The 72,089-nt window shown below is 35.9% G+C and overlaps 1 protein-coding gene across 1 annotated transcript; it reads left to right on the top strand.

Moving 5' to 3' along the window:
- Positions 1–19,863: 19,863 nt before the first annotated feature.
- Positions 19,864–56,708, top strand: ptdss1a (phosphatidylserine synthase 1a). The gene is made up of 13 exons (XM_056474672.1): positions 19,864–20,254; positions 30,669–30,760; positions 31,169–31,213; positions 31,343–31,467; positions 31,664–31,822; positions 36,174–36,325; positions 37,050–37,191; positions 42,986–43,098; positions 44,837–44,902; positions 47,655–47,754; positions 51,858–51,926; positions 53,567–53,630; positions 56,059–56,708. The coding sequence occupies exons 1-13, from the start codon at positions 20,076–20,078 to the stop codon at positions 56,148–56,150; spliced, it is 1,398 nt and encodes a 465-aa protein (XP_056330647.1). The 5' UTR covers positions 19,864–20,075; the 3' UTR covers positions 56,151–56,708.
- The last annotated feature ends 15,381 nt before the right edge of the window (positions 56,709–72,089 follow it).

The raw sequence follows: 72,089 nt of genomic DNA, 5'->3' as shown, positions 1-72,089 counted from the left end.
TTATATATTTATTATGCATATGTTATACACACACATATAATTGAAGTAAAAATTATTAGCCCTCCTGTGAATTTGTTTTCCTTTTTAATATTTCCCAAATTATGTTTAAAAGAAAAAAAATGTTTCACAGTATTTCCTATAATATTTTTTCTTCTGGAGAAAGTCTGTTTTGTTTTATTTTGGCTAGAATGAAAGCAGTTTTCATTTTTTTTTAAACCAATTTAAGGTTAATATTATTAGCCCCCTTAAGCAATATTTCCGATTGTGTACAGAATAAACCATCGTTAAACAATAACTTGCCTAATTACCCTAAATTGCCTAATTAACCTAATTAAACTAGTTAAGCCTTTAATGTCACTTTAAGCTGAATAGTATCTTGAAAAATATCTAGTAAAATTATATTTACAGTGATCATGGCAAAGATAAAATAAATCAGTTATAAACAGTACGCACACATATATTATGTCAAAACACACTTTTATTTTGGATGTTATTAATTGCGATAAATTTTTGCCAAGCACTAATAATATCTAAAACGGCAATGTGGCTATAACATAATAAGAAAATTGTAAACAGCAATGCATAATGCTAATTAAAGATCAAGTTTTGAAAGAATACAGTAGGGAATTTACTAAATGTCTTCATGGAACATAATGTTTACGTAATACTTATATATTTATTATTATTTTTGGAATAAAATTAATCCATAGATAAGTTTGATTATAAAAAATAATTAAATAAATAATCCTGCTAATGTAGACGTTGGACTGAAGGGCAAGGGCAGAGGGTTGCTGAAGAACTACTGAGAGATTTCAGTTGCTGTCTGGGCTTTCACTGCCTTTTTACACCTCCCTTTCTTCATGTGTTCAATACTTTTTCCATACGTCATTTCAATTTTATTACATATAACTTAATTTGTAAACTAATTAGATTTGCTTGCATAAATGGATTTCTTTGGTTGTTACCAACATACAAAAAATTTATGAAAATTCAGTGGCACCTTTAGGAATTTTCTGAGAAAAAACATGTGTTCAATACTTATTTTCCTCATTTTATATAATATAGAGAGAAGATCTTTTTCAACACATTTCTAAACATAATAGTTTTAGTAACTCATTTCTAAAAACATTTATTTTATCTTTGCCATGATGACAGTAAATAAAATGTTACTAGCTATTTTTCAAGACCCTTCTATACAGCTTAAAGTGACATTTAAAGGCTTAACTAAGTTAATTAGGATAACTAGGCAGGTTAGGGTAATTAGGCAAGTTATTGTATAATGATGGTTTGTTCTGTAGACTATCGGGGAAAAAAGCTTAAAGTGGCTAATAATTTTGACCTTAAAATGACATTTAAAAAATTAAAAACTGCTTTTATTCTAGCTGAAATAAAACAAATAAAACTTTCTCCAGAAGAAAAAAAATTATCAGACATACTGTGAAAATTTCCTTGCTCTGTTAAACATCATTTGGGAAAAATTTTAAAAAGGAAAAAAAATTCAAAGGGGGGCGAATAATTCTGACTTCAACTGTACATATAAATGGAGCTTGCTATCTTCACTCCCAGACCCTGCAAGCATTGGATGTTGAGCTGCTCACATGCAAATGAAAAATATGACATTGCAATATTTTGTTCTGCTGCAATTATATTGTGATATGTATAAAATTTCACTAGATAAATTGGAAAGATTTAATTAATAAAGATGTTTTGTCTTTTTTAATCCAGTGCATCTGCATAAATTATAATTAATCAGCAAAAATAAACAAATAAACAGTGCTTATGGTTTTCTGCAGTCTAACAGTACAGAAATTAACAATCAAATGTAAAAAAACATAGTCATCATTGTGTGAATAATTAAAAAAAATAATAATATTTAATAATATCTATATCCTCTAATCTTTTTTAAAAAGAAATTTAATCCTGTGATGTGACTATTAAAGATACACAAACTGCGATATCAATGCTCAAACAATATATTGTTCAGCCCTACCTCATTAGCCATGTTTAGATTTCACTTTAATTTATTATACATCCCTACACACGCATGCAAAAACGTGTGTTGTGTCTATGCATGGTGGAAATTCACAAATTAAAAACAGCTTAATGATGTTGGACTGATGTTTCTCTCAAGCGTTCTTCTTGTTCTTATTAGGAATTCCTAGCTTTACACAACCAAAGATACAATATCTCTAGAAGGGATCAGGAGCTGCTAATTAGCGCAGATGCAGAGGCTGCTGCCCTGATCTGAACGAAGGAATCATTAATGAGAACTCAGACCCTGTGGAGAGCGGGAACGGGTAATCGTGCGTGAACACAACACAGATGAAAGAATTCAACGTCTTCATCAACACATATCTCTGCTGTTGCTCGCACACAGCTGTCAGTAAAAATATATTCTGGAAAACATCAAATATGGGAATAAGGAGAGTGCTCGTATTGGGGGAGGGTATTTGAGAAAACATTTGAGAATACTTGAGAAAACATGAAGCGACATTAAGGGGTAGTTCACTCAAACATTTACATTTACTTTTTAATCACAATCAAGTGGTTCCAAGCATTTATGCATTAATTTGAACACAAAAGAAGATATTTTGACAAATGTTGGGAACTGGTAAACATCTACAGTCATATACAGCAAACAACTTGATGTCAACATGACATTAGATTAGATTAGATAGAGTCAACTTTATTGTCATTACACGAAATGCAGTTTAGGTCTAACCAGGTGTGCAATAGCAGCAAGTGCGGGATATAGGTATAAGTGCAATTATAGAAAGCTTTGGTAATATTAACAGATGGAGGAACTATGAACATAATATACAACTCGTATTAACTAGAATCAGATATTTACAAATAGATGAACATACTGTACAGTTTGATATTAATAATCAGGGATTAGCAAATAGATATGAACATAATATTCAGGTTGTTATTTGCTATAAACAGGAATTACAAATAGATATGGAGGTATGTATATCATACATTTATAAATGTATATTTGCAGTGTGTATTTAGATTACAAATGGTATGTACAATGTAGTACAATGATTATGTGCTGTATTATATTACAGTGATGTCAACGTGACATATTAAAAACACGTCAAAATGCAAATCAGTTTGATGTTGACTGACTACCTTGTAGGGCTGCTCGATTTTGGGAACAATCATAATCACGATTATTTTGGTCATAATTGTAATCACGATTATTCAAAACGATTATCAGTTGAAGTCAAAATAATTTGCCCTTCTGTGAATTTTCTTTTTTTATAAATATTTCACAAATTATGTTTTACAGAGCAAGGAATTTTCACAGTATTTCCTATAATATTTTTCTTCTGGAGAAAGGCTTATTTGTTATATTTTGGCTAGAAGAAAAGCAGGTTTAATATTTTGAAACCTATTTTAAGGTCAATATTATTATCCCTTTAAGCAATATATATTTTTGATTGTCTGCAGAAGAAACTACTGTTATACAATGACTTGCCTAATTACACTAATTAAGCCTTTGAATCGCATTTTAATCTGAATACTTGTATCTTGAAAAATATCTAGTAGAATATTATGTGCTGTCATCAGAGCAAAGATAAAAAAAATAGAAATGAGTTATTAAAACTACTATGTTTAGAAATGTGTTGAAAAAAATCTTCAGAATTTGGGGGAAAAGGGTCGCTAATGTTACGGAAGCAAATGGACAAACGGAGTGAGTTGGTAAGTATAAATGTTTATTTAAACAGCGGAGCAACTAAAGGATGATAAGGGGCATGTGAATAGAGTCCGGGATGATTATCAGTCCTTATCCTCAGCAGGATGGATGAACAGCAAGGAGGAAGACCGAATGCACACACCAGATGACTTGCGGGGAGACAGACTGAAGACACACACACTCACACTCTTAGACAGGACGCTGGGAACACTGGACAGACTGGAAACAAACAGAGTACAGGTAAATATTCAGTGGCAAGATAAAGGTAGCAAATACTGAGAGAGTATCAGCTCAGAGTCCGCTTCGTATGAACGAGACCGGACAATGAGTGAAGTGAAGGTGTGTGTTTATATAGTGTGCCAAGGTGATAGGGTGCAGCTGTGCTTGATTAAAACTCAGGTGATGATGGGCGCTGTGTGGAATTGGTGGAAGAGCCTGGCCAATCCGTGACATTACCCCCCTCCCCAGGGCCCGCTCCTGAGGGCCTAACCCTCCGACGCCGTGGTGGTCTACCTCGTCCACGAGGTGCCGGGAACTCGGGGTGATTGGAATGGAACTCTTCCATAAGTGCGGGGTCTAAAATGTCAGATCTGGGGACCCACGATCTTTCCTCTGGTCCATATCCCTCCCAATCCACGAGGTATTCAAGCTGACCACCACGACGTCGGGACCGTAGAATATCCTTGACGGTATAAATGGAACCTTCTTCCAGCATCATTGGGGGAGGAGGTTCCTCTTCGTGGCCAGGCTCTGTGGAGGGAATCAAAGGTTCGTGATAGGGTTTGAGAAGAGAAACGTGAAATGTGGGATGGATCCTGTACTGAGGTGGTAATTGTAGTTTGTAGGTGACGGGGTTGACCTGTTCCAGGATGTTAAAGGGACCAACAAATCTGGGACTAAGTTTTCGGGAGGGCAGTCGCAAGCGGATGTCTCTGGTGGAGAGCCAAACTTTCTGTCCCGGAGCATAGATAGGACCTGGAATCCTCCTCCTGTCGGACACCTCCTTGGCTCTGCGAACTGCCCTCTGGAGATGGTGATGAGCATCGTCCCAGACCCTCTCACTCTCCCGGAACCAGTAATCCACTGCGGGGACATCAGAAGGTTCGCCATCCCAGGGAAAGAGTGGAGGTTGGAATCCCAGGATGCACTGGAATGGCGTAAGTCCGGTGGTAGGTTGCCGCAGGGAATTCTGGGCGTATTCCGCCCAGCCCAGAAACTGGCTCCAGGAGTTCTGATGACCGTGACAGAAAGTCCTGAGGAACCGCCCCACTTCTTGAATCTTCCTCTCTGTCTGGCCGTTGGTCTGTGGGTGATAGCCAGACGAGAGGCTGACGGTCACACCTTTCCATAGTCTGGAGATGAACTGGGGTCCTCGGTCCGAGACTATATCTTCAGGTAACCCAAAGCATCGGAAGACATGGTTGAATAGGTTTTCGGCGGTTTCTAGGGCTGTGGGCAGACCCTTCAAGGGAATCAGACGGCAGAATTTGGAAAATCGATCGACAATGACTAAAATGCAGGTATTACCTTCAGATGATGGGAGGTCTGTCATGAAGTCAACTCCTAGGTGTGACCAGGGGCGGTTCGGGATGGGCAAGGGAAGGAGTTTGCCTGCAGGTAGATGTCGAGGACTCTTTGACTTGGCACATTCTCTACAGCCTTGCACGTACCGTCTCACATCCCTTGCCATATCCGGCCACCAAAAGCGTTGGGATAGCAGCGAGAGGGTATTGTTGGCCCCGGGATGCCCAGTGCCCAGAGATGTATGAGTGGAATGGATGAGAACTACCCGTTGATTTTCTGGGATAAACTGCCGATTAGGGGGGCAGCCCGGCGGAGGTATGGTGTCAGGAGTGGCGACGGCTGGAGGAGCAGACCATTTGATGGGACAGATAACAATGTGATCTGGGAGAATCTTGGCCGGGGTTTCAATGGTGATTTGAGGATCATAAATTCTGGATAGTGCATCTGCTCGAACATTTTTAGATCCTGGTCGATAGGCTATGGAAAAATGGAATCTGGAGAAGAACAGTGACCAGCGGGCCTGGCGAGGACAGAGTCGTTTAGCATCTTTGAGGTATTGCAAATTCTTATGATCTGTGATTACCTGGAAGGGGTGTTTGGCACCCTCCAGCCAATGTCGCCACTCTTCCAGGGCGAGCTTGATGGCGAGAAGTTCTCGATTCCCGATGTCGTAATTCCTCTCCGCCGGGCTAAGCTTCCGAGAGAAATAGGCACATGGATGGAGTAACTTGGGAGTACCGCGGAACTGAGAGAGGATGGCTCCCACTCCAGTGGTGGAGGCATCTACTTCTACCACAAACGGTAGGTCTGGATCAGGGTGAGTCAGGAGTGGAGCTTGTGTAAAGGCTTCCTTAAGGTTTTGGAAGGCTGCGGCGGCCTCGGGAGGCCAGGATAGTTTTTTGGGTTTGTTCTTGAGAAGGTTGGTGAGTGGAGCGGTGACGATACTGTAATTGTGAATAAAACGTCGATAGAAATTTGCAAATCCTAGAAATCTTTGAAGTTCCTTGATGGTTGTGGGTTCTGGCCAGGAGACAACAGAAGTGACCTTCCCCTCGTCCATACGAACCCCTTGATCATCAATGATATATCCCAAGAACTGAACAGAGGATAGATGGAATGAGCATTTTTCAGCCTTGAGATATAGGTGGTGTTGCCTGAGGGTTCGTAGGACCGCCGCAACGTGTTGGCGATGTTCGGCCTCACTCCGGGAGTAAATCAAGATATCATCTATGTAGACAATGACGAAGTGATGGAGGAACTCCCGGAGGACTTCATGGATGAAGTTCTGGAATACGGAGGGGGCGTTGACCTGACCATAGGGCATGACTAAATATTCGTAGTGGCCAGTAGGGGTCACAAAAGCCGTTTTCCACTCGTCCCCCTCACGTATTCTTACCAGATTATACGCGCTGCGGAGGTCCAACTTAGTGAAGATCTTGGCGGATCGAAGTTGCTCTAGGGCTGCAGGGACGAGAGGAAGGGGATATCGGAATTTGACTGTACCTTTTATTGAGAGTTCTGTAGTCGATGCACGGCCGCAGCCCTCCATCCTTCTTTGCAACGAAGAAGAAGCTGGATGCTGCGGGTGACGTGGAAGAACGGATATACCCCTGACTCAGAGCCTCCTGAATATACTCCTCCATGGCCTTAGTCTCCGGAAGTGACAACGGGTAGATTCTACCTCTGGGAATTGGAGCATCAGGAACTAGGTCTATGGCACAGTCCCATGGCCGATGTGGAGGTAGCTGGGAAGCTCTCTTGGGGCAAAACACGTCCTTGTAAGCGGTGTAGACTTCAGGAATCTGAACGGATCGTTTCTCGATGGGGCTTTCGACTGACGTGACGCAAACAGATAGGGGTTTACGATTCTGTAATGCTAGATCAGGAAAACAGGTTGGTGTACAGCCTTCACCCCATTTCTTTATTTCTCCTGTACCCCAAGAGATGATGGGATCATGCTTCACCAGCCACGGGCGCCCTAGTATGATATCCATGGTGGCGCCCTCCAGAACCAGGAATTGAATCTCCTCTTGATGTAACAGCCCAATGTGGAGACTGACGGATTCACATTTACAATGAACACGGGCCTGTGATTGGATATGGTTGGTTATGGGTTGAATCTGGTAGATTTGCATCGAGGCTTCGGTGCGGAGCTGGAGTTGGCGACAGAGGGCATACGAGATGAAATTTCCAGCTGACCCGGAGTCGATAAGGGCAGTGGCTGAAACAGAGAAAGATTGGGTAGATAACTGAACTTTGGTAGTGAGAGGATGCATCTTTTCAATGTTCGAACTGAACACACTCACCGAGGAGCTTATGGGACGGAGTGGACAGTTCAGTCTGACATGTCCTCCTGCACCACAGTATATACACAGACCCCGGGTCAGCCTCCTCTGTCGCTCGGCGGCCGTGAGTCGACCAGATTCAATGATCAGGGGTTCTGGTTCTGGAGGGATTACTGGCGCAGAGGGGCGGAGGAGTGCTTGAGGTACTGGATCTGGGTTATACTGGTAGATCTTCAAACGATCCGAACATCGAAGAGAAAGTTGGATAAATTTCTCCAAACCCATCGTATCATCTAGGGCTGCTAGCTGTAGACGAAGTTTTGGTTCCAAGCCGAGCCGGTAAGTGGTGAGAAGAGATCGCTCATTCCATCCACTAGCGGCAGCCAGAGTGCGGAACCGAAGGGCATAGTCCTGTGTGGACATAGTTCCTTGTTTGAGATGGTATAGTTGTTCTCCAGCTGCTACCTCTTCATCAGAGTGACCAAAAACCTCCTTGAAATATTCCGTGAAAGCTTGAATGGAATGAGTTACCGGTCCAGCTTGTTGCCAAATGGTCTCAGCCCACCGGAGAGCAGATCCAGAGAGAAGCGATATGATAAAAGCGATTTTGGATCGATCTGTGGGGTATAAAGCAGGTTGCATGGTGAATACAAGAGAGCATTGTAATAAAAATCCGTTGCACTCCTCCGCCCCGCCAGAGTAGGGCGCTGGTCGGGCCATGGGGCTGGATGAGTTGGTGGGTGACGAAGAAGTGCTCGGTGCTGGTGGTGCATCGGGAAGTGGTGCAGATGATAGCAAAACCCTCTTCAAGGAGTCCACCAGTTCTTGAATTGGATCGAGAGTGCTCATGCTGTTTAGCTGTATTTGGTCCGGTCTTCTGTTACGGAAGCAGATGGACAAACGGAGTGAGTTGGTAAGTATAAATGTTTATTTAAACAGCGGAGCAACTAAAGGATGATAAGGGGCATGTGAATAGAGTCCGGGATGATTATCAGTCCTTATCCTCAGCAGGATGGATGAACAGCAAGGAGGAAGACCGAATGCACACACCAGATGACTTGCGGGGAGACAGACTGAAGACACACACACTCACACTCTTAGACAGGACGCTGGGAACACTGGACAGACTGGAAACAAACAGAGTACAGGTAAATATTCAGTGGCAAGATAAAGGTAGCAAATACTGAGAGAGTATCAGCTCAGAGTCCGCTTCGTATGAACGAGACCGGACAATGAGTGAAGTGAAGGTGTGTGTTTATATAGTGTGCCAAGGTGATAGGGTGCAGCTGTGCTTGATTAAAACTCAGGTGATGATGGGCGCTGTGTGGAATTGGTGGAAGAGCCTGGCCAATCCGTGACAGATTACAGCTTAGAATGCGTGTTAGTTATAATTAAAAATGCTGGGGTGTTTTAACCTTACGTTGTGGTCAAATATGGACAAATCCAATGATTGGGTTTTAACAAATCTTTTAAAGTTCATTGAAAATATTCATTCATTTATTTTTCTTTTTGGCTTAGTCCCTTTATTAATCTGGGGAATGAACCACCAATTTATCCAGCATATGTTTTATGCAGCGGATGCCCTTCCAGCTGCAACCCATCACTGGGAAACACCCATACACACTCATTCACACACATACACTATGTACAATTTTAGCCTACCCAATTCCCCTACAGCGCATGTGTTTGGACTGTGGGGGAAACCAGAGCACCTGGAGGAAACCCACGCCAACACGGGGAGAACATGCAAACTCCACACAGAAATGCCAACTGACCCAGCCGAGGCTCAAACCAGCAACCTTTTTGCTGTGAGGCGATTGTGCTACCTACTAATGCTACCTAAGTCCAATATTAATTCAATGTTGGGTTTATCCATAGATAATCCAACGTCAGCCTAAAACAACCCAGCATTTTTTAGCATATGCTTTATTAATTGATAGGCATTATTATTATGTACGTGTGACATGTTTATTAAAGTCGACTTTAAAATATTTCGATAACACTTTATTTTAAAGTTGTAAAAGTTGTTTTCGCATACAATCTAAGAAATTCTGGGTTATTTAAACACACACTGCGTAAAATATGGACTAACCCATAGAATAAAAAACTTGGTCATTTTAATTTAATTACAAAATTTAAACCAACAGTTGGTTTAGTCCATATTACACCCAGAATTGGGTTGAAATAACCCAGCATTTTATGAGTGTAATTAAATAAATGTATATAATAACCCAGTATTTTTAGTGTATGCATAATTGCGATTATTAACATGTTTATTAAAGAAACATTAAAATAAATGTTAATAAAATATGACTTGCATTGTAAATAAACATTACTGGAGTGTGTTTTCTCATCATTTATTAATCATTTAATTGTATTCATTGCTTTATTTGCCTTTTTTTGGGTGTAATTGTTTGTAAATTTTAGCAATTTCTGGATAGATGTTTTTTTTTTTAGACTATTAGATTAGATTCAATGTATTGTCATCACACATGTACAAGTACAAGGCAACGAAATGCAGGTATTCCTTGTAGTTGTAGTTGTGACCGTGTAGTTGTGTTCGCTATAATAAAGAACATTTTTAAACTTCTCATCTGAGTATAGATGATATTTAATTAGAAGTGCTAGATGCTTATGAGATAGGGAGAGGTTTTATTATCTGTTCCTCTTGAATTTCACCTCATCACACTGACAGGAAAGCAGGTTTTATTATAAGACGAATGCAGATGTGCTGCGAAACACACTCTCTGTTCATTCTTCTTCAGAAACCACAGCTGCTGCTGACCGTGCAGACGTGTGAAGACCTGCAGGCGCTCGAAACACTGAAAACAACCACAATAGATTCTAACACAACTAATAGATTTCAGTCAAACTACAGCAGAAAATGTGCAGCGGTTAAAAACATGCAGCGTTAGGAGTTTAGCTGCTGTTATGATGCACAATGTAAACCCCTTTGTATTGAAGAAATATCTCGCCACCACCATCACAAATAAACAGCAGCGACAACCTCTGAGCATTTGCAGACCTCAGTCACGCTTAATGCAGATACAAATTCCAAATCCTTTAAATTATGTAGTTTTTAGCACCATATTTATATCTGTAGATGTGTTTGCAGCAGTACAGATGAGATATGCAAAACTTTCGTTTTATTCCCATCTTTATTTTGATGATACACACCAAACTTTATGGTTTTATTCACATCTATATTCTTATTACACACCAAACTTTCTTTTTCCTGTATTTATATTCTGTTTACACTAAACTTTAGTTTTATTACTATTTATATTCTGTTTACACACACACCAATTTTTTGTGCTATACCTATTATCGTTTACAACTTTACACTTTTCCTCCTATTTCTATTCTGTTTACACACCAAACTTTAGTTTTTTGTATATTTATATTCTGTATACACACCAAACTTTAGATTTATTCCTATATTTATATTCTGTTTACACACCAAACTTTAGATTTATTCCTGTATTTATATTCTGTTTACACACCAAACTTTAGATTTATTCCTGTATTTATATTCTGTTTACACACCAAACTTTAGCTTTATTCCTATATTTATATTCTGTTTACACACCAAACTTTAGCTTTATTCCTATATTTATATTCTGTTTACACACCAAACTTTAGATTTATTCCTGTATTTATATTCTGTTTACACACCAAACTTTAGATTTATTCCTGTATTTATATTCTGTTTACACACCAAACTTTAGTTTTTTGTATATTTATATTCTGTATACACACCAAACTTTAGATTTATTCCTATATTTATATTCTGTTTACACACCAAACTTTAGCTTTATTCCTATATTTATATTCTGTTTACACACCAAACTTTAGATTTATTCCTATATTTATATTCTGTTTACACACCAAACTTTAGCTTTATTCCTATATTTATATTCTGTTTACACACCAAACTTTAGCTTTATTCCTATATTTATATTCTGTTTACACACCAAACTTTAGCTTTATTCCTATATTTATATTCTGTTTACACACCAAACTTTAGTTTTATTCCTATATTTATATTCTGTTTACACACCAAACTTTAGCTTTATTCCTATATTTATATTCTGTTTACACACCAAACTTTAGCTTTATTCCTATATTTATATTCTGTTTACACACCAAACTTTAGTTTTATTCCTATATTTATATTCTGTTTACACACCAAACTTTAGCTTTATTCCTATATTTATATTCTGTTTACACACCAAACTTTAGCTTTATTCCTATATTTATATTCTGTTTACACACCAAACTTTAGTTTTATTCCTATATTTATATTCTGTTTACACACCAAACTTTAGCTTTATTCCTATATTTATATTCTGTTTACACACCAAACTTTAGTTTTATTCCTATATTTATATTCTGTTTACACACCAAACTTTAGATTTATTCCTATATTTATATTCTGTTTACACACCAAACTTCAGCTTTATTCCTATATTTATATTCTGTTTACACACCAAACTTCAGCTTTATTCCTATATTTATATTCTGTTTACACACCAAACTTTAGCTTTATTCCTATATTTATATTCTGTTTACACACCAAACTTTAGTTTTATTCCTATATTTATATTCTGTTTACACACCAAACTTTAGATTTATTCCTATATTTATATTCTGTTTACACACCAAACTTTAGATTTATTCCTATATTTATATTCTGTTTACACACCAAACTTTAGCTTTATTCCTATATTTATATTCTGTTTACACACCAAACTTTAGATTTATTCCTATATTTATATTCTGTTTACACACCAAACTTTAGATTTATTCCTATATTTATATTCTGTTTACACACCAAACTTTAGATTTATTCCTATATTTATATTCTGTTTACACACCAAACTTTAGATTTATTCCTATATTTATATTCTGTTTACACACCAAACTTTAGTTTTATTCCTATATTTATATTCTGTTTACACACCAAACTTTAGATTTATTCCTGTATTTATATTCTGTTTACACACCAAACTTTAGCTTAATTCATATTTATATTCTGTTTACACACCAAACTTTAGATTTATTCCTGTATTTATATTCTGTTTACACACCAAACTTTAGCTTAATTCATATATTTATATTCTGTTTACACACCAAACTTTAGATTTATTCCTATATTTATATTCTGTTTACACACCAAACTTTAGATTTATTCCTGTATTTATATTCTGTTTACACACCAAACTTTAGCTTTATTCCTATATTTATATTCTGTTTACACACCAAACTTTAGATTTATTCCTATATTTATATTCTGTTTACACACCAAACTTTAGCTTTATTCCTATATTTATATTCTGTTTACACACCAAACTTTAGATTTATTCCTATATTTATATTCTGTTTACACACCAAACTTTAGCTTTATTCCTATATTTATATTCTGTTTACACACCAAACTTTAGCTTTATTCCTATATTTATATTCTGTTTACACACCAAACTTCAGCTTTATTCCTATATTTATATTCTGTTTACACACCAAACTTTAGTTTTATTCCTATATTTGTATTCTGTTTACACACCAAACTTTAGCTTTATTCCTATATTTATATTCTGTTTACACACCAAACTTTAGATTTATTCCTATATTTATATTCTGTTTACACACCAAACTTTAGCTTTATTCCTATATTTATATTCTGTTTACACACCAAACTTTAGCTTTATTCCTATATTTATATTCTGTTTACACACCAAACTTTAGTTTTATTCCTATATTTATATTCTGTTTACACACCAAACTTTAGCTTTATTCCTATATTTATATCTTGTTTACACACCAAACTTTAGATTTATTCCTATATTTATATTCTGTTTACACACCAAACTTTAGCTTTATTCCTATATTTATATTCTGTTTACACACCAAACTTTAGTTTTATTCCTATATTTATATCTTGTTTACACACCAAACTTTAGATTTATTCCTATATTTATATTCTGTTTACACACCAAACTTTAGCTTTATTCCTATATTTATATTCTGTTTACACACCAAACTTTAGCTTTATTCCTATATTTATATTCTGTTTACACACCAAACTTTAGCTTATTCCTATATTTATATTCTGTTTACACACCAAACTTTAGCTTTATTCCTATATTTATATTCTGTTTACACACCAAACTTTAGATTTATTCCTATATTTATATTCTGTTTACACACCAAACTTTAGCTTTATTCCTATATTTATATTCTGTTTACACACCAAACTTTAGATTTATTCCTATATTTATATTCTGTTTACACACCAAACTTTAGCTTTATTCCTATATTTATATTGTGTTTACACACCAAACTTTAGATTTATTCCTATATTTATATTCTGTTTACACACCAAACTTTAGTTTTATTCCTATATTTATATTCTGTTTACACACCAAACTTTAGATTTATTCCTATATTTATATTCTGTTTACACACCAAACTTTAGCTTTATTCCTATATTTATATTCTGTTTACACACCAAACTTTAGCTTTATTCCTATATTTATATTCTGTTTACACACCAAACTTTAGCTTTATTCCTATATTATATTCTGTTTACACACCAAACTTTAGTTTTATTCCTATATTTATATTCTGTTTACACACCAAACTTTAGCTTTATTCCTATATTTATATTCTGTTTACACACCAAACTTTAGCTTTATTCCTATATTTATATTCTGTTTACACACCAAACTTTAGCTTTATTCCTATATTTATATTCTGTTTACACACCAAACTTTAGCTTTATTCCTATATTTATATTCTGTTTACACACCAAACTTTAGCTTTATTCCTATATTTATATTCTGTTTACACACCAAACTTCAGCTTTATTCCTATATTTATATTCTGTTTACACACCAAACTTTAGCTTTATTCCTATATTTATATTCTGTTTACACACCAAACTTTAGCTTTATTCCTATATTTATATTCTGTTTACACACCAAACTTTAGCTTTATTCCTATATTTATATTCTGTTTACACACCAAACTTTAGCTTTATTCCTATATTTATATTCTGTTTACACACCAAACTTTAGCTTTATTCCTATATTTATATTCTGTTTACACACCAAACTTTAGCTTTATTCCTATATTTATATTCTGTTTACACACCAAACTTTAGCTTTATTCCTATATTATATTCTGTTTACACACCAAACTTTAGCTTTATTCCTATATTTATATTCTGTTTACACACCAAACTTTAGCTTTATTCCTATATTTATATTCTGTTTACACACCAAACTTTAGCTTTATTCCTATATTTATATTCTGTTTACACACCAAACTTTAGATTTATTCCTATATTTATATTCTGTTTACACACCAAACTTTAGTTTTATTCCTATATTTATATTCTGTTTACACACCAAACTTTAGCTTTATTCCTATATTTATATTCTGTTTACACACCAAACTTTAGCTTTATTCCTATATTTATATTCTGTTTACACACCCAAACTTTAGCTTTATTCCTATATTTATATTCTGTTTACACACCAAACTTTAGCTTTATTCCTATATTTATATTCTGTTTACACACCAAACTTAGATTTATTCCTATATTTATATTCTGTTTACACACCAAACTTTAGCTTATTCCTATATTTATATTCTGTTTACACACCAAACTTTAGCTTTATTCCTATATTTATATTCTGTTTACACACCAAACTTTAGCTTTATTCCTATATTTATATTCTGTTTACACACCAAACTTTAGATTTATTCCTATATTTATATTCTGTTTACACACCAAACTTTAGATTTATTCCTATATTTATATTCTGTTTACACACCAAACTTTAGCTTTATTCCTATATTTATATTCTGTTTACACACCAAACTTTAGCTTTATTCCTATATTTATATTCTGTTTACACACCAAACTTTAGCTTTATTCCTATATTTATATTCTGTTTACACACCAAACTTTAGTTTTATTCCTATATTTATATTCTGTTTACACACCAAACTTTAGATTTATTCCTATATTTATATTCTGTTTACACACCAAACTTTAGCTTTATTCCTATATTTATATTCTGTTTACACACCAAACTTTAGCTTTATTCCTATATTTATATTCTGTTTACACACCAAACTTTAGCTTTATTCCTATATTTATATTCTGTTTACACACCAAACTTTAGATTTATTCCTATATTTATATTCTGTTTACACACCAAACTTTAGATTTATTCCTATATTTATATTCTGTTTACACACCAAACTTTAGATTTATTCCTATATTTATATTCTGTTTACACACCAAACTTTAGATTTATTCCTATATTTATATTCTGTTTACACACCAAACTTTAGATTTATTCCTATATTTATATTCTGTTTACACACCAAACTTTAGTTTTATTCCTATATTTATATTCTGTTTACACACCAAACTTTAGCTTTATTCCTATATTTATATTCTGTTTACACACCAAACTTTAGCTTTATTCCTATATTTATATTCTGTTTACACACCAAACTTTAGCTTTATTCCTATATTTATATTCTGTTTACACACCAAACTTTAGCTTATTCCTATATTTATATTCTGTTTACACACCAAACTTTAGCTTTATTCCTATATTTATATTCTGTTTACACACCAAACTTTAGCTTTATTCCTATATTTATATTCTGTTTACACACCAAACTTTAGCTTTATTCCTATATTTATATTCTGTTTACACACCAAACTTTAGTTTTATTCCTATATTTATATTCTGTTTACACACCAAACTTTAGATTTATTCCTATATTTATATTCTGTTTACACACCAAACTTTAGTTTTATTCCTATATTTATATTCTGTTTACACACCAAACTTTAGCTTTATTCCTATATTTATATTCTGTTTACACACCAAACTTTAGCTTTATTCCTATATTTATATTCTGTTTACACACCAAACTTTAGTTTTATTCCTATATTTATATTCTGTTTACACACCAAACTTTAGATTTATTCCTATATTTATATTCTGTTTACACACCAAACTTTAGCTTTATTCCTATATTTATATTCTGTTTACACACCAAACTTTAGATTTATTCCTATATTTATATTCTGTTTACACACCAAACTTTAGCTTTATTCCTATATTTATATTCTGTTTACACACCAAACTTTAGATTTATTCCTATATTTATATTCTGTTTACACACCAAACTTTAGATTTATTCCTATATTTATATTCTGTTTACACACCAAACTTTAGCTTTATTCCTATATTTATATTCTGTTTACACACCAAACTTTAGATTTATTCCTATATTTATATTCTGTTTACACACCAAACTTTAGATTTATTCCTATATTTATATTCTGTTTACACACCAAACTTTAGCTTTATTCCTATATTTATATTGTGTTTACACACCAAACTTTAGATTTATTCCTATATTTATATTCTGTTTACACACCAAACCTAGTTTTAATTCTTATTTATACTCTATTTACACCCAAAACTGTACACTTTTAAACCTATTTATATTCTGTTTACACACCAAACTTTAGCTTTATTCCTATATTTATATTCTGTTTACACACCAAACTTTAGCTTTATTCCTATATTTATATTCTGTTTACACACCAAACTTTAGTTTTATTCCTATATTTATATTCTGTTTACACACCAAACCTAGTTTTAATTCTTATTTATACTCTATTTACACCCAAAACTGTACACTTTTAAACCTATTTATATTCTGTTTACACACCAAACTTTAGCTTTATTCCTATATTTATATTCTGTTTACACACCAAACTTTAGCTTTATTCCTATATTTATATTCTGTTTACACACCAAACTTTAGCTTTATTCCTATATTTATATTCTGTTTACACACCAAACTTTAGCTTTATTCCTATATTTATATTCTGTTTACACACCAAACTTTAGCTTTATTCCTATATTTATATTCTGTTTACACACCAAACTTTAGATTTATTCCTATATTTATATTCTGTTTACACACCAAACTTTAGCTTTATTCCTATATTTATATTCTGTTTACACACCAAACTTTAGATTTATTCCTATATTTATATTGTGTTTACACACCAACTTTAGATTTATTCCTATATTTATATTCTGTTTACACACCAAACTTTAGCTTTATTCCTATATTTATATTCTGTTTACACACCAAACTTTAGCTTTATTCCTATATTTATATTCTGTTTACACACCAAACTTTAGATTTATTCCTATATTTATATTCTGTTTACACACCAAACTTTAGTTTTATTCCTATATTTATATTCTGTTTACACACCAAACTTTAGCTTTATTCCTATATTTATATTCTGTTTACACACCAAACTTTAGATTTATTCCTATATTTATATTCTGTTTACACACCAAACTTTAGCTTTATTCCTATATTTATATTCTGTTTACACACCAAACTTTAGCTTTATTCCTATATTTATATTCTGTTTACACACCAAACTTTAGCTTTATTCCTATATTTATATTCTGTTTACACACCAAACTTTAGCTTTATTCCTATATTTATATTCTGTTTACACACCAAACTTTAGCTTTATTCCTATATTTATATTCTGTTTACACACCAAACTTTAGCTTTATTCCTATATTATATTCTGTTTACACACCAAACTTTAGATTTATTCCTATATTTATATTCTGTTTACACACCAAACTTTAGCTTTATTCCTATATTTATATTCTGTTTACACACCAAACTTTAGATTTATTCCTATATTTATATTCTGTTTACACACCAAACTTTAGCTTTATTCCTATATTTATATTCTGTTTACACACCAAACTTTAGCTTTATTCCTATATTTATATTCTGTTTACACACCAAACTTTAGATTTATTCCTATATTTATATTCTGTTTACACACCAAACTTTAGTTTTATTCCTATATTTATATTCTGTTTACACACCAAACTTTAGCTTTATTCCTATATTTATATTCTGTTTACACACCAAACTTTAGCTTTATTCCTATATTTATATTCTGTTTACACACCAAACTTTAGCTTTATTCCTATATTTATATTCTGTTTACACACCAAACTTTAGCTTTATTCCTATATTTATATTCTGTTTACACACCAAACTTTAGCTTTATTCCTATATTTATATTCTGTTTACACACCAAACTTTAGCTTTATTCCTATATTTATATTCTGTTTACACACCAACCTTTAGCTTTTTTCCCTATATTTATATTCTGTTTACACACCAAACTTTAGCTTTATTCCTATATTTATATTCTGTTTACACACCAAACTTTAGCTTTATTCCTATCCTATATTTATATTCTGTTTACACACCAAACTTTAGCTTTATTCCTATATTTATATTCTGTTTACACACCAAACTTTAGCTTTATTCCTATATTTATATTCTGTTTACACACCAAACTTTAGCTTTATTCCTATATTTATATTCTGTTTACACACCAAACTTTAGCTTTATTCCTATATTTATATTCTGTTTACACACCAAACTTTAGATTTATTCCTATATTTATATTCTGTTTACACACCAAACTTTAGCTTTATTCCTATATTTATATTCTGTTTACACACCAAACTTTAGCTTTATTCCTATATTTATATTCTGTTTACACACCAAACTTTAGCTTTATTCCTATATTTATATTCTGTTTACACACCAAACTTTAGCTTTATTCCTATATTTATATTCTGTTTACACACCAACCTTTAGTTTTATTCCTATATTTATATTGTGTTTACACACCAAACTTTAGATTTATTCCTATATTTATATTCTGTTTACACACCAAACTTTAGCTTTATTCCTATATTTATATTCTCTTTACACACCAAACTTTAGCTTTATTCCTATATTTATATTCTCTTTACACACCAAACTTTAGCTTTATTCATATATTTATATTCTCTTTACACACCAAACTTTAGTTTATTTTGGTTTAATTCCTATTCATATTGTTTACACACCGAACATTAGCGTTTTATTCACAATCGCACCAAACTTTTTTTTTCGCATGAGTTTTATTCACAGTATATTCTAATTAACAGTAAACTTCAGTATTATTCCAGTGCGTGTAGGCTTATTGGTTTCTTTACATGTACTTTTCTTAACCGTACAGTAGTTTATTCCAAAAACCATGGGGGAAATGTGTTTTAGCTCTGTCAACAACAATACCTTCAGTGGAAACCTTTGCCCTTGACTTTAGTACCACTGCATATATGTGTGTGCGCGCGTGTAAATGTGTGTGACCTTGTCAGGAGCGCGTGAGGAACTCAAACAAACAGCGCGTTATGTTTGACTCCTCCGGCTCGCCATAGCGGCTGCGCGCCCCTCTCCTCCTGCACACCAATGAAAAAGCACGAATTGTCTGTTTTCCCCCAAAGTGTCCTCCATCTTCCAGAAACACACACACAGACACCACCACCAGCAGCAGGAGCTCATCCATGCATTAGCCGGACTGCACTCATGTATGTCGGCTGCAGGAGAGACCAACACGGAGGAGACAAAAAAACATCATGGCGACCACCTTCAGGTCTCAGACTCTCAGTAAAGATGATGTCAACTACAGGATGCATTTCCGCATGATCAACGAGCAGCAGGTGGAGGACATCACCATCCAGTTCTTCTACAAACCGCACACCATCAGCCTGCTGACCGTCACCGTGCTCAGCCTCATGTACTTCGCCTTTACGCGGTAAGAGTGTGTGTGACGCACAAAGAGTGTGAATCTGCAGAGTCACGTGATCACTTTCACTAGCTTACTTTCATCGGGATTGATGTGTGTGTTGATCTGAGGTCATTTGTTATGCTTGTGTACTCAAAACAACGAATTGGCGCATTTAAAATGCACAGTTCTGCACTTCCGGGGAAAACAAACAATAATATAGTTGACGTCATCATGCACGGCTATGTAAAAAGACATTGCTAGTGGTACAGCTGATTTCTTGAATTAAACAAGCATTAACAAAATGATTTTGGCTTTTTTAAATCCTTAAAGGGATAGTTAACCTAAAACTGAATTTTTTTTGTCATGGTTTACTCATCCTTCGCTTGTCACAACCCTGTCACTTTAAATGCAAAGGAGCTGCTGCTCTCCTCCCCTTTCCCGAAGTGGGTGGAGCCTTGCACATTCAAAATTAACTTGCTGGAAATCAAACATAAATATTGAGGATGTCATCCTGCATTAAGTGACATACACATTGTTGTTTTTGTTATTTGATGATATGCTTTATAAAAAAACCGCATCCTTGGCAGTGCACAGGAATGTTAAGTGTTATTATTATGTTCATATATTTAAACTATTTTCAAAGTATTGTGTTCCCTTAAAGGGATAGTTCACCCAAACCTAAAATTGTCATGGTTTACTCACATTTTACTAGACCCAAATCTTCATTTTTGTGTCTCTTTAAATGCAAATGAGCTGCTGCTCTCCTCCCCTTTCCAGAAGTGGGCGGAGCCTTTACAGCATCTGCTTTTGTTACTCCAGAAACCACAACAAACAAAGATGCACAAAGATTATGAACCTGCAATGTGATGTGATCATGCTTGTGTTCTCAAAACAGTGTTTTTGCGCGTTTAAGATTCACATCCGGGAAAACAAACAAATATTGATGATGTCATGGTGCACTTAGTGACATGCAGTAAAAAAACATGACATTGACATGTTAATATTGCCTGTTATTATTAAACTATATTTAAAGTATTTTGTTCCATTTAAAGGGATAGTTCACCCGGAGCTGAAAATTTTCACAAACCTTCATTTTTGTGTCGCTTTAAATGCAAATGAGCTGCTGCTCTCCTCCCCTTTTCAGAAGTGGGAGGAGCCTTTACAGCATCTGCTTTTCTAACTCCAGAAATCACAACAAACACAGACACACAAAGATTATATATATATATATATATATATATATATATATATATATATATATATATATATATATATATACATGATCACTTTCACTGACTCACTTTCATTAGGTTAGCTATCAGGATTGATGCGTTTGTTAAGCTAAGATCATCTGTTATGCTTTTGTTCTCAAAACAGCGTTTTAGCGCATTTAAAATTCACCTCTGGGTCGGCGCCAGTGGTGTAGTGGTTAGTGCATCGACACATGCACTCCGGTGTTCATTCCGACCTAAGTTCGATTCCTGCCTTGTGGTCCTATGCTGATCCTTCCCCTCTCTCTGCTCCCCACTCTTTCCTGCCAAAACTCTCTACTGTCCTGTAAATTAAAGCTAAAAACCCGAAAAAAATAAAAAAATAAAAAAATATATATATTCACCTCCGGGAAAACATGCATCAATATTGATGATGTCATCCTGCACTAAGTGACATACATTTAAAAGAAAAGACAAGTCGACATTAACAAAATAATATTCAGTGTTATTATTATATTAATTTACTTAAATATATTTAAAATCTTTTGTTCCCCTTAAAGGCATAGTTCACCCATAGCTAATAGAAAATTACTTGTCATACAACTTCATTTTTCTCTTTAAATGCAAATGAGCTGCTGCTCTCCTCCCCTTTCCAGAAGTGGGAGGAGCCTTTACAGCGTTAGCTTCTGTTACTCCAGAAACCACAATAAAGACTGCAATGTCACGTGATCACTTTCACTGGCTCACTATAATTTCTCCTGGCAAAACAAACATTGATTACATCATCCTCCACTAAGAGACAAATAACAGTTTTTTTGAATATTGACTTGTTATTATATGACACGTCATCATTAACGAAAGAATATTGACTTGTTATTATTTGACACGTCATCATTAACGAAAGAATATTGACTTGTTATTATATGACACGTCATCATTAACGAAAGAATATTGACTTCTTATTATATGACATGTCGTCATTAATGAAAGAATATTGACTGTTGTTGTTATTATATATTCATATACTTAAACCATATTTAAAGTTTTTTGCTCTCTTAAAGGAGTAATTCACCCAAAACTGAAAATTGTCATGGTTTACTTGTGAAAAACCTTATTTTTTTGTCTCTTTAAATGCAAATGAGCTGTTGCTCCCTTCCCCTTTGCAGAAGTGGGAGGAGCCTTCACAGTATCAGCTTCTGTTACTCCAGAAACCACAATAAAGACTGCAGCGTTACATGATCACTTTCACTGGCTCACTAAAATTCTCTGATGAATTCTCTGAATTCTTTGATGATATTCTTTGTAAAAAGACAGCATCCTTGGCAGTGCAAAATAATATTAAGTGTTATTAATTTATTCAAATATCTAAGCTATTTTCAAAGTATTGTGTTCTCTTAAAGGAATAGTTCATCTAAAACAAAAGAAATTGTCATGGTTTACTTGTGACAAATCTTCATTTTTGTGTCTCTTTAAATGCAAATGAGCTCCTGCTCCCTCCCTCTTTCCATAAGTGGGAGTGGCCTTTACAGCATCAGCTTTTGTTACTCCAGAAACCACAACAAGCACAGTGTCTGCATGCTGCTTAAACCCTAATCAGTTGACATGGTTTTCTGAGCACACTGTCAGGCCACATGTCATGCGAAATGGAGCCAACAACACATCACTCACTCAAATTAATTATTTAAATTGTGGATACTGAGACATGTTCTTTCCTGGAAGAAAACTCAGGACTACAGTGGGGGTGTTATTGATATAGAGAGACTTCTTGCAGATCTCTTTCATGCTCAAACAGCAACACTATGCATTAAATGAGGCAGAAAGAAAGGACAGGGAGAAATTATAAAAATCTCATGTCACAATATAAGTCATCTTCTATCCTAAAAATTATATATATCACAGTATAGTACCATTCTTGTAAATTCAGTCAATTAATAATTTAGACAGTATACACTCACCGGCCACCTGTCCAATTGCTCGTTAACGCAAATTTCTAATCAGCCAATTTCATGGCAGCAACTCAATGCAATAAGGCATGTAGACATGGTCAAGACGATCTGCTGCAGTTCAAAGCGAGTATCAGAATGGGATTTAAGTGACTTTGAACGTGGCATGGTTGTTGCTGCCAGACGGGCTGGTCTGAGTATTTCAGAAACTGCTGATCTACTGCGATTTTCACGCACAACCATCTCTAGGGTTTACAGAGAATGGTCTGAAAAAGAGGAAATATCCAGTGAGCGGCAGTTCTGTGGGCGCAAATGCCTTGTTGATGTCAGAGGAGAATGGCCAGACTGGTTCCAGCTGATAGAAAGGCAACAGTAACTCAAATAAGCACTCGTTACAACCGAGGTCTGCAGAAGAGCATCTCTGAACACACAACACGTCCAACCTTGAGGCGGATGGGCTACAGCAGCAGAAGACCACACCGGGTGCCGCTCCTGTCAGCTAAGAACAGGAAACTGAGGCTACAATTCACACAGGCTCACCAAAACTGGACAAGAGAAGATTGGAGAAACGTTGCCTGGTCTGATGAGTCTCCATTTCTGCTGCCACATTCGGATGATCGGGTCAGAATTTGACAGCAACATTATGAAAGTATGGATCCATCCTGCCTTGTATCAATGGTTCAGGCTGGTGGTGGTGGTGTAATGGTGTGGGGGATATTTTCTTGGCACACTTTGGGCCCATTAGTACCAATAGAGCACCTTTGGGATGTGGTGAAACAGGAGATTGGCATCATGGATGTGCAGCCGACAAATCTGCAACTGTGTGATGCCATCATGTCAATATGGAGCAAAATCTCTGAGGAATATTTCCAGCAGCTTGTTGAATCTATGCCATGAAAGATTAAGGCAGTTCTGAAGGCAAAAAGGGGGTCCAACCCGGTACTAGTAAGGTGTACCTAATAGAGTGGCCAGTGAGTAAATATTGAGCACATTTAAATTACTATTTCTGTTTTACATCTTAAAGTATATAATCAGAAATGTCCTTATTCATATGTGATCCTATCTGTTATTTAGAACTTCAGGGCAAATTTTTAAAGAGCCCCATATTATAAATTCAAAAAGGTCATTTTTTAGTTTTAAGGGTCTCCAACAACAGTCTAATATGCATGCAAGGTCAAAAAAGCACTTTCATTGTCTTATAATATGCATTTATTTTTACCTAATTATCCCAGCGACTCCCAAATGAATCGTTCAGTGATTCATTTGTTCCCAAACCCCTTCTTGGCGTGAGGCTAATCTGCACCAATTGGACCGATGACGGCTTGTTGCGATTGGTCGACAGCATTCAGAGCGAGACATAGGGAAATGCCCACCATAGCTTATCAACAATATTGAAGTAGTCAGAGTGCAGAGTGTATGTGTGAGCCTACCTGCCAACACTCCTGTTTTTCCCGTGAGTCTCCCGTATTTCAGACCCATCTAATGCCACACTCCCATTCTGTTATTTATCCCGGAAAACTCCAGTAATTTCAACTCCACCCCCGGTCATCAGCATTTTGATACGGTCTGTGAAACCCCTGGGTCGCCAACATTGATATAGGATCCGATCGTAGCGGCAGCCCGAAACACGCTTCATAGTAGTTATCTTACTAACACCACAGTACCCGGTTCTCAACAGTTTTATTCAGACACGTCACTCCTGAACCAGCTAACCTCCCCGGTGTCCCGGATTTTCAGAGGCAAATGTTGGCAGGTATGTGTGTGAGCCCAATGCAGGAGTGCATTAAAGCAGTGAAGTTAAACACCAGTATATTGCTCTATTCTTAACTATGACACACATTCAGTATTAATCCACACAGCGGCAAAAGCTGAACTGTTTTGAGCCTTGACCGCTGCATGTGTGTAGGAACAGCTGACAGTGGACATAGCAACGACAAACGGCAGTGGAACGCGAGCTCACAAACACATTTAAGTCTGTAAACAAAGCGGCAAACGTCGTGTTTTCAACGTGACATTAGACACGATATGAGAAGAGTTAACCTGATACAGTACAAGCGGTTACAAGTAACAAAACACAATTAAATACATAATTTGCAAGCTAGCGTAAACAAGGAGGCAGCCATTTTAACCACATTTACTTAGACTTGTGAAATGGAGGAAGAAACTGATCCATGAACTGTGTACAGATAAAGTTCCTGTCGAGCTCTGACAAAGTCCCATACATCAATAGTCTTTTCTGATCCTTCCTTTAACCAGCGGCCGATGAATCCCCCATTGTAAGTGTGTAGATTCCAGAAGCTCTCGAATAGCACAAGGCTGGGCTATAATGCTGAGGTATTTCTGCAAAAATAAACCTCAACCACTGACTCTTCACAGCCTCATCTTTGGGTAGAGAAAATAACACTAACTTTCCACGCACACTTTCAATAATATCCAGGTGAGCACAGCGTCTATAGACTTGATTCACCCGGGATCTGCTACAGTGTTTGTGGGTGAGTTTGCACGTGTTTGCGCATGCAACAATTGGGCGGGTCTTAAGTTTCGTATCGACATCACGCCGAAATGGCTAAAGACTCCTTATCAAGATGATTCATTTGAAGCATAGGGGTGGGGGGTACACCGGTGTCATAGTGTGACATTGCGCCACGACATGGATTTTCTAATACCGTCAATACCGTAATAAATCAATTATGCACCTTGAACGGCTGCATTTATATCAATAATAGCTAATTCTAAATAATAAGGCATTCAGTTTTCTTTAAACGTTCAGTTGTGGTCTGAATACCTGTCCTTATACTACAGGGCTCGAAATTGCAACCATTTTGGTCGCATGAGCGCCCGAAATGTAATCTATGCGCCCTCATAATATATTTGGGAGCATTTGTGTGTCTGAATATAATGGTTGTAGTGCAATCTTATTTGATTTTCTCTAAAAACTTGCTGAATCGCTCTACCCTGCCGCTGTATTGGTTCATATTAGCTGTCAGTCACTCAACGCTTCCCGCTGTCAGATAACAGGGAGCTTTTGTTACTGCAGGAAATGCAAACGGCTGAAGAGTGAAAAGTGCACAGGTTTGCAAACCTCACCTAAAGTTATAATAATAATAATAATAATAATAATGGCGCAGATGACAGCGATCATGACATGAGGTAAATGTTGATCCGCCAGCTGAGATCAATCGAGTGTTTTCAGAGAAGGTGCACCGCGTGTTCAGCGCAAATGTCCGCTAAATATAAAATCTATCACTGTACACATCATCGCCAAAAGAACATCACCTTTACTAAGTTTACACTGAAACTACGCTCATAACAAAGAGCGGAATTGCGCTGGTGGTCATCATGAGAATCCTGCTCTGTCTGCTCATAAATTGGTGCGGCTGACTCGCCTGCTTTATTCCACCAACACAGAGAAATGAAGATCAGCTCATAAAGAGACTGAGCATTTACAATGACCCAAACCAAAACTTTTAAAGAGTGATAGAAGTGAGACTTTCTTTTGTCTGTTCTTCCTTGAGATGTATATTATTTTGCTATTGAAAGTAATACCATGATATTATACCGTCACCGTTCAAAAGATGAAAAATACCGTGATATTAATTTTAGGTCATATCGCCCACCCCTACTATGAGTCGACTCTTATAAATGAATCACTAGTTTTAAACACTGTCCACTTTCAGATTTAAGCCTTAGCTGGATATTAGACTTCACTTAGAGCTGTGTTACACACTACATGAAAGGTCATTCTCAAAAACCCATAATCGGGGCTCTTTAATAAAAATGTAGAAATATATCAAATGAATATTAAATAGAAAAACACTTAAACTAATGATTACAGGTCAAACATAAAAATAAAAATTATGACTAAATAAAATGCAAAATGTAAACATTGTACTTTCAAGACTGAAACGTCAGTCCCATTGTAAGTAAAACTTGCATCCCATTGTGTGTAAGTAATATAAATTATGAAAGTGTATTACTGTAAACAATGTTGTGACACCACAATGTTAATTTGGAGTAGAGGTCAGCCGCGCGACCCGACAGGATTTCTTGCGGCGCTGGAATAAATTTCTGAATAGAGTGCAGGAGCGGTTGGTAACTGGTGTAATTTTGGACGGGAGCGGGTGGTCTAACAATATCGCTCCTAACTCCTGAGCGAGCGAGCGCGTACGCGTATGTATGTGTGTGAATGAGAGAGCGTGATGCTGTGTTTAGTTTGATTGTTGCTGTGTGTGTGTGTGTGTGTGTGTGTGTGTGTGTGTGTGCGCGTGCGCGAATGAGAGAGAGAGAGCTTTGTGCTGTCTGTGTGTGTGTGTAAATGAGAGAGAGCGTGATGCTGTCTGTGTGTGTCACCTGCCTGGTTCTTATGTGTGTGTGTTTATACAGACAGCATGTTATAGGGAGGCTGTCTGGACTCTGTTTAGCTGGGTGGTTTTCGGTTTTGCTCTCCACCTGCCCGTTAGCGGGAATGGGCGTGGTGGGTAGAAAACGGGGCAGGTCAGGCAGCAGTACAACAAATGCTGAATATTAGCTGGAGCGGTCGGGTTCGGGCTTAAACCTGGCGGGAGCGGGATACAAAATTAGTCCTGCGCAGATCTCTACTTTGGAGTATAACATGAGACGACAGACTTTTTATTTTGTTCAGGAGATCCTTCAATCATTCATTTTCCTTCGGGCTAAGTCCCTTTATTTATCAGGGGTCGCCACAGCAGAATGAACCACCAACTATTCCAGCATATGTTTTACGCAGCAGATATCCTTCCAGCTGCAATCCAGTACTGGGAAACACCCATACACACACACTCATATGCTACGGCCAATTTAGTTCATCAACTCCCCAATATCGCATGTGTTTGGAAGTGGGGGGAGACCGGAGCAACCGGAGGAAACCCACACCAACACGAGGAGAACATGCAAACTCCACACAGAAACGCTGGACTCAAACCAGCGACCTTCTTGCTGTGAGGCCACAGTGCTAACCACAATGCATATTTACAGTGTCTTACCTATATGCTTCTTTGGTAATTCAGTTTGCTTAAACTCCGCCTCTGCAAGCTTGCTTAAAGACCCGCCCACATTTGATAGCCACGCCCACAATTCAACATCCAATCAGCATCATGAACCAGATCCCTGCCCTACAGCTTTATTTTCCGCTGTGTGTCACAGTATGAAACTACTATCACTTCAGAGGGACTTTTTTTTGCGACGGGACGATTAAAGGGGAAATTCATGACACATTTATTCGGGGGAAAAGCAGAAGTGCTGATTCTGCCTAATATCAGTTCTCAGCTATTTACACAGAACATATTCTCTGAGTAGTAAATCTCTCCTGAATGCTCAGACTTTCTTTCAAATATTCTTGTGTTTGTTCTGTGTTTGTTCAGTGGCTCAGTGGTTAAGCACTGTTGCCTCACAGCAAGAAGGTCGCTGGTTTGAGCCCCGGCTGGGTTAGTTGGTGTTTCTGTGTGGAGTTTGCATGTTCTCCCCGTGTTGCCGTGGGTTTCCTCCAGGTGCTCCGGTTTCCCCCATAGTTCAAACAGATGCGCTATAGGGGAATTGATGAACTAAATTGGCCGTAGTGTATGAGAGTGAATAAGTGTGTTTGGGTGTTTCCCACTACTGGGTTGTGGCTGGAAGGGCATCCACTGTGTAAAACATTTGCTGGAATAGTTAGCGGTTCATTGCGCTGTGGCGACCCCTGATCAATAAAGACTGTTTATTCTGTGACTGCATTGAGTTGCTTGAAATATCAAACTGTGTACATTTGCCCACGTGTGTGTTGTTTTACTGTCTGTGTTTCACTGTGTGCGATTTGTGTGTCTCACGTCAGTGTGTGTGTGTGTGTGTGTGTGTGTGAGTGAATATGTCTTCACTGTGTGTGTGTCTTGTGTATGTAAGTTTGTGTTTCTGTGTGTGTGTGTGTCTTCACTGTGTGTGTGTGTGCGTGCGTGTGTGTGTGTTGTTGCACTGTGTGCTTGTTTCTCTCTTCTGTGTGTTGTGTGAGTGTAAGTTTGTGTGTGTGTGTGTGTGTGTGTGTGTGTGTGTGTCTTCACTGTGTGTGTGTGTGTGTTGTGTATGTAAGTTTGTGTCTGTGTCTCTGTGTGTGTGTGTGTGTGTGTGTGTTTGTCTTCACTGTGTGTGTGTGTGCGTGTGTGTGTGTTGTTGCACTGTGTGCTTGTTTCTCACTTCTGTGTGTTGTGTGAGTGTAAGTTTGTGTGTGTGTGTATGTGTGTCTTCACTGTGTGTGTGTGTTGTAGCACTTTGTGTGTGCTTGTGTTTCTCTTGTGTGTGTTGTGTAAGTTTGTGTTTTTGTGTGTGTGTTTCACTGTGTGTGATTTGTGTGTGTGTCATCACTGTGTGTGTTGTTTCACTGTGTGTTTCACTGTGTGTGTGTGTGTGTGTGTGTGTGTGTGTGTGTGTGTGTGTGTGTGTGTGTGTGTGTGTGTGTTTGTATAAGTGTGCATTCTGTTTTTACACTGTGTTTGTGTTTGGTGTGTTTCTCCGTTTCTGTGTGTGTAAGTTTGTATTTCTGTGTTTGTGTGTGTCTACAGTGTGTGTGTGTGTTTGTATAAGTGCGTTTTGTTGTAGCACTTCGTGTGTTTGTTCTATTGTTGCACTTTGTGTGTGTGTGTGTGTGTGTGTGTGCGTGTGTCAGCTGTGTGTGTTGTGTGTGTAAGTTTGTGTGTGTGTGTTCTGTTGCACTTTCTGTGTGTGTTTGTTGTGTTTTTTTCTGTGTGTGTTTAATTTTTGTGTGTGTGCGTATAGATCACATTTAAATGTTCACGTTTAAGTGTGTGTTGTTATTTAGCTCCGTGTTCGTTGTGTTTCTCTCTTTCTGTGTGTGTCTCACTGTGTGTGTTTCCCTGTTTCTCTGTGTGTATATTTATCACGTTTAAATGTTCATGTTTTAGTGTGTTTGTTGTTTAGCTTTGTGTGTTAGTTGTGTTTCTGTGTGTGCCGAGTTTCTCCCTGTTCTATACACATAATGTTTGTGTGTTTGCATGTGCGAGTGTATGTATGTGTGTGTAGGGGAGTGTGTGCGCTTGTTTGTGTGTGCATGTGAGCGCGAGTGTATATATGTGTTCATATGAGTGTGTAAAATTGGCATCAACATAACATTTCGAGCACACCGGTTCCTCATCAGATATCGGCTCTTCATGCATATGAGTGTGTCACTGTATGTGTGTGCGCATATGTGTGCAGTGAACTGTGAGTGCGTGATGCAGCAGAAACAGGAAGTGTGTGTTCTGGTGTGTGTGTATATAGTCTGACCGCATGTTTCCTTTGTAGAGATGACGGAGACCCTGACAGTAACCTGCGGGTGGGCCTGATCCTGCTCGTCTCCTTCTTCCTGGTCATCAGTGTTCTGGCTTTCCCAAACGGTGAGAGGATCTCTGCTCATATTCACTGACACAGCTCCATCAGAGGACTGAATTACAGTTAATATCACTATATGACTTCACAAACCACATACTCTGCGGGTTAACTTAGGGTGCTTTCACACCTAGGGTGCGTCACATCTGTGGTTCGGTTCCTTTGGTCAGGACCAAGGGCAATAAATGATACACTAGCATTTCTCTGCTGTCTTTGGGTCGTTTTCACACCACACTTATCGCTTTGGTCCGAACCAGTTGAAAAGACCCAAAATGCAGTCATATGACAATCCACATCACTCATTGGCCAGATGTTATTGAACGTATTGCCTAAACTGCTTTTCGATTGGTCAGAAGTTTTCCCATGATCAATAGCCAGTTTCAGCACCTGTGTGTGTGTGTGTTTGTGTTTTTCAGGTCCGTTCACCAGGCCTCATCCAGCAATATGGAGAATAGTGTTCGGTGAGTCAATCAGAGCATCCTGAAGATTCACTGTGATTAAACAAACATTAATAAATGAGGATTTGATATGATTTTTTGCTGGAGTTGCTTAAGTGTATGTGTACGTGTGTGTCTGTGTGTGTTGAGCAGGTCTGAGCGTTCTCTACTTCCTCTTCCTGGTGTTCATCATCTTCCTGAACTGGGATCAGGTGAAGGCTCTGATGTTCTGGCTGGATCCAAACCTGCGCTACGCCAAACGAGAAGCAGACGTCATGGTCAGCACACACACTCACACTGCTGTATTATTGAAGGAATGTTGTAAAACACTGATCAAAAACAGCAGAATATCACCTGATGGCAGAGCACAGACATCCAGGCTGTTGTAGATAGCTGATAGACTGTAGACAATGTTTAAATGAATAGATGTGTAGGCTTGTTCTCATTGGCTAATTGTGATCATGTGATTGGTAGGAGTATGCGGTGAACTGTCATGTGATCACATGGGAACGAATCCTGAGTCACTTCGACATCTTCGCCTTCAGCCATTTCTGGGGCTGGGGGATGAAGGCTCTGCTGATCCGCAGCTATGGCCTGTGCTGGACCATTAGCATCACCTGGGAGCTCACTGAGGTAAAGCTGTTCACATTCACCACCATCAACATCACATCCGAATCGAATCACGTCCTAATCACATCACACCTACAATCACACCCACAATCACATCCAAATCACACCCACAATCACATTGTAATCACTTCTGAATCACATCACATCCAAATCACAACACATCCAAATCGCATCACATCGGAATCAAACCACAATCACATCTGAAGCAGATCACATAGGAATCACAGCACATCCAAATCACATCACACCTACAATCACACCCACATCACTATCACACCCACAATCACATCCATAGCACACCACATCACATCCGAATCGCATCACCACAATCACATCCAAATCACATCAGATCCTAATTGCATCACACCACAATCACATCTAAAGCACATCACATCCGAATCACAGCACATCCGAATCACATCACACCTACAATTACGCCCACATCACTATCACACCCACAATCACATCCATAGCACACTTCTTCACATTCGAATCAAATCACATGCAAATCACACCACAACACATCCAAATCGCATCACACCATAATCACATCACACCACAATTACATCCAAATCACACCCACAATCACATCTAAAGCACAGCACATCCGAATCACAGCACATCCGAATCACATAACACCTACAATCACACCCACATTACTATCACATCCATAGCACACCACATCACATCCAAATCAAATCACATGAAAGTCAAATCGCATCACACCACAATCACATCACACCACAATCACATCCAAATCACATCAGATCCTAATCGCATCACACCACAGTCACATCCAAGTCACATCCACAATCACATCTGAAGCACATCACATCCAAATCACAGCACATCTGAATCACATCACACCTACAATCACACCCACATCACTATCACACCCACAATTGCATCCATAGCACACCACATCACATCTGAATCAAATCACATGCCAATCACATCACATTCACATCCGAATCACACCACGTCACATCACATCCAAATCACACCACACCACATCACATCTGAATTGCATCACACCACAATCACGTCACACCACAATTACATCCATATCACACCCACAATCACATCCGAAGCACATCACATCCAAATCACACCACATCACATCCAAATCACACCACATCCGAATCGCATCACACCTAAATCACATCCACAGCACACCGCCAATAACATTTGAATCACATCACATCCTAATCGCATCACACCACAATCACATCCAAATCACACCCACAGTCACATCGGAATCACATCACACCCACATCACTATCACACCCACAATCACATCCATAGCACACCACATCACATCCGAATCAAATCACATGCCAATCACATCATATCCAAATCACACCCACAATCACATCTGAAACACATCACATCCGAATCACAACACATCCAAATCACCATCACACCCACAATCACATCCATAGCACACCACATCACATGTGAATCACATCACATCCAAATCAAATCACACCACATCACATCCAAATCGTATCACACCACTATCACATCCAAATCACCTCCACAATCACATCCGAAGCACATCACATCCAAATCACACCACATCACATCTGAATCAAATCACATGCAAATCACACCACATTCACATCCGAATCACACCACGTCACATCACATCCAAATCACACCACACCACATCACATCTGAATTGCATCACACGACAATCACGTCACACCACAATTACATCCATATCACACCCACAATCACATCCGAAGCACATCACATCCAAATCACACCACATCACATCCAAATCACACCACATCCGAATCGCATCACACCTAAATCACATCCACAGCACACCGCCAATAACATTTGAATCACATCACATCCTAATCGCATCACACCACAATCACATCCAAATCACACCCACAGTCACATCGGAATCACATCACACCCACATCACTATCACACCCACAATCACATCCATAGCACACCACATCACATCCGAATCAAATCACATGCCAATCACATCATATCCAAATCACACCCACAATCACATCTGAAACACATCACATCCGAATCACAACACATCCAAATCACCATCACACCCACAATCACATCCATAGCACACCACATCACATGTGAATCACATCACATCCAAATCAAATCACACCACATCACATCCAAATCGCATCACACCACTATCACATCCAAATCACCTCCACAATCACATCCGAAGCACATCACATCCAAATCACACCACATCACATCTGAATCAAATCACATCCAAATCACACCACATCCGAATCGCATCACACCTAAATCACATCCACAGCACACTGCCAATAACATTTGAATCACATCCTAATCGCATAACACCACAATCACATCCAAATCACACCCACAGTCACATCGGAATCACATCTGAATCACATCACACCCACATCACCATCACACCCACAATCACATCCATAGCACACCACATAACATGTGAATCACATCACACCCGAATCAAATCACACCACATCACATCCAAATCGCATCACACCACTATCACCTCCACAATCACATCCGAAGCACATCACATCCAAGTCACACCACATCACATCCAAGTCACACCACATCACATCCGAGTCGCATCACATCCAAATCACACCACATCACATCCTAACTGCATCATGCCACAATCACGTCACACCACAATTGCATCTATATCACACCCACAATCACATCCGAAGCACATCACATCCAAATCACACCACATCACATCCGAATCGCATCACACCACAATTACATCCATATCACATCCGAATCGCATCACACCACAATTACATCCATATCACACCCACAATCACATCCGAAGCACATCACATCCAAATCACAGCACATTACATCCAAATCACATCACACCTACAATCACACCCATATCACTATCACACCCACAATCATATCCGAATCACATCAGATCTTAATCGCATCACATTACAATCGCATCCAAATCACACTTAAAATCACATCTGAAGCACATCACATCGGAATCACAGCACATCTGAATCACATCACACCTACAATCACACCCACATCACTGTCACACACACAATCACATACAAATCACACCAACAATCACGTCACACCTACAATCACACCCACATCACTATCACATCCATAGCACACCACATCACATTTGAATCACATCACATCCAAATAACATGAAAATCACAATCACATCACACCACAGTCACATCCAAATCACCCCCACAATCACATCTAAAGCACATCACTTCCAAATCACACCACATCACATCTGAATCGCATCACACCACAATCACGTCACACCACAATTACATCCAAATCACATCCGAATCACAGCACATCCAAATCACATCACATTCGAATCGCATCACACCACAATCCCTTCTGATTCACCCCCACACCCACAATCACATCCAAATCACATCCACAATCACATCCAAAGCACATCACATTCTAATCATACAACATCACACCTGAATCACATCACAATCACATTTACATCACAATCACACCAACAATCACATCACACCACAATCTCATCCACAATCACATTCGAATCGCATCACACCACAATCACATCCGATTCACACCCACAATCACATCCGAATCACAGCACATCCGAATCACGTCACACTTACAATCACACCCACATCACTATCACACCCACAATCACATTCATAGCACACCACATTACATGTGAATCACATCACATGAAAATCACACCACATCGCATCCAAATTGCATCACACCACAATCACATTTGATTCACACCCACAATCACATCCGATTCACATCCACAATCATACCCACAATTACATCCGAAGCACATAACATTCTTATCACACCACATCACATCCAAATCCCATGACATCCAAATCACATCACATCTGAATCGCATCACACCACAATCACATCACACCACAATCACATCCAAATCACAGCACATCCAAATCACATCACATTCGAATCGCATCACACCACAATTCCTTCCAATTCACCGCCACACCCACAATCACATCTGAATCACACCCACAATCACATCCAAAGCACATCACATTCTAATCACACAACATCATATCCGATTCACATTTACAATCAAACCCACAATTACATCCGAAGCACATAACATTCTAATCACACCACATCACAGCCAAAATCGCATCACATCACAATCACATCCACATCACAATCACATCCACATATCAATCTCATAATGTATAATCACATATCAATGATTTAAGAATTGTTTTGATATTTGGGCTGGAAACCAGACAAAAGAATTGAATTGTTTTTTGCAGTCTATGGTGTATAGTAATAATAATAACAGATGTGTGTTGTCTCTGTGCAGCTGTTCTTCATGCATCTTCTTCCTAATTTTGCGGAGTGCTGGTGGGATCAGGTGATTCTGGACATCCTGCTGTGTAACGGAGGAGGAATTTGGCTAGGGATGACTGTCTGCCGCTTCCTGGAGATGCGCACATACCACTGGGCCAGTATTAAGTATGTACATGTGTGTCTGTTTTTGTGAGTAGTTTTTTTTTTGCGCGCGTGTGTGTGTGTGTGTGTGTGTGTGTGTTTGTGAATGGTGCTATATAAATACAATTTATTATTATTATTGTATGTTTGTTTTTGTGTGTTGAGTGTGTATCTTTGTGTTTTGTGTCATTTGCATGTTTTGTGTGTGTGTGTGTGTGTGTGTGTGTGTGTGTGTGTGTGTGTGTGTGTGTGTGTGTGTGTGTGTGTGTGTGTGTGTGTGTGTGTGTGTGTGTATTTTTGTGTGTTTTTTACTGTTGTGTTTGTGTTTTTGTGTTAGTAGGTTGGTGTATGTTTGTGTGTGTGTGTGTGTGTGTGTTTTAGTTTTTTGTGTATAAGTTAACGTGTATGCATGAGAGCTCGTGTGTGTTTGTATTCCTGTGTGCGTCAATGTGTAAGTGATTGTGTGTCTTTTTTTGCTGTTGTGTGTGTGTGTGTGTGTGTGTGTGTGTGTGTGTGTGTGTGTGTGTGTGTGTGTGTGTGTGTGTGTGTGTGTGTGTTTTTTGCTTTTGTTTGTGACCTGACTTTGTGTAAATCAGTGTGTGTTTTGTTTTTTGTGTATGTACCTTGTAATCCTCATGTTGTGGGGACCAAATGTCCCCATAAATATACCAATACCACTAACTACTGACCTTGTGGAGACATTTTAAGACAGATTTAAGTATTTTGAAACCTGTGTGTGTGTGTACAGAGACATTCACAGCACTACAGGGAAGATCAAGCGAGCGGTTCTTCAGTTCACTCCGGCCAGCTGGACATACGTACGCTGGCTCGACCCGAAGTCCTCTCTGCAGAGGGTGATGGGGGTTTACCTGTTCATGATCATCTGGCAGGTCAGTCCCGCACACACCTGCTTTGTGTGTGTATCTCTATTCAGGGTGCGAATTATACATTTATGATCATAATTTTCAGTAGTGTAAAGCTGCGGTCACACTGGGCTTTGTGTGTGCGAAATTCTGTCGTGCGGCGCTGCAAAAAGGGGCGGAATTAAACAAGATGATTAGATATTTTAAAAAGCGAGCGATTGCTCCATGTTTTAAATTTCTGTCCAGAGAGGTCCTGTTTTGATCCTCGATTGATCTCACGCAGTCAAGTGATGCGATTTCGCAGGTCAGAGTTCACCAAGCTTGAACTTTGCACCGCAGCGACCTGCGAAACTTGACGCATGACCCCTGCGTTTCCGGTCTGACGCATTCGCGTGCGTATGAATGGAAGTCTATGGGAGGAAAAGCCCAGTGTGACCGCAGCTTTAGTTTGTGTAATGCCTCAGGGAATCAAATGTATGTATTTATTTAAATGACATTTAATTTATTAATAAAACGCATTTAAGTTTTCAGTGTTTTAAGCAGTGATGGGAATGACCGCACAATAAATGATCGCGTTACTAACGGCGATACTTTTTCAGTAACGAGTAATCAATTGAATTACTGTTTCTCCTGTTACAGAGCCATTACCGTTACTGACAATAAGATAAGTGCATTACTATAATTGAGAACACTGAAGCCGTTTTCATGCGAGCAGCGTCTGTCTCAACCGTAGGACCTCTCTTTCTCTGGGGGTGTGCGTGTTCAGGGCGGGACACATAACCAACCAGTGATGATTGGTGCGTCTGTGAACGTGGTGTAACTGAGAACGTGATGAATCCAACGTTTGCCAATCAGAGGCTGAGTAGCGCAGGTGTTCACACACAAGCACACACACAGTCAGTCACACACTAACGACTAGGAGTCAGAATGATGGCAAATCCAACAAGTTCAAAGGTAGCATTTGCAAACTGGAAATATAAGCTATACTTTTCCCTAGAATTTTTATGTATCATGCAACTTAGGGCTGTGCAGTTAATTAAAAAAATTAAGTTTCGATTTCGGCTTCTTATGATTATGAAAAAACATTAATGGAGATAAACGATTATTGCATCATATACCGCCCCCTTTCCAGTTGTACACATTTGTTGCTCTGCAAAGCTCAGTTCCACGTGAAAATGACTAAATGTCAGAATTATTAGCCCTCCTGAATTATTAGCCCCCCGTTTTCCGGTAAAGTCTAGAATACTCTGTACAACTGCTGTTTTTGCAATACTGTGATGGTTGTGTTTAGGTTTGGGGTGGGGGTTTACGTTAATAAAATACAATAACTGGGAAATTTAATAAATAATATAAATAATTCTCGTTAACTTCCATATCCCATCTAGCAACACCCCCATTTTCCCCCAAATGGATAGAATTTTTTTTCAACACATTTCTAAACATAATAGTTTTGAAAACTCATTTCTAATAACTGACTTCTTTTATCTTTGCCATGATGACTAGATGTTCTTCAAGATACCAGTATTTAGATTAAAGTGTGATTCAAAGGCTTAATTAGGGTAATTAGGCAAGTCATTGTATAACAGTTTCTTCAGCAGACAATCAAAAAATAGATTGCTTAAGGGGGCTCATAAAATTGACCTTAAAATGGGTTCCAAAATATTTAAACCTGCTTTTATTCTAGCTGAAATAAAACAAATAAGCCTTTCCTTCCAGAAGAAAAAATATTATAGGAAATACTGTGAAAAAATCCTGAATCTTTTAAACATCATTTGGGAAATATTAAAAAAAAAATAATAATAAATTCACTGGTGGGTGAATAATTCAGACTTCAACTGTATATCGTTTTGAATAATCATGATTACAATTACCAATTACAACCAAAATAATCGTGATTATGATTTTTCCCATAATCGAGCAGCCGTGATGCAACTTATGCCCAGGAAAAAAGAAAAAAGAGTCTCTCTGCGTCGCTGACAAGTAATTCTGACGCCCCATTCACACAGGGCGTCAGCTTCAACGCTTCCCATTCACTTTGAATGGGTGACGTCAGGCGTTGCCGAACGGCGCCGCTTCAGAGGCATGGCTCGCTGCAGAAGTTGGGACTTGCTCAACTTGCTCAGCACCGACGGAAGCATCAGCCAATCAGATTGCTGTATGCAAATACACCAGCTCAGATAGTGGCTAATTTCATTAGCTGACGTTGCTATGACGATCGCATCAGCCGCAACTTCAGACACGCCCTCTGTCAAGCGTTGACGCTGAAGCCCCGTGTGAATGGGGCGTAACGAAGCACCTCAAGTCTTGCGAGTTGTGGTCTGTGCTATAAATACTTCTAATATGTTCCAAACCATCTATTGTATTTAATTGTGCAACTATAGTTATGATAATATTTATGATGATATGTTGAATTTGATGGTTGTCTCTCGCATTGTCCCACAACAACATTAAAATAGTGTAGATTAGTGGACAATGTTTATTATATTTATTTAGATTTATTTTAAATTAACACAATAGTTACTTTTCCTGGTAATTAGTTACTTTTATAATGATGTAATTCAGTTATTGTTTGTGAGAAGTAACTAGTAACTGTAAATAATGACTCTTTTAACGCTGGTTTTGAGGGATATTTAGTGTATTCTGACCTGTAGTATGCTCTGATTAGCTATTTCAGAAGTTACTGTAGGTCAAACTGTACAAACTATTCAGCTAATTGTACTTTACTTTTACGCTATATGTAGAAACAAACAGCTATTTTACGGGAAAACAGTCTTGTGGACACTTACGATATCTCTCGGCGCTGTAGATCTGCCGGTTTCAGACTGTTAAAGACATTCACAATGGTATGAATCGTTATGGGGGTGGTCAAATGGGTATATTATCTATTATATTAATATTATTATTTAAGATACAGATCAGAGCAAGCTATTTCTTACTATTTAGAGGACTGACCCCCCATACATGTTGTTTTGACGTCCTTCAGGGGATTAATTAAGTGGTCGCACCCTGTCTCTCTCGAGCATCTTTACACCTTTGTTATTGTGTCTGCATAGATTAGTAACTAGGGCATCACGGTGGCGCAGTGGGTAGCACAATCGCCTCACAGCAAGAAGGTCGCTGGTTTGAGCCCCGGCTAGATCAGTTGGTATTTCTGTGTAGAGTTTGCATGGGTTTCCTCCGGGTGCTCTGGTTTCCCCCACAAGTCCAAACACATGTGGTGCAGGTGATTTGGGTTGGATAAATTGGCCATAGTGTACAGTATGTGTGTGAATGAGTGTGTATGGATGTTTCCCAGTGATGAGTTGCAGCTGGAAGGGCATCCGCTACGTAAAAACATGTGCTGTATTGGTTGGCAGTTCATTCCGCTGTGGCGACCCTTGATTAATAAAGGGACTAAGCCGAAAAGAAAATGAATGAATGAGTGAATGAATTAATAATTAGTTAACCGAGTCTCCTCTCAAACTGAAACTCCACCCCTTTAGCTCGTCTCTATGGCGATGAATGCCCGTCTTTACTCCCTATTGAGGGCACTTGAAATCCTCATTGTGTGTCTTTGAGAAGGAGATCAGCCTTTATTTCTCACTGAACACACTCTGTCTGCACTCAATACACACCCAGTCTTCAAAATCACTGCATTTATTGCTGATTTGGGGGAAGATTATTTATTTATGAATACATTTATTTATTTATATTTATAATTATTTGCATTACATTTACATTTATTGATTTAGCAGCACGAGTGATTTAGCAGAGTGGCAGAAAAACTGATCTGAATGACTAGTGTTGTGTATGTGTGATATTAACTTAATTATTTTAAGCTTCCTTTAATTGGTTCTTTTTCATTTAAATTAGTTTGGTATTGAATGTTTAATGAAATATTCATTATTTTATGTCATTTTTCATATTGATGTCAAAAAATTCATTTTTAATCAAATATTTAATTTAACTTGAATTTAAGAGTGTAATTTAATATTTAATTTGTATTGAATTTAAATTAGTTCATTTGAATTTATTTTCATTTAACATTTCATTTGAATAAAGCTTAAATTCTAAGCTAATTCAGTACAATTTTTTTTAATAATTATGTTTATTTGATTTTTACAATAAAACAGACATAACAATACGTCTTCAAAGTGGCGCAGTAGGTAGTGCTGTCACCTCACAGCAAGAAGGTCACTGGTTCGAGCCTCGACTGAGTCGGTTGGGGTTTCTGTGTGGAGTTTGCATGTTCTCCCTGCGTTCGCGTGGGTTTCCTCCGGGTGCTCTGGTTTCCCCCACTGTCCAAACACATGCGGTACAGGTGAATTGGGTAGGCTAAATTGTCCGTGGTGTATGAGTGTGAATAAGTGTGTATGTGTTTCCCAGTGATGGGTTGCAGCTGGAAGGGCATCCGCTGCACAAAACAAATGCTTGATAAGTTGGCGGTTCATTCCGCTGTGGCAACCCCAGATTAATAAAGGGACTAAGCCGAAAAGAAAATGAATGAATGAGTGAAGACACACAAAGAAAAGTATTAACCCAACACAATAGAGAGAGAAAAAGCTCAGGTTATATATAAAACAGACAAGAGAAAGGGCTAAAAGCATTGCTTATTTTTCAGATAAGACAGTTGTAATATTCCTTTGAGCATAATAGGGCAAAGACCAGGTTCCAAATAATCCCAATATGGAGTCCAAATTTTAAAAGAAATGTTTATAACGATTTATTTTAATTTTAATCACAGCGCTAACCACTGAGCCTGACTTTAATTATTTCAATTTATTGACTTAATATTACATTTGGATTTAATTTTATTTGAACTTGAATAAAAGCTAATATTATTTCACATTTAAATTTAATTTAATTTAGGCTGTAATGTTATTTTGAACTAAATGTTTGATTTTTATTTTCATTTTTCCTTTTATTTTTTTTTCAGTGACTAACTTTATTGACTTTACATTTAATTTTAGTTTTAATTTAACTTAATTTAATTTGTTTTAATTTAAATTTAATTTCATAATATTAACGATTTTTTTATTTAATAATAATAATACATTTTCTCAGTGACCTTTTCACTTTATTACCTTAAAATTTAATAAGATTTAATTCATTTTAAATTAATTCAAATCTAATTGAATCTAATTCATTGACTTAAAATGTATTTAAATGCTTAATTTCAATTTAACTTGAATGTAACATTAATCCAAATTTAATTCAATCTAATACATCGTCTAATATTTAATTAAATGCTTAATTTTAATTTAACCTGAATTTAATATTAATACAAATTTAATTTTAATCTAATTCAGGTTAGTTTAATTTCCACATTTTTAATGTGATTTATTTGAACAGAAATTCTTACAATTCAGTGTCTAATATCATCTTTTTTCATTAAAATTACATTTTGCATTAATATAAATAATGAATGCAAAGTCTTGAATATGTTACAATATTATAAACTTGAACTGGTTATATAACCTATTCCAGGGGTCACCAAACTTGTTCCTGGAGGACCGGTGTCCTGCAGATTTTGGCTCCAACCCTAATCAAACACACCTGAACAAGCTAATCAAGGTCTTCCTAGGTATACTAGAAACATACAGGCAGGTGTGTTAAGGGACGTTGGAGCTAAATCCTGCAGGGACACTGGCCCTCCAGGACCGAGATTGGTGACCCCTGACCTATTCTATCAGAAAATGCTATATAATTCAAATCGACTTTTATCAATCAGTGTAATTCTCAGTCCTGAAACACCCTTCATGCAAAATTGCGTGCTCCATTAATCAGTGTGTATGATGTGCTGTTTTTGTTCTGTCTTCCTGTGTGTCTGCATGTTTTCCAGCTGACGGAGCTCAACACTTTCTTCCTGAAGCACATCTTTGTTTTCCCAGCATGCCATGCTCTCAGCTGGTGCAGGATCCTGTTCATCGGCATCATCACTGCTCCAACTGTACGGTACGGGACAATATTAAACACCATTATTAAACTTTCATTTTCTGCAAGATATATAAAACACCATGCCATTCACAACATTTACCTTCAAAATATGATGAATTTTAGAGTGAAACGTCAAATAAAAAAAAGAGAGTAAAACTATTTACATTTTTTTACTTATACACAATTTTATTTTTATTAAATTGTTTTTATTTATAAGCTATTGGTGTGTTTTTACATGCATTTTAAATATATATAAAACTATTATGCAGGTTTTTTTCAGTTTCTCAGGCTCATACAAATAATTCAATTGTTTTAATAATAAATTAAAAAAAAAATTTACTTTTTTTTTTTCAATAAAATTTTTAATTATTATTATTTTAATTATTAGCTGATTTGTGAGCTGATAAAAAGCTAATAATTAATATCAATATAAAACTATTGAATTATTTGTATGAACCTGAGATGAAAATACAGTATGACCCATATAAATAAACACTTAAATCCTTCATATGCCTTTCAATTCATCTTCAAAATATGATGTATTTTAGTGTAAAACGGAACATTTATGTAAAATAAAATATAAAATAGAGTAAAGCTATTTTTATCTGTTGATTTTTGTGATTAAAAAAATAATAATAATTTACATGCTTTTTAAATATATAATACAATTGATAAACAAGTAGTCAGGATTATTAGCCCCCCTGAGTTATTAGCCCCCATTTATTTTTTCCCCAATTTCTCTTTAACGGAGAAGCTTAAAGGGGCTAATAGTTTTGACCTTAAAATGTTTTTTTTAACTGCTTTTATTCTAGCTGAAATAAACCAAATAAGACTTTCTCCAGAAGAAAAAATATTATCAGACATACTGTGAACATTTCCTTGCTCTGTTAAACATCATTTGGGAAATATTTAAAAAGGAAAGAAAAATCAAAGGGAGGCTAATAATTCTGACTTCAACTGTATATTATACAGTTTTTTAGTATCTCAGGCTCATGCAAATAATACATTTTTTAAAATTGATAAATCTATTTTTTTTTCTTTTTATTTAAAATTTTCATTATTAACTTTTTATCAGCTCAAATCAAATGAAATCACAAATCAAGCCTTGCTCAAACTGATTTGTGAGCTGATAACAAGCTAATAATTAATATTAAAATTAAACTATTGAATTATTTGTATGAGCCTGAGATGAAAATACAGTATGAACCATTTAATAAACACTTAAATCTTTCATTTATATATATATTGTTCACTTATTTAGAGTTCAATTATTTAGAGTAAAAAAAAAATTATAAATATATATATATACTGCTGGACAAAATTTTTATGCATTGATTTGTAATGTCCACAAATTTATTTTTTACAAGCATTTTTTTAAATTAAAAAATTAAATCATTTTAATGATGAATTAATTTTATTTCTATATTTTATTTTATTTTTAAAAAAGTTTAGCTTTTTTTCTAATTCTGCAAGTTTGAGCAGCATGCATATCATTTCTTACATGTCTAGCATGAGAACAAAATAAATGCCTACCAGAAACCCCATATTTGTTTACCTCAATATACTATAGAGTATCATTACTCATCAAAAGTGTTGTTCAATTCTACAAATATTACCTTGAAATCTCTAGAAAGGTTTTTCTACTGACAGGACCTGTTGTAAAGCGTTATGAAGGCATTATTCATGACATCAAAAGTGTGCACTCGAGTTCTGCTGAATATTTAGCGTGTGTTTGTGTGTTTTGTTTGTGTTGCAGACAGTATTATGCGTATCTAACAGACACTCAGTGTAAGCGTGTCGGGACTCAGTGCTGGGTGTTTGGGTGAGTTTCAGCATCTTCTATATAAGCCATGTTTTTTTAGACCTTCTTAAGAAGAAATATTTTATCTACGGGCATTTTCTTCTTGTAACTTAAGAGGGTCACACTTTACAATAAGGTTCATTAGTTAATGTTAATTAATGCATTTACTAACATGAACAAACAATGAACAATACATTTACAACAATACATTTAGAATACAGTTGTTCATTGTTAGTTTAACTCACGGTGCATTAACTAATGTTAACAAGCATGGACTTGGATGTTAATAATGCATTAGTAAATGTTTAATTATGATTAATAAATGCTGTACAAGTGATGTTCATGATTAGTTCATGTTAGTAAATGCATTAACTAATGAACCTTATTGTAAAGTGTTACCCTTAGGAGTTAGAAGTATATTGTATTTCCGTAAAATGCTCTGACTTTAGATAAGAGAAAACTTTAACAATAATTAGTTCTCATCTCTAGTTTCATATTAAAGGGGTCAGTAAAACTGAAATACATTTTCATTTATTTAATAAAGTGATTTTTAAAATGTAAATTTTCACTTTAATGATATAATGTTTATTTTAAAGTTTTGTCTCTTATCTAAAGTCAGAGCATTTTATGGAAATAAAATATATTTGTAACTCTTAAGTTACAAGAAGAAAATGACCGTAGATCAAATATTTCTTCTTAAGAAGGTCTAATAAGAAATTCAACTTAAATTAAAATGAAGTTCAAATTAATTAACGTTAAGTAAAAAAGAAATTAAAATTAGCCATTAAAATAACTGGAATTGAATTAGCTTAAATTCAAATTAAACTAAATTATATAAATTAAATTAATTAATGTAAAAAATCCTAGTTAATGAAGTAAACATCACTTAAATTTAGTCAAATAAAAATTACATTAAAATCTTTTAATTAAAAATGTAATAATAGACTTAAATTGAAATCAGTTCAATTAATTTTGTTCTTTTAAATTTAACTTAATTAGCTTAAATTCAGGTTAAATTAAAATATTAAATTAAATATTATTAAGTTAAAAATGAAATTAGCCATGACAATACATTAAATTGAATTAGTTTAAATTTTAAGTTGAATTAAAATCAAAATAAATTATATTAAATAAGTTAATAAAGTGAAAAAGTGAAATTCACTTAAATTTAGTCGAATAAAAATAAAAATCTCATAAAATTAAATCCAAATCAAATGAAAATGAAACATTAAAATACATTGAATTAGCTTAAAATCAAGTTATGTTAAATGTAATTATTTAAAGTGAAAATCACCTAATAATAAAGTAAAAGTAAAATTCACTTAAATTTATTACAAACAAAAATCTAATAAAAATCTTACTTTTAATAAAGAATTTCATTATATACTAAATTACATTTAAATATGTAATTAAAATGGATTACAAAGTTAAATTTAAACTAAATAATAATTAAAATGAAATATAAAATCAAATTAAAACATAATTAACAGATTTCAATTCAAGGTAAAATAAAACCAGTATAAAATAAAAAATTTAAAAGTCAATAAAGTGAAAACGTCGCCTAAAAACTCAAATGTAAACGTGCATTAAAATTAAACGCTACATTAAAGTATCAAACTAAGCTGAATTAGATTAAATTATAATTAGCAAATAATAAAATAAACATTACAAGTCAATGAATTAAAAGTCACTTAAGATTAAAATACAACTTAAAACTACAATAAATTTAAACACTAAATTAAAGTATCAAACTAAGCTGAATTAGATTAAATTATAATTAGCAAATAATAAAATAAACATTTCAAGTCAATAATTTAAAAGTCACTTAAGATTAAAATACAACTTAAAACTACAATAAATTTAAACACTAAATTAAAGTATTAAATTAAGCTGAACTAGATTAAATTATAATAAATAAACAAATAAAAAAATAAACATTAAATCATTAAAGTAAAATCACTTTATTAAATTAAAACATATTTCAGTTTTTATAACGCCTTTAATATGAAACTAGAGATGAGAACTAATTATTGTTAAAGTTTTGTCTCTTATCTAAAGTCAGAGCATTTTATGGAAACACAATATATTTGTAACTCTTAAGTTACAAGAAGAAAATGACCATAGAGCAAATATTTCTTCTTAAGATAATAAGAAATTCAACTGAAATCAGAATGAAATTAAAATTAATTAATGTTAAATTAAAATGAAATTAAAATTTGCCATTAAAATACATTGAATTTAAATAGCTTATTATATTTATTTTACTTTATTTATGAATTGATTTAAAATTCCTTTTTTATTTAACTTTATTTTAAGCTTATTAAATTCAATGTATTTATAATATTAATTTAACTTGTATTTAATCAAATTTATTTACATATTAAAGTTATAATTAAGTTTTTTTATTATTAAAAGTTTGATTTATTACGTTATTTTAAATATTAATAATATTTGAAGTGACTTTTTGAATATGTATTTTTTTCCGCTTATTAATTTTTTATTTGGTTTAAGTTAATCTAACACACATATTCTGCACGTGTGTTTTCAGCAGGGTGTTTTCATCATAATAGCAAACGTTTAACCACAAACCCAGAGTTCCTCCACTGCAGCCCCTCGGCGGGCTTCACTTCTGCGCTGTTATGTCTGATCAATCTGATATATGCATTGACCCAGATCTGCTTATCTTCTGCTTAACATCTAGACTTCATTGTGCAGCAGGATCTAGATGATGATGATGATGAAGATCTGCTTTGTTTGTTTTTTCTCCCCGCAGTGCAATAGCTTTTCTGGAGGCGCTGGCGTGCATTAAATTTGGACAAGATTTGTTTTCCAAGACGCAGATTCTCTATGTGATCCTGTGGCTTGTGTGCTTGGTGAGTTTCTTTTAGTCAGAATTATTAATAACATATACAGTCAGAATTATTCGCCCTCCTGTGAATTTTAGATTCTTTTTCAAATATTTCCCAAATGATGTTTACCAGAGTTTTTCACAGTATTTGCTGTAATATTTTTCCTTCTGGAGAAAGTCTTATTTGTTACCACTACAACACTAGCACATGTCATCATACGTCATGGCGATCTCTTGCCTCGTGTGAGTTTGACGATGGCGACTGCTGTAGTTATTCCTGGGTTTTTGGTATCTTCAGGAAATCAAAGAAAGCCTTTTAATGTTATCATAACCATCATAACGTGGCAATAAGATCAGAACTGTTTTGTTGTATTAAGCGTTAGTGTTTAATCATTTTAATGTATTTTAAGTTTTATTTTAATTTTTAAGTGACTTTTTTACTTTATTGATTTAATGTTTAATTTTTTATTTAATATTTCATTTTCAATTTAAGCTAATTCAGTTCAATAAATTTAGTTATTTAATTAAAATAGCTTATTTAAATTGAATTTGGCGTATTTTTATTACATTTTTAATTAAAAGTTCGATTTTAATGTATTTTTATTTGACTAAATTTAAGTGAATTTAACTTTTTCACTTTATTAACTTGGATATTTTCACAATAATTAATTTAATTTATTTTTATTTAACGTAAGCTCACTCAATTCAATGTATTTGAATGGCCAATTTTAATTTTATTTCAATTTAACATTAATTTATTTTAATTTAACTTGAATTTAAGACAATCCTGTTCGATTAATTTTATAATTTGATTAAAAATTAACTTTTTAATTTAGTGTATTACATTTTTAATTAAAGGTAAGATTTTAATGTGATTTATTTTACTGAATTTAAGTGACGTTTGCTTTCGCTTTATTCGTTTGGATTTTTTTACATTAATTAATTAGTATTATTTTAATTTTACTCTTTATGTACTTTAAGAATAAGAATTTAAGATAATTTAATTCAATGTATTTTAATGGCTAAATTCATTTTAATTTAACATGAATTAATTTTTATCTAATATTTTATTTTAATTTAACTTTAAGATAATTAAGTTCATTTAATTTTATTGCTTAAATTTAACTTGGATTTAATCCATACTAATTTCATAGCTAAATTTCATTCAGTGGATTAATTCATTTTAATTAATAGTAGATTTAATGTAATTTTTATTTGACTAAATTTAACTGGTTTAAAGATTTTAAAGAAACCTGGTTTAGATCCCAATAACCTCAATAACTTTCGTCCTATTTCCAACCTTCCATTTATCTCCAAAATTCTTGAAAAAACTGTCGCTTCTCAACTTCACACCCATCTTTCCTGTAATAACTTATCCGAACAATACCAGTCTGGTTTTCGCCCACTACATAGCACAGAAACGGCTCTCCTCAAAATTACTAATGACCTCCTCCTAGCAGCTGACTCTGGTTCACTATCCATTCTTCCTCTGCTTGATCTAAGTGCGGCTTTCGACACAATCTCACATAACATTCTTCTGGACAGGCTCGCTTCAATTGGCATTGGTAACACACCTCTCAGCTGGTTTCATTCATACCTCTCAGGTCGCACTCAGTTCATTCAATTAAAGTCTTTCACCTCGTCATCAGTCCCCGTCACTACTGGTGTGCCCCAGGGTTCAGTTTTGGGTCCGCTGCTATTTATTATCTATCTTCTTCCACTTGGATATATTTTCCGCAAACACCAAATTCATTTTCATTGCTACGCAGATCAGAATCAGAATCAGAAAGAGCTTTATTGCCAGGTATGTTCACACATACGAGAAATTTGTTTTGGTGACAGAGCTTCTACAGTGCAGCAGGATTACAGAGACAGGACAAAAAACAGATAATAAATATATAAAAAAAAATAGAAGTAAGTAGTGAGTGCAAATATACAGATTGACAAGTGTATGTACATGTTTATTACTATATACAACATTATATGTGCAGCTGTTATGTGCAAATTGGCATGTAAAGTGTGTGGTTAAATAAGTGTATATGTGTATAAAAGTGTATAGCAAGTAGTGATGTTGGTTTCACAATTATTATCATCAAGTGTTCATGAGATGGATTGCCTGAGGGAAGAAACTGTTTCTGTGTCGGGCTGTTCTGGTGCGCAGTGCTCTGTAGCATCGACCAGAAGGTAACAGTTCAAAGAGGCAGTGTGCTGGGTGTGAGGGGTCCAGAGTGATTTTGGCAGCCCTTTTGCTCGCTCTGGATAAGTACAGTTCTTGGGGAGAAGGAAGGGTTGTACCAGTGATTAGCTCAGCAGTCCGAACTATTCGATGACACCCAGCTCTACCTATCAACCAAACCCAACCACAAACTCCCACCTTCATCACTTACTAACTGCTCTGCAGACATCAAATCCTGGTTCACCTCAAACTTCCTGAAATTAAATGACAATAAAACTGAACTTCTACTTATAGGTACACAATCCACTTTAAACAAATCACACAGCTTTTCCATTCCCACAGATGATTCTGTCATCACCACCTCCCTTCAGGTTAAGAGTCTGGGGGTCATCTTCGACAGCACCCTTTCATTCACTGCACATGTTAAAAATGTCACCCGATCTGCTTATTTCCAGCTTTGAAATATAAATGGTTTACGTCCTTCCCTCACACCTCATTCAGCTGCCATTCTTGTTCATAGTTTAGTCACATCCCGTTTAGATTACTGTAATTCCTTTCTGTTTGGCCTCCCTAAAAAAACTCTTCATAAATTATAACTGGTACAAAACGCTGCAGCCCGTATTATCACAAAAACCCTCTATCTGTCACATCACACCCATTCAACAGCAGCTTCACTGGCTTCCCATATCTTTCAGAATTAATTATAAAATACTTCTTCTCACTTTTAAAGCCATCCACAATCTCGCTCCTCCATACCTTGCTGATCTTGTTCATATCGCCACACCTTCTCCAACACTCAGGTCTTCTTCCTCCATTCACCTCACTGTTCCCTCTGTCTGCCTTGTCACCATGGGGAGCAGATCCTTCAGCCACTCTGCTCCTCAGCTTTGGAATTCACTTCCTCCTGATCTCCGTAATTTACACTCTCTTTCACAATTTAAATCCAAACTCAAAACACATCTGTTCAGAACAGCTTATTCTCTTTAACCCCACTGCATTTTTAAAGTTTGTATTGTATTTTATTGATTTTATTGTGTTTTTATTTGAACTGATTGTTCTAGCTGTTCTGTACGGTGACCTTGAGTGTCATGAAAGACGCCTTAAATAAAATGCATTATTATTATTATTATTATTATTATTATTATTATTATTATTATTTACTTTTTCACTTTATTAACTTGTATTTTTTCACTTCTGTTAATTAATTTAATTTCATTTCATTTATGTTTAATTTATCTTGAATTTTTAAGCTAATTCAATTGTGGCTCATTTTTAATTTCTTTTCAATTTAACATGAAATGGCTTTAATTTCATATTTGATTTCAATTTAACTTGTGTTTAAGCTAATTCAGTTCAATAAATGTATTACTTAATTTAAATTTAACTTGGATTTAATCCAGTTTGATTTCATATATACATTTTATTTAGTGTTTAATTAAATATTTAATTAAAAATAAGATTTAATGTCATTTTTCATGTTAATATTATATATATATATATAATATATATAATATATTTCACTTTATTAACTTGTATTTTTAACTTGATATATTTTAATTTAATTTTCATTTAACTTGAATTCATACTAATTCTGTGTATTTTAATGGCTCATTTTTAATTGGATTTAATTTAAACTTACTTAATTTTACAATTTTTCTTGGTTTTAATTTTATTTACGTGAAAGCAGATGAACACAGATGACGCTGTAGTAAATTAAATCCTCTTCAGATCAGTTTACTTCTGTGTAATTCATGTAAACGTGTTTTGATTTCAGAAAGTATTTTGTAGTAATTATTAAGGAACCGCAACAGTGTGTGTGGGAGGGGGGGGGTTCTGCAGTGTGTAGTGTGTGGGAGGATATCATCTACTAATAGTCTTCTGAGGAATTGTTTTTGGTTGTTTGTGTGTGTGCGTGCGTGCGTGTGTGTGTGTCTGGTGTGATTTTTCTGTAGGCGTTCATCACATTCCTGTGTCTGTATGTGATGGTGTGGTACGCCGAGAACTACGGGCCACGACAGAAGGTGAGTTACCAACACAAAAGCAGAACAGACACGTAAAAGAGACTCAGATTCAGACACTAGCTCTGTTTCCATCTAAGTGTGAATTAGACTTACAGTGGGGGAAATGAGTATTGAACACATCGTCATGTTTTTTCCTGGGAATAATATTTTTAAAGGAGCTGCTGACATGGAACTGAACCAGATTTAGGAAAAACCCAAACAATACAAACATAAAAATAAAACAAAACAAATCTGAATGATGAGTTCTGTGTGATGACAGTGAAATGACACCAGGAGAAAGCGCTGAACTACTGAAAACGTGTATATGTATATATATATATATATATATATATATATATATATATATATATATATATGTATGTATGTATGTGTATGTGTATGTGTATATGTATATATATGCATAATAGTTTCAAAGCAGCTTTTTAAAAGGTGCACATTACTGCATCAAAATCTTAAAAGTTAAAAGTTACCATAACTTTATTAGTTAGGAAGCACAGTGGCTCAGTGGTTAGCATTGTGGCCTCACAGCAAGAAGGTCACTGGTTCGAGTCCCAGCTGGGCCAGTTGGCATTTCTGTGTTGAGTTTGCATGTTCTCCCCGTGTTGCTGTGGGTTTCCTCCGGGTGCTCCAGTTTCCCCTACAGTCCAAACACATGCGCTATAGGGGAACTGATTAACTAATTTGGGTTTAACCTTGGTTTAACGTGTCATCCGTAAGATGACACTCACAAAGCACTATAGAGTCCCCATCAATACACTGGGGTGTTAGGACTCACACAGACTGCAGGTTGAGCGCCCCCTGCTGGCCTCACTAACACCACTTCCAGCAGCAACCTAGCTTTCCCCTGTGGTCTCCCATCCAGGTACTGAACGCTGCTTAGCTTCAGTGGGTGACCATGTGAGTATTGCAGAGAGCTAGCTGCCGGCACAATGCATTAATGTATCCTCATGTTATTCTGGCCGAATGCATGCTGAAATATTAAGTGAAGTCTGCGATTATTTAGAGGGCTAATGTTAATTAACGCTGTACAATTAGCATTTCATTTCTTCAAGCTGTTTTATTAGAGTGAAATAAAATAATGTCAATTTAACCGATCAATACGCAATGTTTAGTACAGGGTGTTTATTAAAAACATTTTCATTCATTCATTCATTTTAGGCTTAGTCCTTTTATTAATCTGGGATCGTCACAGCGGAATGAACCGCCAACTTATCAAGCATATGTTTTGTGCAGCGGATGCCCTTCCAGCTGCAACCCATCACTGGGAAACACATACACACTTATTCACACACTACGGACAATTTAGCCTACCCAATTTACCTGTACCACATGTGTTTGGACTGTGGGGGAAACCGGAGCACCCGGAGGAAACCCACGTGAACGCAGGGAGAACATGCAAACTCCACACAGAAACGCCAAATGACCCAGCAGAGGCTCGAACCAGCGACCTGAGGCGAACGTGCTCGCCCAAAAACATTAAATGCTAAAAAAAACAAACATATAATGTGATCTTATTTTGTGTGTGTGTGTGTGTGTGCGTGCGTGTGTGTGTGTGTGTGTGTGTGTGTGTGTGTGTGTGTGTGTGTGTGTGTGTGTGTGTGTGTGTGTGTGTGTGTGTGTGTGTGTGTGTGTGTGTATAGAGCTTCTCGGAGTGTGAGGACAGTATTTACACCGAGGCGGGTGACGGCGTGACTGAATGCAAAGGTAAAACACCATCAGTTTATGTTTATTATTAATATTTGATCATCTTAAAGGGAAAGTTCACCCAAAAATGAACATTTGCTCACGGTCAAGTGTTTTCAAACCATGATGAGATTTTTTTCTTATGATCACTGTAGAAGACTTTTTGAAGATAGATGAAAACCATTGATTTCCACATGAAAAACAAATACTTTGGATGTCAATAGTTACAGGTTTCCAACATTTTTCTAAATATCTTCTTTTGTGTTTGACAGAAATAAAAAGCAAAACTCATAAATGTTTGAAAGAAGGGAGAGTAAATGATGGGTGAACTGGGTGAACTCCCTCTACTGATGGCTCAGTCAGCATCTGTAGAGTTCTGACCTCTAGTGGTGAATCAGCAGAACACACTAGACTAATTCTAATGTATATTTAATGATAATACACACATTGCTGTAAAGCAGGGTTATTATAGTTAACTAATTCAATTAAAGCCCTACTTTACAGAATGTAAGAAGTGCAGTTGTCATATTGAAAATGAAAAGACAAATCAAGCGTATTGTTTTTGCATGTTTTGACAAATTTATCGGCATTATTATTTTAGTAGTGTTGAGATTTTAAAATATTGTTTTTAATCTTTTCGTGTTTTTAATCTTCTTTTTTCTTCTGTTTTCATTTTACTTGTAGCTTTTTCCATTTTACTAACAATTGTTGTAAGTCAGTAATTTGGCTTTACCAACTAATAGTAGTCTTGTAGTTGTTGTTACCGTAGCAACTATAGAATCACAAAAGTTCGATTATTATAGTAGTTGTGTTGCCATAGCATCTATAGAATCACCACAACAGATCAATTACTATAGTAGTTGTGTTGCCATAGCAACTGTAGAATCACCTTAACAGATGAATTACTGTAGTTGTGTTGCCATAGCAACTGTAGAATCACCTCAACAGGTCAATTACTATTGTTGTGTTGCCATAGCAACTGTAGAATCAGCTAAACAGCTCAATTATTATAGTTGTGTTGCCATAGCAACAGTAGAATCACCTCAACAGATCAATTACTGTAGTTGTGTTGCCATAGCAACTGTAGAATCACCTCAACAGATCAATTACTGTAGTTGTGTTACCATAACAACTGTAGAATCAACTCAACAGATCAATTACTGTAGTTGTGTTGCCATAGCAACTGTAGAATCACCTCAACAGATCAATTACTATAGTTGTGTTGCCATAGCAACTGTAGAATCACCACAACAGATCAATTACTATAGTTGTGTTGCCATAGCAACTGTAGAATCACCTCAACAGATCAATTACTATAGTTGTTGTTACCATAGCAACTATAAAATCACCTCAACAGATCAATTACTATAGTTGTTGTTACCATAGCAACTATAAAATCACCACGACAGATCAATCAATATTGTTGTTACCATAGCAACTATAGAATCACCACGACAGATCAATTACTGTAGTTGTTGTTACCATAGCAACTATACAATCACCACAACAGATCAGTTGCTATAGTTGTTACCATAGCAACTATAGAATCACCACAACAAATCAATTACTATAGTTGTTGTTACCATAGCAACAGTAGAATCACCACAACAGATCTACAATCTAATCTAAAAAAAACAGATCAATTACTATAGCTGTTGTGTTACCATAGCAACTAAAGAACCACCACAACAAATCAATTACTATAGTTGTTGTGTTACCATAGCAACTGTAGAATCACCACAACAGATCAGGTACTATTGTTGTTGTGTTGCCATAACAACTATAGAATCACCACAACAGATCAGTTACTATAGTTGTTGTCACCATAGCAATGATAAAATAGCCACAACAGATTAGTTACTGTAGTTGTTGGGTTACCCTAGCAACTACAGAATCACCACAACCCATACTATAGTATACTGTACTTTACTATGGTGTGATCCAATAATACTATACACTAAGTGAAGTTTAATTATTAACTATTTTCGAGAAGATCACATGCTTATGATTGACCACGGCTGACCCCCGCATTAGCAATCACATGATAGACAGATCTCTTACCTTAACCATCTTCGTCTTGAAGAATCCCCCATCCTCCCCGACTCCTCCATCTTTTTCCTAGCATAAACGAGGGAGCTCTCGAGACCTACCTGAGCTCAGACTCCCCTCTGGCATGACCTAACAGTAGGGTTAAGGTTCCTCTGAGCTCAGGGCTCTGTCCAGGGACAGCATGCCAAACGCGCTCTCTACTTATCAATCATCAGCTTAGTGTGAACTCCTGAAGCACTATAACATTGACTATAAATGACTACTAGTACTTTTCTCATGCAGGATGATTTAGATTTATTTATTTTGATACTTATTTAATTACATCATGTCTAAAGTTTCTCTTAGTGTGCATGCATGAACTCAATACACGAGTTTCAGTGTTTATTTAATGTCATTTCAGGGGAGTTTGAAATAGACAGCACGACTTCCTGTTCCACCAGGAAGCGGAGAGATTCAGGAAACAGCAGGACCATCAACGGCATGGAGAAATGAAGAGCGGGTCTTTATCGAGGAACATTTGCACATGATTGGCTCCGGCTGGAGGAGCAGCAGCAGTGATGATGATGATGATGATGATGGTGATGATGAGGGTGAGACGGTCTCAGGTTTGGTCCAATATTTCAGATGTCAGAGCGGCTTCAACACCGCAGACCTGCGAGAGGCAATAGTGTGTGTGTTTGTGTGTGTGTGTGTGGTTTTCAGAGACTGGTTAACCAGGTCGGATCCCGAGCAGTGATCTCCAGTAGCATGCGGGGCTCGTTAGTGTTGCTGCTCGTTACTGTATGTTATGTCGCCGGTGTATATTACGCATCCCATTTCATGTGTTTTTATTCATATCATAATGTGACTGCGATAAAGTCAACATGAGACCAGTGTTTACCCTTTTACTTTCTTGTTTTTGTGAACGTTTTAAAATAAATCAGTGAATAAAGTTGGCATTTTAATCGATCATTAAATGTAAAAGTAATATTTTTGTATTGTTTTTTTTCTTTTCGAAGTCGCTTCTGCTCACCAAGGGTGCGTTAACAAGATAAATAAGTTGTGTTATTAAGATTATAAATTAATTTAGATCGGAAATGATGTAAAAATGTCTTATTTTAGTTCTTTAAACTTTTTTTAAATAAATAAATTTGGCATTTTAATCGATCATCAAATATAAACGTCGTAGTTTTAAAAAAGTTTAAGTAGTCGCTTCTGCTCACCAAGGTTGTGTTAGCAAAGTAAATACAATTAAAAATGTAACGAAAAATTCTAATGTATTTAGTGGCATGGTGGCTCAGTGGTTAGCACAGTAAGAAGGTCACTGGTTCGAGTCTCTGCTCGGTCAGTGTGCATATCTGTGTGGAGTTTGCATGTTCTCCCTGCGTTGGTGTGGGTTTCCTCCGGGTGCTCCGGTTTCCCCCACAGTCCAAAGACATGCGGTATAGGTGAATTGGGTTAAGCTAAAATTGACCGTGGTGTATGTGTGTGAATGAGTGTGTATGGATGTTTCCCAGTACTGGGTTGCAGCTGGAAGGGCATCCGCTGTGTAAAACATATGCTGGAATAGTTGGCGGTTCATTCCGTTGTGGCAACCCCAGATTAAGCCGAAAAGAAAAGGAATGAGTGAATGAATTTGTTTGATCAGAAGTGATGTAAAAATGTCTTTTTCTTATTCTTTTTGTTCTTTAAACGTTCTTTAATAAATTAATTTGCCATTATAATCGATCATTAAATGCGACAGTAATAGTTTTTAAAGTGTTTTGCGTAGGTAGTCTCTTCTGTTCACAAAGGTTGCATTAACAAAATAAATACAATAAACATTTTACTAAAAATTCAAATGTATTTAGCGACACGGTGGCTTAGTGGTTAGCACAGCAAGAAGGTCACTGGTTCGAGTCGCAGCTGGGCCAGTTGGCATTTCTGTGTGGAGTTTGCATGTTCTCCCCGTGTTGGTGTGGGTTTCCTCCGGGTGCTCCGGTTTACCCCACAGTCCAAACACATAAATTAATTATAAATTAATTTGTTTGATCAGAAAAAAATTTGTTTGTTGTTTAAACATTTTTTTAATAAATAATTTTGGCATTTTAATCGATCATTAAATGTAAAAGTAATATTTTTTTTAATGTTTTTTTTTCTTTTTGAAGTTGCTTCTGCTCACCAAGGGTGCGTTAACAAAATAAATAAATGAAATAAATTGTTTTATTAAAATTATAAATTAATTTGTTCGATCAGAAATAAAGTAAAAATGTCTTATTCTGATTCTTTTTGTTAACACTTTAAAATAAATAATTTTGGCATTTTAATCGATCATTAAATGCAAAAGAAATAGTTTTGACATTATTTTATTTAAGTAGTCTCTTCTGCTCACCAAGGTTACTATTAAAACTGTAATTAAAATTTAAAAATTTAAAATACAATGTATTTAGCGACACGGTGGCTCAGTGGTTAGCACAGCAAGAAGGTCACTGGTTCGAGTCGCAGTTGGGTCAGTTGGCATTTCTGTGTGGAGTTTGCATGTTCTCCCCGTGTTGGTATGGGTTTCCACTGAGTGGTCATGTTATTGGCCCATGAACATTTCCTGTTTGTTGTCAAAACATTTCATAACTGTAACAAGTGGCAATTCAATCATACACTGTAAAAAGTGATGTTACTTAAAGTGAGTAAACTAATTGGCTTAAAAGAAACAGGTTGACTTTACAAAAATAAGGTAAGTAAAACCCATTGTAACTTAGAAATGTTATGCTGACTTAATTTTTATTATTATGCTAATTGTAATCACTTAAAAATATTAAAATAAAAGTAAACTAATCACTTTTTCCAGTACACATTTATTATATTTTTTAATTATATTATATATTTCTGTATCTAGCAAAATGACAGTAGCCAAAATCCAGACTCCAGCGAGTCTTCTAAATTTAATACAGGCTATAATTGTAGATTTTATAGACTTAATAAAGCACCAAATATGTAATATTGTAATAATTGCAGTAATTGTTTAAAAACAGACCTGCTAAAATAGTAAAACACTGTAAAAAAGGATTAGTTGACTTCAAAAAAGTGATTACAGTTTGCATAATTATAAACATTAAGTCAGATTAACAGTTCCAAGTTACAATGGGTTTACTTGCATTATTTTTGTAAAGCCAACCTGTTGCTTTTAAGGCAATTAGTTTACTCACTTTAAGTAAGTAATCAGTTTTTACAGTGTAACTTTAAAACAGTCGTCATAACATTATCAATATGTTGCTCTTTTTGGATTCTCGGATGCTATGAAAGTCAAAATTGTAAAAGAGGAAATACGTTAGGACCATTGTTATTGTTTACGTCACTAAAAGTCTCTCTCAAAGTTCATGCTGTTAACATGCTAATTTATGTTAAGTGTTAAACAGGTTAAAAACAGGTTAGCAACATGCTAATTTTGGCTAACATATTGTTAAATCCTTGTAACATGCACTTTTTACTTACACTTTTACTTTCTTGTTGTTTGTCTTTTTTTTGTGAACGTTTTTAAATAAATAAAGTTGGCATTTTAATCAATCATTAAATGTTAAAGTAATATTTTTTAAAATGTTTTAATTAAATGCTATGCGTTAGCATAATATCTTAATATAATAGCCCCTCCCCTGCCGACCAAAGCCACGCCTCCTGAAATCACGAATGCACACTGTAATGCTGCGTTCACACCAGACGTGGAAGAAGCATCAAGCACAAATGATTTACATGTTAAGTCAATGCAAATAGACTCGAATAGACATGCTGCAGGGCGAATGAGGCGGCACCGAATGACGTGATTCGCGTGAAGCAGCGTTTGTGCGATTGACACACGTATCACATGTTTCGCGCGAATCGCTCGAGTTCGAAAATCTGAACTTAAACGGACATTCACGCCGCATTAACCAATCAGGAGCTTGCTCTTGTGGGGGCGTGATTATGACGAAGAACCTGTTGTTGGTGTCACGGGGGAAAATTCTCCAGCCGACACAGGTTCAACAGCTCATCAAACTGGGCTCGGCTCAGTCTGAAGCACCGCTGAAAGCTCCATCATCCAGGTGTAGTTCCTGGAGAAGTTGATGAACTCACAGAGCTGGGTGCACCTCTGAATGGATCTAGTGGACTCGGACACAGCACCAAATGTATCGACGCGGTTTTTCAGCCTTCCTAAAGCACATAAACACAGCTATTCCCTCAGTAAAATCCATGTTAGCTAGTTAGCAACAAAGCTACCGACACCATGCAGACAGAAGCCCTGCCCATCACGCAAATCCGCATCTATTGTGAAGCGGATTCGACGCACTAATGAAGCGAGTAAACTCAATGTTCATGCGTCTATTTATGCGCGAATAGTGTGATTTATCTGTGCTAATAAAAAATCGTACACATGATACCTTAGGAATGGTATTACAGAAAATTTGGCCAGTTTTAAAACCTTGACTTTTCAAAACCATGGTATACCTTGAAAACTATTATCGTCCCATGCCTAGTGTGAACACAGCATAAAGATGACAGTAGACAACCCACTCGATCATGTCATTCGCCAGGAACATTATTTCTCTTAGCCACATTTTTAAAACATGTAAGATGCTAATTCACATTAAACATGTTAGCAGTTGCAATTTAACAATGTGTTCAACTGGCAATGTTAAAACGTTAAGCGTTTGGTAAGACATGTTAAGCGACTTGTCAATTTCTGTTAGCCACATTTTTTTAAAACATGTAAGGTGCTAATTCACATTAAACATGTTAGCAGTACCAATTTAACAATGTGTGTTCACCTTGCAATGCTATAACATGTTAGTGAGACATGTTTGCGACTTGTTAATTTCTGCTAGCCACATTTGAAAAACATTTTAGCATCGATGCTGCTAAAATGTGCAATTAATACCCATGTGTTAGCCGCATGTTTGAAAATCTTTGCAGCATGCTAATTCCTTGCTAACATAGTGTTAAACATTTGTAATAACATTCGGCATGCTAGCATTGTAAACTTATGCTACATGTTAACATGTTAGTAAGCATGTTAATTCATTCTAGCTACATGTTAACCTGGCTAATTGCATTTTAATTTCATGCTTGCATGGTGTAAATAGTTTGTCGTAACATGTTTCACAGGCCAACAATGTTATAACCATTTTGTTAACGTCATTTCTTTTAGCCACATTTTAAAAACATGTAAGACGCTAATTCACATTAAACATGTTAGCAGTATGTTTACCAATTTAGCACCTTGCAATGCTTTAACATGTTAAGTGTTTGATAAGACCTGTTAGCGACTTGTTAATTTCTGCTAGCCACATTTTAAAAACATTTTAGCAATGATGCTACTGAAATGGCCAATTAATACCCATGCATTAGCATGTGTTTAAAAATCTTTGCTGCATGCTAATTCCTTGCTAACATAGTGTTAAACATTGTAATAAAATTCAGCATGTTAGCATTGTAAACTCATGCTACATGTTAACAGGTTAGTAAGCATGTTATTCTCTGCTAGCTACATGTTAACCTGACTAATTGCATTTTCATTTCATGCTTGCATGGTGTAAATATGTTGTCGTAACATGTTTCACAGGCTAACAATGTTATAAACATTTTGTTAACGTCATTTGTTTTAGCCAAATTTTAAAAACATGTAAGATGCTAATTCGCATGTTAGCAGTGTGTTTACTAATTTAACAAGGTGTGTTCACCTTGCAATGCTATAACGTTAAGCGTTTGGTAAGACATGTTAGCGACTTGTTAATTTCTGCTAGCCACATTTTAAAAACATTTTAGCAATGATGCTGCTGAAATGGGTAAATAATACCCATGTGTTAGCCGCATGTTTAAAAATCTTTGCAGCATGCTAATTCCTTGCTTACATAGTGTTAAACATTGTAATAACAATCAGCATGCCTGCATTGTAAGCTCATGCTGCACGTTAACATGTTAGCAAGCATGTTAATTCCTGCTAGCTACATGTTAAATATGCTAATTGCACTGTAATTTATGCTAGCAATGTTTTAACCATGTTAGCAACATTACACAATGTTTAACATGTAAATAATATTGCAGTTCCACTTTAATGTGTGTATACCCACATAAACAAATACTATAGTAATTATAGTAAATACTATAGTGTTTTTAACCATACTATAGTAATGTGTACTATACTCTATTTTATAGTTTAGTATTAGTATACTGTAGTGTTAACTATAGCAAACTGATAAATTATAATAAATACTGTAGTATAATTTCGATTTTGCTACTGTAAACTGTGGTGTATTGTAATGTATTAGCTTTTGTTTGATTTATCAACTTACCAGAAGAGTCCATCAAAGACTCTAACAAAGAGGTGGCCGTACCGATGCCGCCGTTTCTCCCCAAACTCGCCGGTCTGTGTCCGTAGATTGAGTCCATGGTGTCAAACCACTTCCAGTTCTTACGGTTCACACCACTTCTGCTGTTATGATCTTTTATTTTACGGTAGTCACTTTGCAGCTTCCTGCATTTTAGGCGAAACTGATCGGCCGTCCGCTGGAACCCTTCGGCAGCCATTCTTCCAGAAACATGCTGAAAACCTTTTTGTTTCTCACTATGCCATCAAGTTCCAATTGCACCTTCTCTTCGGCGATTATGGCCAGGAAGGTTTGCACCTTACAGCTCGACCTCATTTGATTGCAGCGCGTAGACATTGTTTGTTCTATCGTTTCTGCTGTGATTTAAAAAATGGCGCTGCTTCCTTTGTTGTTTCTTGTCTTTGTCGCATTCCCAAGTGGCGATTCTCTGTTACCAATCAGCGTTCAGTTGTGCGTGTAGCTCCACCTTTTGGTACCCATTTCTCATGCACTCTTTCAAAAGGGTGCCGATAAAGTGGTACGGTACGGTTCGCTTTTAGATACCCTTTGACAGTGGAAACGGCCATAAAAGCGTAGCGTACAGTACCACTTAGTGGAAAGGGCCATAATAAACACTAGAGTTGGAGAAAACCACAGTATTGGGTCATTTGTTTATATTAATATAGTTGTTGTGTTACCATAGAAACTATAGAATCACAACAACAGATAAATTACTATAGATGTTGTGTTATCATAGCAACTGTAGAATCATCACAACAGCTCAAGTACTGCAGTTGTTATGTTACCATAGCTACTATAGAATCACCACAACCGATCAGTTACTATAGTTGTTGTGTTTCCATAGAAACTGTAGAATCACCATAACAGATCAATTACTATAGTTGTTGTTACCATAGCAACTATCGAATCACCACAACAAATCAATTGCTATAGTTGTTGTTACTATAGCAACTATAGATTCACCACAACAGATCAATTACTATAGTTGTTGTTACTATAGCAACAATAGAATCACCACAACAGATTGATTTCTATAGTTGTTACCATAGCAACTATAGAATCATTATAACAGATCAATTACTCTAGCTGTTGTTACCATGGCAACTATAGAATCACCACAACAGATCAATTACTATAGTTGTTGTTACCATAGCAACTATAGAATTACCACAACAGATCAATTACTATAGCTGTTGTTATCATGGCAACTATAGAATCACCACAACCAATCAATTATTGTAGTTCTTGTGTTAACATAGCAACTATAGAATCACAACCAACTAATTACTGTAGTTGTTGCTACCATAGCAATTATAGATTCACCACAACTGATTAATTACTTTAGTTGTTGTTACAATAGCAACTATAAAATCACCACAACAGACCAATTACTATAGTAGTTGTGTTACCATAGAAACTATAGAATCACAACAACAGATAAATTACTATAGTTGTTGTGTTACCATAGCAACTGTAGAATCATCACAACAGCTCAATTACTGCAGTTGTTATGTTACCATAGCTACTATAGAATCACCACAACCGATCAGTTACTATAGTTGTTGTGTTTCCATAGAAACTGTAGAATCACCATAACAGATCAATTACTATAGTTGTTGTTACCATAGCAACTATAGAATCACCACAACAAATCAATTGCTATAGTTGTTGTTACTATAGCAACTATAGATTCACCACAACAGATCAATTACTATAGTTGTTGTTACTATAGCAACAATAGAATCACCACAACAGATTGATTTCTATAGTTGTTACCATAGCAACTATAGAATCATCACAACAGATCAATTACTCTAGCTGTTGTTACCATGGCAACTATAGAATCACCACAACAGATCAATTACTATAGTTGTTGTTACCATAGCAACTATAGAATTACCACAACAGATCAATTACTATAGCTGTTGTTATCATGGCAACTATAGAATCACCACAACCAATCATATATTGTAGTTCTTGTGTTAACATAGCAACTATAGAATCACAACCAACTAATTACTGTAGTTGTTGCTACCATAGCAATTATAGATTCACCACAACTGATTAATTACTATAGTTGTTGTTACAATAGCAACTATAAAATCACCACAACAGACAAATTACTATAGTAGTTGTGTTACCATAGCAACTGTCAAATCACCACAACAGACCAATTACTACAGTTGTTTTTACCATAGCAATGATAGAATCACCACAACCGATGAATTCAAGTACTTTACTATAGTATGGTTAAAATCACTGCACTAGGCTATAAATTACTGTAGTATTTTTAATGTGAGTATACTATAAACTAATTTATTGATTTAAATAATTAAGAAATTGTTGGATTCGATGATAAAGAAACATTTCTGATTATTATCAGTGTTGAAAAAGCTGTGCTGCTTCATATTTAGGTGGAAATGTTTGCCATGTTTTATTTTTCAGGATTTTTTAATGAAAGAGCATTTTTTTTAAATAATAATAATTATTATTATTATCTGAAATATTTTACAGTCACTTTTTCTTTGGTGAAGAACAGTGTTAATATCAGACGGGCTGTGTTCATGTTGGCTTTATCTGGTTCTCTGCAGTGCTGTTTATTTAAACTAATAATTGCAACCAATCGCATGCAAAATAAAAGTTTGCCTTTACATAGTAACAGTCCTGTGTGTAATTATGTATATATTATACACATGTATATACCATTTAAGACAGAACTTTTGATTCAAATATTTTAACAGTGCTGTTTAGAAAAAAAAATTTGTAAACATCATAACTCATTTCTAATAACTGATTTATTTTCTCTTTGCCATGATGACAGTACATAATATTTGACTAGATATTCTTCAAGATACTAGTATTCAGCTTAAAGTGACATTTAAAGGCAACAGCGGTTTGTTCTGTAGCAAATGTAATAAATAACATTAATATCTAAATTAATATTAATATCTAAATATTAAAATGTATTAAAGGCCACCTATGGTAAAAAATCTACTTTTCAAGCTGTTTGGACAGACATATGTGCATGTATGGTGTATAGACCGTCATATTGGGGTGATATAAACACACCCAGTGCTTTTTTTCAATTTAACAACATAAAAACGGTGGACCAATGGGAGCGGTTTTCAAACCGACCGCAACTTTACGTAGGAGAGCGGTCCCCCCGCCCACCAATGTTGATTGACAGGCGCGTCATCATATCCTCAGTTTGTTGATTCACGTCCGCCATTTTCAGCGTGAGTCGAAGCGATATCACTAAAGGAACACGCTAGCTCTATTTTTAGATGCAAGGCTCATTGGGCTCAACACAAGATCAATATTCTCCACATTATCACTCTAATCGGAACTATTGGTTGTATCTTTAGGTAGGTTTGCAAACATGTGTACTTCTCATTGAGTTTACCTTATACTTCAGCCGTTTGCAGACACAAATGATTTTGTACTCTCTGCTTGGTCTGTCAGAGTCGTACATGTACGACTGAATGGTGATCCTCTCTCTCTGTCTGTCTGTCAGACTCCGTTGCAAACGCAGAGCGGGTGAGCTCATGGCCCCGCCCCCTTGTTACGTTGGCGGGAAGCCGAAACTAATTTACATGTGAAGCAACACACCCCTAAATCAGCGAACTGTGGACACGCCCCCAACATGACACTTATTAACACATTATAATAAAACAATCTGAACTGTGTTTTAAACTGAACCTAAACTGGCACACTCAGAAGAACCATCATATTAATATTAAATCATAAAAAAAGAGGTAAACTATGTGCCCTTTAATTTAATAATATCGACCTAAAAATAGTTTTAAAATACTGCAAAAGTAATAAATAAGACTTTTTGCCTTTAGTTGTATGTATATACATAGGAAGTGTTTATTTAAATCTAAAATATTTCTATACAACATAACATTTCTATATAGATGTATATGTAAATATTTTAAGTGTATACGTTTATGCATGTGTATTTATATATACATGTAAAAACATTTACACGATACACCCACACATGTATTATGTAATTGCAGACTTTTATTTTATACGCGATTAGTCAGGATTGTTAAACATTAACAAGCACTAGTTCTGTATTCTGGCCAGTTTCCTGAAAGCTCAGTGAGCTGAATGGTGAAGCTCTGGATCTCACACGTTTTCAGCACTTTCACAGTTTAATGAGGTTGTTCTTGTTTTACTGTGTGATGTTTGTTTGCAGTATGTTTCTGCTGCTCCAGTGACGTACAGTATGTTCTTCAGCGACTGCCCTCATTAGTGTACTTCACTCCAGACGTATGTGTGTGTGCGCGTGTGTGCTCAGATATAGCACTCACCCTTAAAGCATCAGTCAGGCCTTTTCCACTGGTGTGTCAATATTACACCGATATATAGTGTGTCTGTGTGTGTGTGTGTGTGTGTGTGTGTGTGTGTGTGTGTGTGTGTGTGTGTGTGTGTGTGTCTGCATGTTTCTAATCATCACTCGTTACCTTTAAGAGATTCTGTGAGTGTGTATCAGTGTTTTTCCTGAAGGGAAGACTATAAATATGTTCATGTCATATCATTGTTGTAATATACACAGACTCCGATGATTTGCACTCTGTTTAATAGACTCAGAATAACTGAAGATATGAATTGTGTTTATGAACACTAAGATATGGTCATAATTATAGTACATCCGTCATTATTGTTCACGAGCATGTCCTGTGATTTCATCATGTTCAGTTTTCATATCGATGTCCTTTTATGATGATTTACAGAAAGGTGGAGTGTTAAATGACACTTCATATACATATTTGCCAAAACGTGTGTGTGTGTGTGTGTGTGTGTGTGTGTGTGTGTGTTTAGCCACTGTGAGAGATTCAAAAGCCTTTTACTGTCATGTTTCTGATTTGTACATGTCACTTGTAGCTGATTCAGTGTTTGTCTTCTCACTAATATGAAATGATCATTTGTTTTGAGTAATTAATAGCACAACGCGACTGAACTTTGCAGCTTTTCAATATATACTGTTTGTTTTGTTTGTTTAGAATTCACCTGCAACTACTTGCGATGTAACTGAATTTAAAGATTAAATTTTATCTGTAACTTTACCTTGTCATTTGCATTTTTTCATTTATTTGGATGAGATGTTCAGAAAATATATCTGAAAATTTGTTTTGTCTGCATTTAATGGCATTGTGTCTACGCATATTTATGTAAACACACACATTTATCTATCTATCTATCTATCTATCTATCTATCTATCTATCTATCTATCTATCTATCTATCTATCTATCTATCTATCTGTCTATCTATCTATCTGTCTACAGTCACCGGCTCATTAATGCAAATTTCTAATCAGCCAATCACATGGCAGCAACTCAGTGCATTTAGGCATGTAGACATGGTCAAGACGATCTGCTGCAGGTCAAAGTAAGCATCAGAATGGGGAAGAAAGGGGATTTAAGTGACTTTGAACATGGCATAGTTGTTAGTACCAGATGGGCTGGTCTGAGTATTTCAGAAACTGCTGATCTACTGGGATTTTCACGCACAACCATCTCTAGGGTTTACAGAGAATGGTCTGAAATGCCTTGTTGATGCCAGAGGTCAGAGGAGAATGGCCAGACTGGTTCCAGCTGATAGAAAGGCAACAGTAACTCAAATAAGCACTCACTACAACCGAGGTCTGCAGAAAAGCATCTCTGAACACACAACACGTCCAACCTTGAGTCGGATGGGCTACAGCAGCAGAAGACCACACCGGATGAAACTGAGGCTACAATTCACACAGGCTCACCAAAACTGGACAGTAGAAGATTGGAGAAACGTTGCCTGGTCTGATGAGTCTCCATTTCTGCTGCCACATTCGGATGGTCGGCTCAGAATTTGGCATTAACAACATGAAAGCATGTATCCATCCTGCCTTGTATCAACGGTTTAGGCTGGTGGTGGTGGTGTAATGGTGTGGGGGAGATTTTCTTGGCACACTTTGGGTCCATTAGTACCAATTGAGCATCGTGTCAACACCACAGCCTATCTGAGTATTGTTGCTGACCATGTCCATCCCTTTATGAGCACAGTGTCCTCATCTTCTGATGGCTACCTCCAGCAGGATAACGCACCATGTCATAAAGCGTGAATCATCTCAGACTGGTTTCTTGAACATGACAATAAGTTCACTGAACTCAAATGGCCTCTACAGTCACCTGTTCTCAATCCAATAGAGCACCTTTGGGATGTGGTGGAACGGCAGATTGGCATCATGGATGTGCAGCCGACAAATCTGCAGCAACTGCGTGATGCTATCATGTCAATATGGAGCAAAATCTCTGAGGAATATTTCCAGTAGCTTGTTGAATCTCTGCCCTGAAGGATTGGGGCAGATCTGAAGTCAAAAGGGGGTCCAACCCGGTACTGGTAAGGTGTACCTAATAAAGTCTCCGGTGGGTGTAAATTTTGTTTACTTATGTACCTACATTATCCTAAATATTTGGAAGAATGTTCGAATCTGAAGAAATAAGTAGGTGTTCTGGAAAACAAAGAAACTGCAGTGACGCTTTGAATGTTGTGTGTTTTATTCAACTGCACAGAGCAGTATTATTACAGAAGACTAAAATGTGTTTGGTCTAATAAAACAGCTCTGCTTTTTCTCCACATGATCACGAGCTGAAGAACCGGAAGCGTTGGACTGTGGCATAATAAAAGCTCTGCTGTTTTCCTGCAAACAAGGTGAGTTATAATTACTCCATCTGCTTAATGGTTTCTTTGTAGATGCTGTTTATGGCCTCTAGGTTTTTAGGCGTGCTTCAAAATGTTGCAAAGCAATTATTTGGACAGTTTTAGGCCATGTACACGGGTATGTTTATAAATGGAGTTTTGCCCACTTTTGTTTAATAAAAAACATCTTTGTCCATGTGATACACCAAAACACTGTGATGCATGTTAAGGGCACGCCGAACCAACAGTTGGCTGTAAAACTGTACAAAGACACAAATTATTTTGTACTCTCTGCTTGGTCTGTGTCAGAGTCCTACATGTACGACTGAATGCTGATCCTCTCTCTCTGTCTGTCTGTCAGACTGTTGCAAACGCAGAGCGGGTGAGCTCATAGCCCCGCCTCCTTGTTACGTTGGCGGGAAGCCGAAACTAATTTACATGTGAAGCAACACACCCATAAATCAGCGAGCTGTGGACACGCCCCCAACATGACACTTTTTAACACATTATAATAAAAAAATCTGAATTGTGTTTTAAACTGAACCTAAACTGGCACACTCAGAAGAACCATAATATTAATATTAAATCATAAAAAAGAGGTAAACTATGTTCCCTTTAATGTTTATTTGCGACCCTTCAGAGATATACAGGAAAATACCTTCACGGGATAAAAACAGGATAGAACTGTAAAATACGGGAGAATCCTGGGAGGGTTGACAAGTATAGCCCCAAGTATAGCCCCAAGTGCGCATGGGCCCTTGGGCCTGTGCCCATAATGCCCATTGGTTAATTCGGCCCTGGATGTGAGATATCTACTCCAGCCAATCAGAACATTCAGAAGCATTCACATCCGCACTGTTTCTGACGATAAAAGCCTTTAAATATTTTTCCAGACTCATTTTTTAGCTGCTAGATGGTAGTCAGATCACGTTTGCATGTTCCTTTTTAATGCCAACTGTGGAAATAATTATCGATAAATGCTTATGATAAAGCGCTGTTTGTTTACCTTCAAGCTCTGTGCATGTGAAGCAGCCGGTGAGCGCCAGCACACACACATATATGTAACATCAACCATCAACAAAAGCCCGACCTCTCCTTCTGTGTTTACAAATACAAGCGCAGCCGTTTAGAGCTCATTTCTGGTTAATGATGTAAGAATTTACCAGTATTTTGTAATGGATGTGTGATTTTTTTTTTCCGGGAACGTCCTCACCTGTGTGAACAGCGCTGGAATAGCACTGCAAACTGTTACAAATGCTAGTAAAATTCACTTTTTACAACCTCTCAAGGTTAAAAGTTGTTGGATGCAAGATCAAGTTCCCATAATGCAATTCAAACGCATAAATAAATGGGGAAAAAATAAATAAAAACACAAATCATGAAATAAGGAGAACTCATTTACAGATGTTGTTTTACAGTGTAGCTTCTAAATCAGTGAAACATTAGGAGTAATGAAGAGGATTAAAACCAAATAACAAAATCTGCCAAAAGTTGCCTGCAATCTGCATTTAAAAGAAAACATTGAAATCATTTGACCACAATCAGCTTTTTAAAAAGGAATCACAGACAATTGCACAATCATTGCTTTCCCACGTGGTCAGAAATATGTTTTCAAAAATACAGTGGTGTAAGTTAACCAGTTACAAATTCTCAGATTACTGTAATTGAGTAGTTTTTCTCAGGAATTGTAATTTACTAAGTAGTTTTAATAATGTGTACTTTTACTTTCCCTTGAGTACATGTTTAGTGCTGTATCGGTACTTTTACTCCACTACTGTCCTTCAACCTGCAGTCACTACTTTATTTATTCTTGTCTATGGGGATTAGACAAATCAGTCCTGCGAGTCTAATCAAATCACACATAGAAGGTAAATCGCATCATAATGAACTACCTCAAGACATGTGTGCTTTATAATTACAGCAAACTGTTTAAAAGTATTCAAAGTGTCCAAGAAGATGTCCAAAATCTTTACACGCATTGACCCAGAGACTGTTTAGATGCATGTCTCTGATGAGAAGATGACGGATGTTTACTGTATGATGACCGAAATGGCCTTAAACAGCCATCAGGCACAAGACGTCAACATGACGTCAGATTGATGTTGAACCCTAACATCATGGGGACGTTGCATTTTGTTTGAAAATGAAAATCGGGTTGACGTCAATGTCCAATGTCTAACCTAAAAACCAGCCAAATATCAACGTCTAATGATGTTACAGCTTGACGTTATGTGGACGTATTGACATTTATCAGACGTTGGATTTTGGTCGCCATACCTGATGAATAAATGTCAGTATTTGTCATCAATATGATGTTGGTTTTAGATGTTGGGTCGACGTTGGATTTTAATTACTTTCTAACAACCTAAAATCAACCAAATATCAATGTCATTTGACGTCTTTATTGGACATCAAAATAATATTGTCCTTAGACGCTGGCTAGACGTAAAATTTTGGTCATCTGACATCACGACCTAAATCTAACCTAATAATAACGTCTTACGATGTTGTGTGCCTGCTGCATAATAACTAGATGTACTACAGAATGTTACGTTTACATACATCCACAAATTACATGTAATATACATGTATATATTATAATATATACATGTAAAGTTCTTTTAAAAGGGCTACCCTTTACTCATACTTTGAGTAATATTTACAACAGATACTTTTACTCTGCTTGCACTACATTTTTAGGCAAGTAATGGTAATTTAACTTGAGTATGATTTTTCAGTACTCCTTCCACCACTGCATATATATATATATATATATATATATATATATATATATATATATATATTAGTTTTTTTTCGTTTATTTCAAAATAAATGTGTGTTAACTTACAAATAAAATATTAATATATTAAATATAAATATTTAAGAATATACTTATGAAAATATGTGTTCTATAAAAAAATTGACCATTCTTTTAAATATTACCACCTAAAAGCATGAAAATATATTTGATTATTTTTATTGTGACATTGTAAGAAAGTCTTAAATGTCTCAAACATTAAATACAAGAAACACACTGTCAGTTTCCTCAAAGGTTTTGTTTTGTAAAAATACATATAAGATATGTCTTGCTACTATTACTACTATAATATCACTCGTATACAAATGTAAATTAAGCATATTCAGATTTGTAAGCCTCTAAATGCATTACATTTAAGTCTTTCAGTTCAGTTAATTTAGAAACAAAAAAATGTTCACTGCATGCTACAGACGTACAGGAAAGTTTTTCCCCTGTAATGTTTCATTCTCACCACACGAGGGCAGCAGAAAGCCTCATCTCTCTGTCTCTGTCGCATGATCACGTTTATCTTTTTAAAATCATTTTCTTTTATTTCTTAAAGGGACAGTTCACTCAAAACCGAAAATTCTGTCATCATTTACTCATCCTTTACTCGTATGTACCTGTTTGACGT

The sequence above is a fragment of the Danio aesculapii genome, chromosome 16 (genome assembly GCF_903798145.1).
Source record: "Danio aesculapii chromosome 16, fDanAes4.1, whole genome shotgun sequence".
In the NCBI taxonomy this organism is placed as follows: domain Eukaryota; kingdom Metazoa; phylum Chordata; class Actinopteri; order Cypriniformes; family Danionidae; genus Danio; species Danio aesculapii.
The sequence above is the reverse complement of the archived record's forward strand: the minus strand, read 5'-3'. Positions and strand labels throughout refer to the sequence as shown.

What these genes read in the sequence shown, in the direction of transcription:
- ptdss1a (XM_056474672.1), top strand. Translation starts at nt 20,076, where the DNA reads ATGGCGACCACCTTCAGGTCTCAGACTCTCAGTAAAGATGATGTCAAC. An exon ending in ACTACGGGCCACGACAGAAG is followed by an intron (nt 51,927 to 53,566) that starts GTGAGTTACCAA and finishes GTGTGTGTATAG; the next exon opens with AGCTTCTCGGAGTGTGAGGA. An exon ending in CGGCGTGACTGAATGCAAAG is followed by an intron (nt 53,631 to 56,058) that starts GTAAAACACCAT and finishes ATGTCATTTCAG; the next exon opens with GGGAGTTTGAAATAGACAGC.